The sequence below is a fragment of the Rhamphochromis longiceps genome, linkage group LG8 (assembly GCF_057381845.1).
Source record: "Rhamphochromis longiceps isolate RC_006_pf linkage group LG8, R_longiceps_female_GT1.1, whole genome shotgun sequence".
NCBI lineage: Eukaryota > Metazoa > Chordata > Actinopteri > Cichliformes > Cichlidae > Rhamphochromis > Rhamphochromis longiceps.
Window position 1 is genome coordinate 19649804 of NC_140564.1, and position 70070 is coordinate 19719873.

The 70070-nt window shown below is 40.9% G+C and overlaps 7 protein-coding genes across 8 annotated transcripts in view; 4 read left to right on the forward strand and 3 right to left on the reverse strand.

Moving 5' to 3' along the window:
* The first annotated feature begins 1867 nt into the window (after positions 1-1867).
* On the forward strand, positions 1868-7542 carry pgap3 (post-GPI attachment to proteins phospholipase 3). Its single transcript, XM_085416371.1, has 8 exons — positions 1868-2299; positions 3438-3535; positions 3661-3813; positions 4591-4653; positions 5098-5159; positions 5358-5494; positions 5637-5841; positions 5974-7542. Exons 1-8 carry the CDS (start codon positions 2008-2010, stop codon positions 6035-6037), a joined length of 1074 nt encoding a protein of 357 aa, XP_085272497.1. The 5' UTR covers positions 1868-2007; the 3' UTR covers positions 6038-7542.
* A 6386-nt stretch (positions 7543-13928) lies between these two features.
* erbb2 (erb-b2 receptor tyrosine kinase 2) lies at positions 13929-41675 on the forward strand. 2 transcript variants are annotated; one of them, XM_085416372.1, is made up of 27 exons: positions 13929-14180; positions 24545-24696; positions 24800-24980; positions 25180-25320; positions 27444-27509; positions 27664-27779; positions 27878-28019; positions 28142-28270; positions 29174-29318; positions 30016-30089; positions 30214-30304; positions 32097-32299; positions 32428-32557; positions 33770-33860; positions 34363-34517; positions 34609-34656; positions 34765-34903; positions 34987-35109; positions 35203-35301; positions 35393-35578; positions 35787-35942; positions 36035-36110; positions 38523-38669; positions 38867-38964; positions 39258-39434; positions 40440-40824; positions 40907-41675. In XM_085416372.1, the coding sequence occupies exons 1-27, from the start codon at positions 14045-14047 to the stop codon at positions 41254-41256; spliced, it is 3936 nt and encodes a 1311-aa protein (XP_085272498.1). In that variant the 5' UTR covers positions 13929-14044; the 3' UTR covers positions 41257-41675. The 2 variants fall into 2 exon arrangements, with proteins under 2 accessions (XP_085272498.1, XP_085272499.1); XM_085416373.1 differs by having other exon boundaries at positions 13930-14180; positions 40443-40824.
* A 5266-nt stretch (positions 41676-46941) lies between these two features.
* Positions 46942-47793, forward strand: LOC146663556 (P2Y purinoceptor 3-like). Its single transcript, XM_085417378.1, has one exon. It carries the CDS (start codon positions 46942-46944, stop codon positions 47791-47793), a length of 852 nt encoding a protein of 283 aa, XP_085273504.1.
* A 2295-nt stretch (positions 47794-50088) lies between these two features.
* On the reverse strand, positions 50089-50976 carry LOC146663557 (P2Y purinoceptor 1-like). Its single transcript, XM_085417379.1, has one exon. The coding sequence runs from the start codon at positions 50974-50976 to the stop codon at positions 50089-50091; it is 888 nt and encodes a 295-aa protein (XP_085273505.1).
* Positions 50977-54305: 3329 nt separating this feature from the next.
* LOC146663558 (proteinase-activated receptor 3-like) lies at positions 54306-55533 on the reverse strand. The gene has a single exon (XM_085417380.1). It carries the CDS (start codon positions 55206-55208, stop codon positions 54306-54308), a length of 903 nt encoding a protein of 300 aa, XP_085273506.1. The 5' UTR covers positions 55209-55533.
* A 3223-nt stretch (positions 55534-58756) lies between these two features.
* LOC146663559 (DDB1- and CUL4-associated factor 7-like) lies at positions 58757-60052 on the forward strand. Its single transcript, XM_085416378.1, has 3 exons — positions 58757-59388; positions 59495-59704; positions 59855-60052. Exons 1-3 carry the CDS (start codon positions 59242-59244, stop codon positions 59984-59986), a joined length of 489 nt encoding a protein of 162 aa, XP_085272504.1. The 5' UTR covers positions 58757-59241; the 3' UTR covers positions 59987-60052.
* Positions 60053-60230: 178 nt separating this feature from the next.
* kcnh6b (potassium voltage-gated channel, subfamily H (eag-related), member 6b) overlaps positions 60231-70070 on the reverse strand; it is a 12357-nt gene continuing 2517 nt past the window's right edge. Inside the window, exons 1-11 of the mRNA XM_085416374.1 lie at positions 69491-70070; positions 67973-68398; positions 67417-67810; positions 67090-67289; positions 66752-67004; positions 66469-66662; positions 66256-66364; positions 65687-65950; positions 65371-65551; positions 63435-63639; positions 60231-63307 (exon numbers count right to left, since the gene is read on the reverse strand). The exon at positions 69491-70070 is cut by the window's right edge and continues 2517 nt beyond it. Coding sequence (XP_085272500.1) covers positions 63011-63307; positions 63435-63639; positions 65371-65551; positions 65687-65950; positions 66256-66364; positions 66469-66662; positions 66752-67004; positions 67090-67289; positions 67417-67810; positions 67973-68398; positions 69491-69634 — 2667 coding nt within the window. The 5' untranslated portion in view covers positions 69635-70070 and the 3' untranslated portion in view covers positions 60231-63010. The remainder of the gene's footprint in view (positions 63308-63434; positions 63640-65370; positions 65552-65686; positions 65951-66255; positions 66365-66468; positions 66663-66751; positions 67005-67089; positions 67290-67416; positions 67811-67972; positions 68399-69490) is intronic.

Consider the following 70070-nt stretch of genomic DNA (forward strand, 5'->3'; position numbering starts at 1 on the left):
GATGGTGATATTCACCGCTTTTGAGGTGGCCACTATGAACCTGTGAAAATCAGTACAACAAAGTGTAAGACATGACATTTCCTGTTCCCACTAGGTGGCGCTCTTCATATTCCTGACAATGGGCACATCAATCTGTTCAGGGCGGGTGTGACATCATGCCTGTAAAGTCTGGTACTAATCAGACTGGATTTCATGGAGTTATACTAATTTGTTTCTTCATGGCGAGATATCAAAGTTCGCCATGCTGCTGAGGTCACACCCTTTCGTGAAAAGCCACAGTTTTCACTGTACCCCAAGACCAACTCCTTAAGGCTTTCCTGGAGAAATTTGAGGCTGCAGATGTCACCCATCACTATACTGTACCCCAAAGTGTAAAACATGACATTTCCTGTTCCCACTAGGTGGCGCTGTCCTTGATGTCAAATATGGCAGTTGAAATATGTTCAGGGGTGGAGCCTTATCATATGTGTTCACTTTGGTCAAGGTCAGAAAATGTATGACAAAATGAGAGGCAATAAGATTTTCATGGCGAGTCATCGAAATTCGCCGTGGCGCCACGGCCTCATGGTATTGTGAAAACTCAAAAGCTCCGCAATTTAACATGGCACAAGGGTGTAGTTGGCACTGACCAAATATGAAGGTTATGAAATCAAACCCCAAGGAGGAGTTCGTTAAAGTTCGAGGCATGGAAACGGTAAAATCAGAGCCAAAATGTCACCTTCAATCCAAAATGGCGGACTTCCTGTTGGGTTTAGGACATTGCCATAATAGACTTTTTTGTTCGACTCTGAACGTTATATAGGTGTGCCGACTTTCAAACATGTAGGTCATACCCATATCGGGGGCTCGCGTTTTTCATTTTTCTAGGTGGCGCTACTGAGCTAATTTTCCCTGGCCATGTCTGGGAACATTAAAATACGTAAATTTTCACCAGACCTGACGCGTGTGCAAAATTTCATGAGTTTTCGAGCATGTTTAGGCCCTCAAACGGCCAATTCATTTGCCGAAATAATAATAATAATAATAATAATAAACAGAGCAATTACAATAGGGCCTTCGCACTGTCAGTGCTCGGGCCCTAATAATAATAATAATAAACAGAGCAATTACAATAGGGCCTTCGCACTGTCAGTGCTCGGGCCCTAATAATAATAATAAACAGAGCAATTACAATAGGGCCTTCGCACTGTCAGTGCTCGGGCCCTAATAAACAGAGCAATTACAATAGGGCCTTCGCACTGTCAGTGCTCGGGCCCTAATAATAATAATAAACAGAGCAATTACAATAGGGCCTTCGCACTGTCAGTGCTCGGGCCCTAATAATAATAATAATAATAATAAACTATTATACATAAACGTTATTTAATCCATCATTGGAGAAATTCATTTGTTACAGCAGCAGTACAAAGGACAGGAAGAAAAAATGAATTAGAGAAATTATAAAACTAAAAATTGAAAAACAAATGGTAACAAATGGTTAGTATTATATGCAATAAAATAAATTTTATTGAGGCATTGCATATTATTATTATCATAACAATTTTATATATTATACTTTACATTATTATTATATTACATTAATATTATTATTTAAAAATCAAAAGATCAATGGGTCACGTGACCTGGTGACGTTGCGGACTGAATCAGGATGTAAAGGTTTTTGCGACAAAACTTACCTCCTTCAAAATAAAAGCAACCAATCTTAAGATAGTAGCCAGAATTTATCAAATAAGCCGTATTACGACGTAGAAATTATGTTTATGAGAAGAATTTTGGTAAGTTATACTAGCTGAGACCTGTATGATATAGGCTACTACAACTTGAGTAAATACGCTTCCGGGAAAGTTGTTTTAATTTTGAAATGTCGACAGGAAACGCTGTTCGAGTTTGAAACTTGGCTGAGCTCAGGGGAGCAGAGGAAGAGTGGGCATTTCCCGGTCCATCAGCGGTACTGTAACACATTTCAGGCCTGGTTTGTCCGCACAAACTGGGGATGGCCCCGTGGTGATGCGCGCTGTAGGCTTCACGCCGCTGTCGTCCGGTCGTGCCTTCGTGAATCCTGACGGGCCCAGAAGAACCGCCATGGCCTCTGTGGTTTCACTCCGCGGCACATCTGTCACACTCCCCGCTGTGGTCACCGTCCTCTTGCTCCTGATGTCGGTGACCACTGTGCAATCCTCTCAAGGCGACAAGGAGCCGGTTTACCGAGACTGTGTGAAGCAGTGTATCCGCGCAAACTGCACCGGAGCTCGGCTAAACGGCTTCCTGTCTGCCCAGCCGCAGTACATGGCGCTGACAGGTGAGTTGCTCTTGTCGGCAGGTAAGTTAAGCTAACTTACCTTGCTAGCAATAGATTTTTCCATCAGTGCTTATCAATATTGTGGCAACTTGTACATGCATATATCTGTATAGCAACATTTGCTAACTGACCCCCATTAATTTGCTGTTTACATTCATTATATTCACTCGTGCATGCAGGTGCTTTGTACTGATGCCTACATGTGTGACTTTTAGTCTTCACATGCCTTTAAAAAGAAAACTGTGACCTTGTTTCATGGCCTTCAACACTAAAAACCAGATTTTCAGGCTGGTCAAGCTCTCCCAACAGCTCTATTGTCACCCCACCCTTCTGCCATTATTATCTTTTCTGTGCTGTGTCTACACAACTAGTTAGCCAAAAGGCAACCCCTTTAAATATTTAATTAATTGTTTTCTTTTACCTCTATGCTTAAAGTTGTATAAAATATCCAGGGAATGCCTTTTGTAGTTGCTTGTGTATTTAAGTTTATTCACTGCTATACAAGAATTGAAACCGCTTCCATGCTTATTTTATTGACAAAATACACCTCAAGTATGGGCTATAAATAAACCAAACAAAAAACGTGTGAATCTTGTTGTGTTGTCTGGCACGTCTATTTGACTTGTAGCCTATAGCACATTTAAACAACAGACTCTGACCTGTGCTGTAGAGACAGGCACATTTGCATTCCAGGTTTCCAAAACACCTGGTTTCAAATTACATGAAAATCTGAAAGATGTCTTTTGTTGTGTCTGCTGGAGGTTTCTTCCTGTTAAAAGGGAGTTTTTCCTTCCCAATGTCACCAAAGTGCTCATAAGGTTGATTGTTGGGGTTTTCTCTGTATTATTGTAGGGCGTTTACCTTGCAATATAAAGCACCTTAATTCAACTGTTGTCGTGACTGGGTGCTACAAGTAAAGTTGAGTTTATTTGAATTGTGTTAACTAATTTTTGTAGAAATTTAAAAAAAAATTACAGCGATTTAATGGTCATTAAACTATGTTCAGAGTTTGCAAATTAATAATGATTCAGATATCGTTATTGGTGTCAACAATGCTGGCCCTGTATTTAGTTGTATCCGATCAATACCAAAATTTGCAGCTCTGACGTGCTTGCACTCTGCTCCTCTCTTTGTTCAGGTTGGACATGCCGTGATGACTGCCGCTATCAGTGCATGTGGACCACAGTCGGCCTTTACCAGGCTGAGGGGTACAGGGTCCCACAGTTCCACGGCAAGGTTTGTTACTACCTACCCAAGGTTGATCAATAAAGGATATGCTGTCCACTTTTATGTATTCTGTGAGATTTCATTGATTTCAGTCAAATCTGAAATTATGGACGAATTATTTTTTTCCCCTACAGTGGCCGTTTGCACGCTTCTTGTGTTTTGAGGAGCCGGCATCCGCGTTGGCCTCTCTGCTGAATGGCCTGGCTTGCCTTCTCATGCTACTGCGCTATCGGAGCACGGTGCCACGACAGAGCCCCATGTACCACACCATCAACGCCTTCTCCCTGGTGAGTTGATTTCTGTATCCGGATGTGATGGAGAACATTAAAAAAGTGTGTGTTTGTGTTTATTGTACTTCAAAAGGGCAAAAAGTCAGTTATCTTTGTTATGCTTGATCACCTAAAGGACAAAGTTGTCTATATGCTGGCTGTGTCTGTACACTGATTGGATAGACTGATTTTATTTTGTGGCTGGAATCCCTGATCTGAGTCTCCCATCACAGTACATCACAAAGGTGCTCTACTGGATTGAAATGTAGTAACTGTGAAGGCCATTTGAGAGGATTTGAACTTTGAGATATGTTGCACTATCTTGCTGGAAGCAGCTATGAGATGATGGTACACTGTAGCCATAAAGGGATGGACATGGACATGTTTATGCCAAATTGTGACCCTACCATCTGAATGTTGAAGCAGAAGTGGAGACTCATCAGAAAGGACAAAAGTTTTCAATCTTATATTAAATCTTCTTCTATAAATCGTAGCCTCAGTTTCCTGTTTTCAGCTGACAGGAGTGGCAGCCGGTGTGGTCTTGTGCTACTGTAGCCCATCTGCTTGACCCGTTATTTATTAACTGCCCAGCGTTATACCTCAAGAAATAGTTACTAACTTAATAGAAAGCGCTTCTAGATTACCTGGCCAATAGGTTGCGTTTAATAGGCTGTGTTTTTTAAAATGATAAACAAAAAATGCATTCTATCAAAAACTTCTATGTCTGATGCAGAAATTATCCAAACAATGAGTTATTCAGACTTTAATATTTAAATCTTTGTGGGGTGTTTTCAGGTATCTCTCAATGCCTGGTTCTGGTCCACAGTGTTTCACACGCGGGACACCTATCTCACTGAGGTAAGGGCTTTTAAACCTCTAGTAACTTATTACCTTAAAAAGAAAAGAAAAAAGAGTTGATTTGTGTGTGTCCTACTGGGGATCTCCCACCTTTGAATCTCGTTTTGTTCCATTTACTTGTGTTCCGTCAGCTTGTTTTCTGCCAGAAACACTGTTTAAACAGTGTTTTACAGTTTTACATGCAGTCACATGATCGAGTTTTAATAATAATAAATAAAAGCTTTACTTTAATGTACACCGAGAGAGGAAAACTGCTAATGTACATTTCCACTTGCCAGACCACCTGTTGAGATGAGCATTCTGCTCTTTGATTGGTTAATGAGCTTAGCAAATGAGCAACATCCTAATGCCATTACTGATCAACCTTCGAGCTGTGCGCGGTGTAGTTTCTGTAAACAAGCACTGGTTGATCTTAAGTTAAGATTTTGTATGTTTTTCTTATAGAAAATGGACTATTTCTGCGCAACAGCAGTCATTCTTTACTCAATCTACCTGTGCTGCGTCAGGTAAGCAAACCTTCCACACCCAACTAGCATCCGAAACCACATTCTAGATGGTAATCATTAATCCTGGTTCAAATATCTTCTAGGATAAAGTTGGATTAAAAACGAGAGAGAATATTTGTCAAGTGTGGTCGTTATAACTCTTTGTCTTACTTCTCTGAATATGCTCACGTTACTTGCCTTCCTTCCTCTCTTTGCCAGAACGTTGGGCCTAAAGCGACCCGGTGTGTCCAGCATGGTTGGAGTCCTGCTCATTTTGGTCTTTACCTCACACGTGTCCTACTTGACCTTTGTCAGTTTTGACTACGGCTACAACATGGCTGCAAACGCCACAATCGGTAGAGTCCATTTCCACAAGTAACCTATAAGCCTGTATATGGTTGATATGTGAGGAATTCATTCCTTGCTGTCCTTCAGGCATCAGCTCTTTCAGATATCTGTGATTTAATGCTCTCTGCTCATCTTTTTTGGGCTTTAAAGGCATGGTAAACCTCTTGTGGTGGCTCTGTTGGTGCTGGCAGAACCGGCGGACCCTGCCGTACTGGTGGAAGTGTGGCCTGGTGGTGGTGCTGCTCCACGGTCTGGCCCTGCTGGAGCTTCTGGACTTTCCCCCACTGCTTTGGGTCTTAGACGCCCACGCTGTTTGGCACCTCAGCACCATCCCAGTGCATTTCCTTTTCTACAGGTTTGTAAAAAATATGCGAGAGATGGAATTACAGAGAAAATAAGTGTTTTGGCACTAATACTGAGAGAAATGTTAGGGGACTGAGATGCAACTACCTTATGGTGAATAATCGATACTTTGTTCTTCCTCCAGTTTCCTCATAGACGACAGCCTCTACTTACTAAACACAGAGAAGTTGGGTGTAAAAGTCGAGTAGGAGGAGCTCTTCGCCTCTTCACCTTGCCTACACCTTCGCACCTTTCCAGTCAGGGCAGCGGGACACCCGAACACTGAAGTAGCTCAGCCTCCCAGATGACATGCATGATATCTCCACAACGTTCATCAACGCAGACTTTGTTTACATTTTTTTATTTTCTTGTATTTATTTGGGGTAAATTCTCATTTAAAAAAAACAAAACAAAAAAAACCAACCACACAATGTGACGCTCACTCCACTTTGCCTTGTAATGATGATGCGTGCTACCTTTCTTTCACCGTCATTCGTAAGCGCACGACAGGATGAAGGAAAAAAGTATTTATTTCGACCCAGAGCAGACCCAACTCTTCACTCAAAACGCTCCTCGGGTTTTTGCGTAGTTGTGCGAGTTCCCAATCCCATAATTTTGACACTCACCAGCGTCTTTGGACATCCAAACAGCAGTTCGATGCGCTGACAATAGATGGCACCCTATCATTGGTCGGGCCTCTCGGCGTGGCGGAGCAACATGTGTTGGGTTCCGTGTGTGCCAAAAGTGGACTGGCAGACACAAGCGAGGTGCCCCCCCGGTGAAGGGGGGCCGGCAGCTGATTGTTCCAGAGTGAGAGAAGCGGGGGAGGGGGGGGGGATGTTGGAGGCCATTCTAGCTGACTGTGTCTTTCTCCCTCCCCCCTCACACCTTTATTTTTGTGCCTCTCTTGTTTCCACTGTGCTTTTGTTTGTTGCCGTGTCCTTCATTGTCACTCAGACTTTTATTTTTGTTTTAATCACCTGCCTTTACGTCTTTTTTAAAAATTCTGATGTTGACCAATTTGTGCTTCAGTTTATTGGCAGTTTTGCTCACTTTGGTTGCTTGATTTTTCTTTTTTTCTTTTACATTTTGGTGATTTTTTTTTTTTTTTTTTTTTTTTAAGTATCGTAAGTGTTTTTAGTTTTATTCACCTGGATTGCCTTTTAGTGTGAGGAATGATTGAGTTAGGAAAAATGAGCAATGCAACAGGAAGCTGTATGTTTTTGCTTTTTCTGTTTTTTGTTCTCATTTTTTCCAGCATAAAGTGTCTTATTCAGGGCTTAGTTAATGTGCGAGTGTGTGTGAGTGAATGAGTTGTTGTACACCCATTAATTTTGACTTGGTTGCATTTCTTTCTGCAGTATTTTAAACCTCCTCCATCCACAAATCGGCCTTACACACTGCGTTATAACTTGGGTATCACTGAGCATGTTAAGCTTCGAATTCATTCCATGTACATCTTCGTCCTTCAGAGCGTCCCTTCCATGCGTGCACTTTACACGGGGGTGTGCGTGCACTTACTGTGCTTGTGTGTGAAACTGCGCCCATGCCTTTGTACTGCTGTGTGAGAATGTGAACAATGACCAGTATGTGTGTACATGTTGCCTTGACAGGACATTGTATTGTGGTTTTTTTTGTTATTGTTGTTGTCGTTTTTTAGCATCATAAACTGGATCACAGAGTGTGAGCGAGCTAGATCACGCTGATGTGTGAGCGCATATATGTTGAAGGATTGCTGCATGAATGCGTGTGAGAAGACGGGTATATTTAGCTTCGCTGACAGCCTGCGATGGGGGTGGGGGAAGACGAGAGGACAAAATGCACAGAGAGGTTTGGGTGGGAAAAAGATTCCTGAAATCACGACAGAGACACTGAACAGTTATGAATAGAACAATCTATATATAATGCATAGTGTTTATCATTGCAGCAAAATGGTTTATATTCTCAGTAATGCAAGATCTGTCAGCCCCTTGAGCACTTTTAACACAAAATCTTTGCTTTTCTACCAAAGTCCCTTTGTCCACAGATGAGAAAATTGTGTTTTCACTGGAATTAAAATCTGTTTGAATAGCTTAAATATTTCCTGAAGAACTGGTAGAAAACACTCCAGTTTTTCTGTGATTTCATTCCATTGTTCTGTTTCTTTCTTGCCAGTAACCGCATCCCTTCTCTCATTCGTCTGCTGCCCCCTGCCTGCTGCCCTGTGCACGGTCACCTCTCTAACCAAGTGTACTTTCCTCCACCTCACATCTGTTTGACCAAAAAAAATTAAAAAAATCTTCAGTAATGGAATAAATAAAATTGTTCTTTGTTGAGAAGAAATTAAGCAGGGGTTGTTTTTTATCTGCACCTAGGATTTATCCTGTCTTTATATTGCACAAATTCAACTTTACCCCATGTCAATTAAATATGAAAAAAAGAATAGTATTCAAAATGCTAACAAACAGAGTATGTGGTATGTGTGCATCGAGGAATGCAGTAAAATATGCCAATGGTATTTGCTCTCTAGCGTCTCGCTGCTCTGCGATGTGGCAAACGCCATTCAGCAGCTGTTGTCCAAGAGCTGCCGCTTCATAGCTGTCTTACAGAAACCATCTCTCCATCTGTAGACTGAAAACGTTTCAGCGGCAGAGGATTGTAAAGACACCATTTTTGGGATTTCTCTGCGTTGTGCTGGTGTAAATGTTTCTAAAGTGGATGCATGAATGGTAAAAATGCACAAGCAGAAAACATTCAAAGTACTACAAGTGCTATCAGGTAAACGCACTCTGGTGGATCACGTTACAAGCTTTGTCCTTAGTGAATACAGCTGAATGTTGCAAATGTTTATGTCCATGAAGGTAGGAAAAATAACTGAGAACTACTGTAAATGTTAATTACATAATATAGTATTTGATTCTTTGCTGAGCCCAAAGTCTCGTTGGTTAAAATCATGAAGTGTTATGATAGTGTTTGGACTTTTAGTGGATGTGTTCCTGTGAACTGTGGTGTGGTTTAGCTAGCACGGGCCCACAACCTGACCTAAGTCTTTGCCCGATAAATAACCTCTGCTCTGCACTCGCCTTCAGGGTTTTTTTTTTAAATGTTGAACAGAGCAGTGTTTCAGTGACTGTGAAGTGCAGGGACAGAGGGGACATTACAACAAATCTGATATCCTTTTATAGTTCAGAAAAGATGTGATGTAAAGTCTCTGGAAAGCATATGATGTTATATTTTACAGTAAAAATATGTTTAAGGGAACTCGAAAGTAAGTAGCAGTTTTAATGGCAAACAGTTGCTGCAGATTTGCCACATCAGTGATGAGCATCTCACATTCATCCACATCCAAAAAGTCTATTGGATTGGAATCTGGTGATTGTAGAGGCCATTTGAGAACAGTGAACTCATTGTGATGTTCCAGAGACCAGTTTGAGATGACTGAACTTTGACACCTTAGGCATGTTGTCCTGCTGAAAGCAGCCACCAGACGATCACACACTGTGGTCATAAAGGGATGGGTATGGGTGGAAACAACAAGGAGGTAAGCTGAATTAGTAAGGAGGAGCCCAAATATATCTCTTAACACCACCAGCAACCTGAACTGTTGATACAACACATGGTGAAATCATGGTTTCATGTTGTTTGCACCACATTCTGACCCTACCATCTGATTGTCAAAATAGAAATTTAGACTCATCAGACCCAGCAGCTCTTTTTATGCCTCTGTTGTTCAGTTTTGGTTTGCTTGCCTTCAGTTTCCTGTCCTGGTCTTCTGCTGCTGTAGACAATGTGCTTCCAGAGATCCTGTAACTAGAGATTATTTTAGTTACTGTTGCCTAGTTGTAATCTAGTTGTTCTCCTCTGACCTCTGACACGAGCTGTCTACATGCCTAAATGCACTGAGCTGTTTATCCACTTCACAGGCCTGTGAGTGTCTCTTACAAAGCACTGATGTATTTCCATTTCCTCCCACGTATACTTATAAAAGTTTAAGTAATCCTTATTTTTTTCTTGTATTTAGGTGGAGGTTTTGAAGGAGTGAAATGTTACGCTAAACCTGTGTTAAAATACATGAAATGTTCACAGCTAGAGGTATCAACAGAGCAGGAAAAGTGAGCAGAGAAGTGACATGTATAGTCTGTGGTTCGTCCCTCCCCTATTACACTGCAGTCTAAAGGGCTTGCTGACCTTGTACTATTTGTGCCAGTGATATATGCACAGATACCTTCATTGTGTCTCTGATATAATCAAGACAGATTCCTTTAGACTTGTATTTGGATTTATGAGCAGCAGTGGGAAACAATATGGTTTTCTTGTCCTTGAAGAGTCCCACACTGTATTTCTTATTTCTTCTCTCATGCCAAATCTAAATACCTGGCCGGTCAGGGGAACTGAACTATGAGTGAATTTATGATGTTCTTTGGTAATGACTTCTTTTCTGTATATTTTCCCTGGGTTTTACTGCAGTTGTCCTTGGACTCTCTCACTTGAACACATTATCTCTCACCCACTTCCTGGCCTCCTCACCTTTTAACCCGTGCAGACCTCTTTTTTTAACGCATGTTTTATGTGTCCCTTAGAATTACAGCCATGTTTTCTGAAGGGATTTCCACCATCGAGTGCGATGAAAATTGCTGACCACTGCATCAGGTTTTATTGTAGCACAGCTTGCTTTCAAATGCAGCTAAAACGAGGAGTCGCATACAGAGCCAACAAACACTTAAAGTTTAAGACTTAAAGTTCACTGCTGGGAAAATCTTCCAACCAGAATACTGAACTGACTTTTTTTTTCTGTGGGAACTAAATATTTCAGCCTCACTAGCAACACTCAGCTTCGCGAACGGACCGCAACTTGTGGTCTGTGTGTCTCAGTGTGTAGCTTATTGTTGTTTTCTGATAGCTCTGTGCAGGAGGCTGGACTCTGACCCGGGCTTCTGTGGGTGGGGAGAGACGATAGATTGGGATGAATAGAGTTTATTCTTCCTCCTTCAACTCCTGATTTGTGACCGTGAATGAAGAGCATGAGAAAAGCAGAAGAAATATGAAGACACTCCAAGCTTGTATCACGCAAAGAATTCACCTTTTTTTTCCCTGATCTAAAATGTTGATTTGATTCATTCCTTAAATATTAATAAAGTTTTAATAGTCAAACATATTGATATACAAAGCAAGACTTAAATCTAAAAATTTGCCAGTTTGCAAAAATAAACACATTGATATCAGTCAGTGTGATTTATAATGAAATAATGCAGCTAAGAGTGTAATCGTTGCCTTTTCACATTTAATAAATCAGACAGGGAGTTTTTCAACATCTACAAAACTCAGTGAAATTCAAATTAAATTTGTTTGAATTTGGCAATTATGTGTTTTGACACAGTTATTGTAAAATGTGTTGTTCTTTTAAACAGGCATTTAATACTACATGTTGATTTGGTGAAATATCGTGTTAGTGGGATAATTGTTAGGTAATGTTTCTAAATAAACTCTTGATGTGGGTCTATCCATATATGGTAATGCACATTTTATGTAATTCTTTTTTTTTTTTTAAGGCAATTTAACTTTAACATTTTTCAAATATCCGGATGTCCCCTTTTAATCTGAAATGTATCACATTGTAGGGTTTCATGGATGTTTGGGGATCAGTATTACATCATAGATGTGGTGTAACAAAAGTGACTTTATTTAAGTGCTCATCATAGAAAAACAGAAAAATGGGATGTACAACAGAAAAGACTAAAATACATTTTTAAAAAGTAAGTGTCAGAACAACCAATAAGAAGACACAATAAGACACAAAAACCACATGCGTCTAAGACTCCATGACAACTGTATAATGCCCAGCATTGGAAGAGAGCATGGACCTGTAGGAATCTATACAGTACAATGTAGCATTTTAAAACGAGTTACATTACATCCACTGAATTTTACCGTTTACATTACAGAAAATTACCAGGACATTGTCTGCTTTTTAATGTTTTTTTTTTTAAACTGTGTAACTTAGTACTTTACTCAGATAAAGTTCTAATGCACTTATATGTAAATGTTAAATATTATAATATCTACACCATACCATTCATTTTAAACCTTAAGTTACTTACTTTTTTTTTTTTTTTTAGATAAATTGCATTATTATAGATCTGCCATGGTCCTGGGTTTTGGACCCAGTATTTTAAGTTGTCAGTTTATGTTTTCAGTTCAGGAGTTTCTTTATTTTCTTGTAATTATAGTATAATCTGGAGTTAGTCACTGTTTCTTTGAGATCTAGTTTCTTTTATTAATTTATTTTTTTATATCTCATTCCTTGTGCCTTAGTTTATTTTCTCCGGTGTTCATTTATGTTAATTTGCTGTGTAAATGTGTGTCTAGTCTGTAATTGCTATTTTCTTAGTTTCATAGATTCTGTTTACTTGTTCCTAGATTTCTTCCAGTAGTGTTCACTTCCCTTGATTAGCACTCAGTGTGTGAGTATTTATAGTCCTGTATTTCCTTTGTTCATTGTTAAATTGTCTGTTTGTTATCCCCTTGTGTTTCCAGCCTGTTTCCAGTCGGATTTAGTTTCTCCTGTTATTCCTCTGTTATTTATGTTCTCCTCGTGGACTTCTGGAATGTGTTTTGGACTTTTCTTTACCTTTAATAAAGGTAATTTTCTGTTTTAAATCTGCCTGCCTCAGAGTCCTGCCTCCATCCACAACCTGCTTATCATAACAAGCTTCCCAGAAATATATCCGTAATTAAAATCATCCTGAGGTGCAACAGTGATATTTACATCAATTAGTAAATAATTATGATCTAATTTTTAATTTTATAATGTGTATGAATCTGAAAATGCATTCTACATAATCTGCATGTTTACTGGAGGCGCTTTAAATGTATGATGGTTACACAGCCGTTGCATTACTAAGTTACTTAACAATTATTACTACGTTTACATAATCAAATTAATGTTTTTAACTTTCCAAAATAATCGACCAACAGAAAATTATGTTTAAACTCTTGTAAAGCACCACTTTTCACGTTATACAGTCGTAATAGGGTTCAGGGACTGAAAATCACAGCCAGACTTTTCAAAGTCAATGCTCTATTCAAAAAAGATTTACCCCCAAAATGCTAACTTTGAGTAATTTGATTACATGTAAATGTACAATGTAAAACATTTAATGCAATCTGGTGAATGAAACTTATTTGATTGGTATGTGGTCAGCTTATACCAAGCATACTTTCCTTAATGGTTAATTATTTGAATAAATAAACCTTTGAGTTTACATATTTCAAGTGCATTTTATTCAAAATTAACGCTTCATATTTGAGGGTCAAGAATACTTTTTGAGAGCCCAGATTTTGCTTCTCATAAACATAGGGTGCATCTAAAGAAATCATCCGATTCCAAAAGGCTAGGTATTTTTTTAAGCAATGGACACAGATGTTTGTGGTATTTTTTTTTTAAATACATTACTGAAAATAAAGTTTAACATAACAAAACTTACAATGTTCACAAGTGTTTAATGCGTCCTCTTCTGGATGCACGGCACATGTTCATACGAAAGTCAAACTCGTCCCATACTTTTGCGGGCATGTCTGGAGTCACTTCTGTTGTTTTGCTACCCACCGACAACCGTGCAAAACTCACAAATCCGCTTCTTCTAACAGTACAGGTTTCGACTGTTTCCAGTGAAGGACTGTGGAATTAAAACACTTTGAAATCAGAAGATTTTTTTTTTGTTATTCTTTTTTGGATACACCCTATATGCGGACCCCCACCCCTCTGTGGCACCCTACTGTAAAAAATCCCGGAAACGCCCCTGCATATAACCAATTTGACTTTCCCCTTTACTTGCAAGCGATAGTAAGGGATACTGACATTTTAAAAAAAAGGTGGTAGCATATTCACAGATTATGCATGAGCGGGGTAAATGGTTAAATTGCTTTAATTGTTCCTCCATATTTTACAGTTTGATCCACTTGAGCCCTCTGGGGAGAAATAAGCGCAATTAAAGTTTGAAGGTCATTTTTAGGCATAATTAGAATGAAACGTGTTATAGGTTAAATAAGTCAGACCGGAGTGAGGGCGGGTTGACTGAACCTGCCACTCCCCGTTCAGGCCTTTACGCCACGGGAGCGCGCCTGCGCTCCTGTTACGCGCTTACTACCAACAGGCAGGGAATTCATGGGAGGAAGTAACTGAGATTCGGACACGAACAACAACTCCACACGGTGCCAGAAACGACAGTTAGCTCTAAATGAGATGCAAAAACTTAATCTCTGTTTCCCCCAGATGGACTAGAAGCGCCGGGTCTGCGCAGATGGAGGCGGCGAGAAGTTTGCTGTTTGTCGGGGCCGTACTGCTCGGAGTGACGGGCGCTTCAGGCAGAGAAGGTGGGTAACTTTCAGCGCTTTCCCCCTGTCAATAATGCCTCCGCCGTCGGCAAAATAGACCCACGGAGCTTCGGGGAGATGGCACTGGAGTGTGCTGGCTGTAATTTTAGGAAATGCTGGAGGTTTTTTTCTGGTCCGGAGGACTACATTCCTCCGTGACTCCTCAGCCGGGTCCTCTCTGCTCCCCTGGGATTTATGAAGGGCTGCTTATGAGGAAAAATCACACCTGTCACAAAACAGCCTCGCTTTAGATTTACAGTTTGGACCAAAATAATAATAATTTAAAAAAAGATTCAAAAACTAAATAAACAAATATCTCCAATCTTGTAACACGTTGACTTGCTCAAATAAACACAGAGCAGAGACTCAGGTAAGAAATATGAGAACCTGCTTTACAGCTTTGCGACACAACTGACTTGTGCACTGCAGGCGGACGGTTCGTGGCTTTGCTGTAAACACAAACAAAAACAAGACACTAAACAGGCAGTGCATTGTGGGCCAAGGATCATGACGATGTCAATTATTCACTCCTGGCTCTAAAAGGGAGACATTGTGCGATAGAGGGGCCACTTGTCACACTTGGAGCTTGAGTACATGCCAGTAAAACAAGAGCTAACTGGAAGGTGCAAACGAGCTGCAAATCATATTTTTGCTTGTTTTTCATTTTATTATAGGTTTTGGGGGGATAATAATAATTTATAATATTAAATAATATATATATTTAATGCTTGATCTGATGGTCAGTCTGTACTTGGGCTATTTAGTTTGTTAACTGAGAAAATGATTGATAGTGCAGATTAATGGGTGCATATGACCCTTTATAGATCGATTTTAGGTGTATTTGGGGAGATCAATAACCCCCAGCCAGCTGCTTTTAAAAGCAGTTTTATTGGCACATGCTAATGGCAAAAATGAATCTGAACTCAATAACAATTTATTCTGCAGTGCTCACTTTATTGACATGCAGCTGTTGGCTTTCATTGATGTGCACAAAATAAAGAAAGAGCCCCCTTTGGGGTTTTTCATTCATGTCAGCCTCAGAACAAAAATGACTAATGTAAGTACAAACAACTGTCTGTTTTATTAGCTGCTCTCTCTCTCTCTCTCACACACACACACACACACACACACACACACACACACACACACACACACACACACACACAAACAAAGCCTTTAGTCACAGGTGAAGTGATTTTCATCTATGACTGCATTGTTGGTGGGAACTGGTTGGTGCACTTTACTCAATCTGTGAAGCATCAGTTCAGGGCGAGCGCTCCGACTGGCTCCAGAGTGAATCTCAGCTGTCTTACTTTCAGTTATGAAGTATTGTAAAAGTGTTATATCACGCACACACTCTTTCACCTCCCCGTCCCCGTGCCTGTGTGTGTGTCTGTGTTCAGTGGCCTTTCTATCCATAGAGTTCGTGCCCTTGTCACACTCCAGTGAAGCTCACTGTGTGGCGATTAAGTCTTACTGAACTGGCCTCAGTGATCAGCTAACTCAGCCTGCTGTGACTCACCAGTCTAGACCGCGTGTTAGTGATCTAACTCACCCGGAGAGGAGAGTGGGACCACCGGAGAGCCATTGTTGCCGTCCTCCGGGGAGACTTTCAGCCTCTTCTTCTGTTTATCTTCTCTTCACCCGGCTTTTAGTGGGAAAAACCTCTGAGGAAATAAAGTGTTAGATCTGTGAATCTGCACATCTTACATCAGTGTGACACTCAGAAATACTGCTGACATCTTCTAAACTCTCAGTATTTAAACGATTGCCTCAGCTACCTTGTTTGTGTTAGCAGAATGAAATCATGGGGAAATAATTAAAAAACAAACGTGTTATTTTCACTATTTATTAACTTCCCTGTAATTCATAAGAGGTCTGTAATAGTGATACTCAACTTGCGGCTCACAGGCCAAATCAGGCTTGGCATAGGGTGCTGGCCAGCTCTCTATAAAACTAAAGAGGTTGCAGTTATTTTTAATGTAGTGTAAACTTTCAAAGCATCCATAACTAAAATGCAGTGGCATCTCGCGAGCGCGGTGAAATAATTATGCATCACAAGGGCCAAAAAGCCCTTCCAACAAGGCCATTCATTTGAAAATAACTGATTTAAAAGAAAGGAGTTTGCTCTTTTTACTGCCCATTCATTCAATCTGATAAATATTATAAATATTAAAAAAATTCTGCCTATTAAACGACCTTTAGTTTGATGTGTTGTTTGTAAAAGTGCCCTCTAGGTAAAGCATGTAACGTATCCCATGTCTGCAGGACGTTGGAATTAAGGAGGTATGGGTAAAAATGCCCGATTCAAACCCTCGATTCCAAACTTAGAAACAAAGAACCGTCTTGTATTTTCAGTACAATATAAACAAAAACCATAACATGTTTTTCAGGGTAATTTCTGAGCATCATAAAATAAGGAGTTGATGAGAGAGATCATTCAAATGAAAACTAGCACAAAATTGCTAACTGTGAAGCTAGCACATTCATCCTTAATGGAGAAGTAATTATATTTTGGAGTGGTGTGTGCAGGTGGGCGACAGATCAAAGGCAAAACCCGAATGTGCATTGGGAGGAAAGACTAATTCAAATGCTGCCACAGAGGTGCACCGCATGCTTACTATTGACCATTTGCAGCACGCGCGTGCTTTAAATGTCACTTCCACACGAGCCTCTCGGGACCAGCTGAATGTTTTTGTGAAGCAACTTTAGGATGATTAATGAACCTATGCACAATGTTATCTTCAAGCTATGAAACCCGAGTTACAAGCCCTTGAAGTACATAGGGATGGGTTGAAGTTTGCCTGCATTTTCAAGCCCTCATGACTTCAGCAAGTAGACACATTCATTTAAGCTCTGCAGCCTAGTTCATTTTAGAGTGCGTCCATCTAGAGACAAATTGCATTTCTTGGTGATGGGTGGCCGGTCAAAACGAATTAAAGTACCTAAATTTTGATATTGGGTTCATCCTCTGGCTGTGAAATCATTCTGGTTCGAAATAATTTGCGATTAATTTTTTTTCTAAGTGTTTATTTGCAAATCTTTCAAATTCTCCTCTAAGGGAGTGACGTGGGAACGTGATCTAGACACTTCTGAATATCTAAATGTTTTGAAAGTAATTTAAGTATTTTTTTTTAAAATGCTGGATTTTACGGGGTTCCACTGGTGGCTCTATAGTGATGTGATTTACCTGACTAATGAACAAAATATCCCAGTTTGATCCCGGGAGGGGACACTGATCCCTTTGGGGATATGTCAGGAAGGACATTGGGCATTTAAAAAAAAAGTCAGATCCGGCATGTAGAGCTACCATCTGTGGTGACTGCTTGTAAATAAAGGAGCAGCTGAAAGCAGCTCAAGCTGGATTTTGTTACACTTGAACCTGTAGAAGATTTAGGACAGACGTGTTGGACCAACATCAGGAATAATGATGCTTGAACGCTCCAGCAGATTTCCAGAGACCTGGGAGAAACTGTCAGTGACTTTTCCTTTAATTTGTCATAAAACCCTTCTGGAATTCTAACAAAGAGTAACTGATTTGTACACAGCACTGTGTACACTATGTTAATAATGAAATGTATCCCATTCAATTTATCGATCAGTTATCCTTCTGTGGAACTCCTTCATTAACAGCACTTATCTTTTAGCCTTTTATTTGAAAATAATAGCAGAAATCGACTTCTTGATATTTATTTAGGCCAGTTTTGAATGGAAGATGTCCTAATTTTCCCTCCTCCTTATTCCAGCGCTCTAATCCAGACTCCTTCCTTTATGTGGTTAATGTGTAGAAAGAGGTCGGGACACTCTGAGATGTGGCGGTGCGTTCGTGTTTTGGTGGTTTTAGTCTGTGGCGGCGTGAGTGTACGAGGAGTTCGTGGCTCCAGCGCAGCACAGAGCCTGTTCTGCTTGTCTGTTGAGCAATACCTGTTTTTTTTCTTTCTCGACCGCAGAGTGAAGCGGTAGAAAGAATGCGCTGTGGGGAGGCTGGGAGAAATGTGGAGTTTATGCAAGACGCGTTGCTAAGGATTAGGGCTGCGGTGCAATCAGGGCTGCCGTGTGAAAAATCTGAGCGAAAGTCCCGCTGGATCAGATCGCTCTGTTTGCGGAACTTTGGAGGATCTAATCCATTAGACGAGAGCACGAGGAGCAGGCTTTTCCGCTGTGATTCAGCCCTGTTCCTGCAACAGCGGCGGCAGCATCGCGTTCCTGTTGCTACACACACACACGCACACACACTGGTAAACACACACGCACCTCCACACACTCCCTGTGCTAACTGGCATGCAGCCACACACAGGTGTGGCTTCAAGCTGGCTTTCAGTTTTCAGTCTCAAGCAGCCCGTTTGTACAAACACACACCGCAGCCTCTCAGGAAGCCTGATTCAGATCAAATCAGGAGTGATTTCTTACACACCGGCAGTACTTCGTGTTCTCTCACTTTCCTTAGAGCTGAAACAACAAGTGCTGACATTTTAAATATCTTGCACTTCAAGTTATAAAACCTCCTCTGACTATATAAAAAGTGTTTGGATTGCTTGGCCACATGCACTTAAAAGTCCTGCAGTACTAACTGCATTCACAGGAATGCCACAGTACGTGGCATTCCTGTGAATGCGTGTGTTGTTACAGGGACTGGACGATCAACTTTCTGTTCAATCAATCTTCACCAGCTGATTCACCAGCTCAGCAGTGTTATCTTTTTATGTGCTAACGACAGCCTTGGCCGGGGTTCGCTGTGTTTTCTAACTGCCCATCCGTACGCACGTCACTCTCCGGCATTCCCAAGAAGCCGATAACCGTTTGAGGAAGTTTCTATAAACTGGGCGCAAAGTTCACTTGGACTCAAGGATGCACTGATTAGAATATGGCAGTCAAAGGTCACTGTGATCCAACAAAACATCTTTTTTTCTTTCTTTTGTTTTGGTTGTAACTCCAAAACTACTGTGCACAGTGACATCATACTGTCCAGACTTGCCCATCTGCTGGCTTCCTTCCTTTCATCACTACATTTGTGTTAAGTCTCGATGGAGGTGGACTTAACTAATGTTTGGCATACCACAGAGCTCAAGGTGGTAATACTAGTTTTCTAAAGTCAGAACTGGTAAACAAGCTGCTGTGCTGAAACTGCTAGTGGCGGTTAACCATGAAGTAAACAACGTGTAAAAGACAAAGTTGTTATTTCCACCACGTTTCACATGTTAACCTGACAGCAACTCTATCTTTAACAGGTTGTCCCCTAAGTGCGAGGCTTGTTTGACATATACAGACACCTTAAGCATGCTTTGAGATTAATCTGCTATGCTAAACTGCTGTTACACAAATTAGGACATGTTAACAAACCTAAAAGTAGTTGGATGGATTTAAACAAGCAAAGGTAGAGTCACTGGCATGTAGAGCGTTGTTTTCCATTTTCCTGTCAGTATTCATGTTTACCTGTGCGCAATTTCAGTCCGATCATGTTGTGTATTTACATGCATCGACGGTTTGAACAGAGGAAGTCATCAGTTTCTCTCCTGTCTCGTGTGTTTGCCTTTTGCGTCATTTATCTTTTTCAAATGGACCCACGCTGTGTTGTCGTTGTGTTGACATATAGCAGGCATTCGCAGTAAGGATAAGGTACCTGTCCATACACACTGATTCGATTGAGGTCGGTATAACCCACCTGTGTCAATTGAAAGGAAATTTTGGTCCAAAGGAGCGTTATCAGGTCATTGTGTTCACATGAAGCATTTTTATATCATTCAGACTTTTATTCCAGTTATTAGTGTCCTTGTAATCATGGCTAATGACTGAGCTGTGAGCAGATATGGAGCTAATGTGATTTATCTTACCCTTTTGAGAATAGTTGCTGAGCTCCTCTCCTATTATAAATGTATAAACACTGGACACTTCATTACATCTTGCTATTACCAGCTGGACTTCCTTTTGCTTTCAGCACTGCTGTAATTCTTTGTGGCATAGATTCAACAAGGTGCCGGAAATGTTCCTCAGAGATTTTGTTCCATATCGACATGATAGCATCACGCAGCTGCTGTAGATATTTTGGCTACACGGCTATCTAATGATGTGAACCTTTTTCACCACCATGTCCTGAATGTTTTGGGATCTAGTGGCTCTGGAGGCCATTTAAGTACAGCGATCTAATTGGTCATGGTCAAGAAACCAGTTTGAGATGATTTGAGCTTTGTGACATGGTGTTTTATCCTGCTGCAAGCAGCCGTCAGAAGATGTGGTCATAAAGGGATGGCAACAATACTCAGACAGGCTATGGAGTGTAAGCGATGCTCACATGGTGACCCAAAGAAAATGTCCCCTAGAGCAGGGCGACATGACCAAAAATATTTATCACAATATACATTTGAAAATTTGCGATAACGATATAACTGACGATATAATTGACACGAGACAAAATACTTTACAACTCCTCAACTGTCAAAAAAAAACCCCCGTCAATGTATTTTCACTTACACAAGCAGCTTTTTTAAGTGCATTAAAGTTATATAAAAAATTTGCAGTGCAAATGCAAATTCCTTGCTGACAGTTTAACCAAAAGGCATTTCCAGTGGAAACTGGCCGACATATCCTCAGCATAACCATGTATAATATCCACAAAACTTAAAAAGAGGTTACACACACACAATACTGTAATATTATGTTGAAGCACAGTACATATCACTCCGTGAGGCTCCTGACTACGATGGCTGTAATGCTCTGACAATCCATCAAGCGGTGCGGGTCCGTAGCTTAGCAAAGTCGTACTGAAACATTTGACAGATTTGCGAGCGCCGTGTACATAAAACTGTTTCGAGGTCAGTAAACACAACCAGAGTTCATACATAAGGCACACGGGATTATAAGGGGCACTGTCGATTTTCAGAAAAATCAAAGGATTTATTTTCCAAAAAACACTGTAATAACGACGGCCCGCTAGCATGCTCTACCAAAAATAGTGCTTTGTTGTGTATCTGACGGACGAAAGCTAAACCAGTCCCACACCACTGAAGTTGCAGCATTTTTACAAACCAATTCTGGTTCATCCGTTTCATTCAACGATCCACTTTCGCTCTTCTCATTCTGCGTCGCTGCCATGTGCGTATGTAAACAAAGGCACTGCGCGTGTGCTTTTTACCCATATTCCATCGCGATATTTCATTTTCTTATCGTTGCCCAACATACACCGGTATTACCGTGAACGGTATGATATGGCCCAGCCCTAATATCCCCACACCGCCTGAACTGGTGGTACAAGCCTGTCTCCACTCTTGTCAAGTTCTGGTGTGGCTGTGAGAGCTGTAGCCTCAGTTGCCAGTTCTTAGCTGACAAAAAGGGCACGCAGTGCGGTCTTCTGCTTCAGGTTGGATGTTTTATGCATTCAGAGACGCTCTTCTGCGTACCTTGGTTGTAACGAGTGGTTATTTCAGTTACTGTTGCTTTCCTATAAAAAAAACAAAACAGTTTGACTTCTGGCTCTGATAAAACACTTCCTCCACTAGATATAGTCTCGATTTTGAACCACTCTGTGTAAATCCTACTGATAGTAGATCAGCAGTTTCTGAAGTACTCAAACCAACAACCAGGCTCATTTAAATCATCTTTCTTTCCCATTGTGATGCTCAGTTTGAACTACATGCCTAAATGCATTGAATTGCTCCTGCTGTGTATGTGTATATATCTGTGTATCCATGCTGATTGTAACTTTGAGGGGTGGCATTATTCAGGTGAATGTATTGAAGATTATAACATAATAGCACAGTTGAATCTATGGTTTCCATCATGCTTACGTAACAGGGTGTAGTTCAGACAAACTGGGTTTCAAATAAATCTGTGTGCACAGATTTGACTTAAATGTTACAGAGGGATATGTCAGTTACACTGTGTACTTATCCAGATATAGCACTGCTGAGGTTTCCATGGCTTCAACTGTAGTGCAGCTGCAGCTGTTTTAACAACAGAACTAATTAGAAATATCCGGCGGGTAATTACATCGCAGGGCTTCATTTAAATGATGTCCAAAATGCATCAACAGCTGTCTGCAGCGCTTCACTACTGAGTGAGCGCGTGAACAAGTGGGCAGTGGGAGAACAGGCATGGTCTCAGATAATCGGGATCCTTTTAGCCTCTGTAATTTGTGACCGTAATTAATTTAGACTGGAGAGAGCGTGAGTAGGGTCAGAACTCAGAGAAACAGACGGGAATGTAGGAAAAATACCTCCCTCGCTGTTGTTGCTCTCTAGCAAAACACCTGAGCAGTGGAAGTTTCCAGTGGCAAATTGGCATTACATGCTGTGCAGCAGGCAGCATTAATGCGTGTACACGTGACACGGCGCGCAATCACCTTGTGAACTGGAAGGTCACAGGTCACCGATGTAGCTTTGATCAAAACTCGGTGCCAGTCACCACAACATCCCCCTTTTACTGGGAAAATCCAAAACTGTGTGTGTCATCTTCTAGCTATGCAACCACACACCTTTCTATTAAATTGCACTTCCCCAGAGGATGATTGCAGTTGAGCAACAGCTCAGACTCTGAGAGAATTTAAAAGACACGAGTGATCAGAGAGGATGTGAGGACAATTTCTTTGATAACTGCTTAGATAAACCTTTGAAGAGGCAGGAAGTGAACTTCGAATGGGGAAAGTAAAGTTAGCGTCTTGACCGCGGGCAGGCTGAGTAACGTGAGCGATAAAAGGGAAAGTATTTTAGGCCGGGAGCTCCTCACAAGTCCACGCACACACAGGCGTTGCTGAGAGACTTTTGGAGAGCAAACAATGAGGGAATAAAGGGAGAGGAAACTGAGGACGGGCTTTACGCACACTTTTCAGAAACGGATAATGTGCTCTGTTGAGCTCTCTGTTACAGCACATTTCCCTAATCCCCAAAGCCGGAGACATCCAGCTTTTTGTTTTTTTGTCACACTCTGGGAAAGCTGTTTGTGTTTTAGAAGTTCTGTCTTATTGAAAATGATTAAAATGCCAGAGGATGAGAGTACATCTCCACTCTTGGCTTGACTTCCAAAACTATTTTCCATGATGACATAATTGAAGGAGTCGGCGATTAGTCATTTGATTTGTTATTTGACACAAGTGGCAGAGGCTGGGTGTGTATTTTTGGCAGCCGCACGGTTAATCATAGACACATTTACTGCAGTAGCTCGCTGTCTTTATTAATGCTTCAGTACTTCTTTAGCTGAGTTGCAGGAGGGGTAATATGGGTCTGTGCGCTCCGCCATCTCCAGGAAACTTTACACGTGGCAGACGCACACACATGATAAGACGTATCTCCCGAAGTCTGCTGGTAACCTCACTGTGTCATGAAAATCGGCCTTGTCCCGGCTGCCAGGACTTCCCGTTCTTCCTGTGGTGTGCCTGCTTCTGTGCTTTCCAAAATGGCAGGGAGAGAGATGGCTCAGTAGTGAGGTTGGGGGGCTTCAATGAAGAAAAGTGGGTTGACTGTTGAGGGGCTGCTGGAAAGGAGCCAAGGGAAGTCATTTATAACTTCGAGAGAGGAGGGACTGTTCACCGTGTGACTGCTTGTTAAGGCACGAGAGCTATGTGTCTGCAAATGCCCCTGTGAATTATAATGCTGTATGACCCCCGAATTCAATTCTGTGTGTGACCCACTGAAGGGAATCTGCTGCCAGGGGAAAATATATCATATATGTATACTAAGACGCAGACGGAGGCTGTGCGTGCGGCTCGTATTTCTATTTAGGCTGCTTGTGAATAGATGGAGTCAAGTTATGTGGAGTCCAAGCCTTACATTCATTACCACGTAGGTGTCTGTACACATGAAAAAAGGAACCAAAAGAGAAAGGACTGTTGTAAACGTTTACATTGAGATGTCCAAAAAAACCTCAACATTATTAAAGCAGTGTGTGATCGTCTTGAGAGAGAACAGAACAAAAGAAGCCAACATCCATAAAAGAGCTTTGCATGTCCCTCAAGAAGCCAGGAGAACTATTCCTGTAGACTACTTAAAGAAATGACAAGAAAGCTTGACCTAGAGAGTTCAGGCTGTATTGACTTGCATTGACTTTCGAGCTTGTTAGAATTGTACAACCTCTGTTTTTCCTTATTATACTGCACTGCATGTGTTTGCCCATCTTCCAATTTTCCAAGTGAAATAAAAATAAATGAAGGTTGGCTCACAGCTTTTGCAGACTACTGTATGTCATTTAGTTTTTTGTAGGGATGATATTTTAACCCATAAAATGCAAGAATTCTGCCGAATGAAAAGTTGAATGGCTTCATTCATTAAAGAAACTAAATGTTGCATTGAAGAAAAGTGGTTTTTTGTTTCTATATACTGTAGGTTGTAGTTCTTGACAGGTCATATAAATTGCCACTTTGTTTCTTTGCCTTGCAGTCTGTCGGGGTACAGACATGAAGCTGGCCCTGCCCTCCAGCCTGGAAAACCACTATGAGACTCTGAGGCTGCTTTACACTGGTTGCCAGGTTGTTCATGGAAACTTGGAGATTACACACCTCCATGGAAACCCTGACCTCTCCTTCCTGCAGGTATAGTTTGAATGGAAACGCAAAGAAAATGTTAATACAGTTAATAAGCTTGGTTAGCTCCAGTGTTCCTCACCTTTGTCTCTCTTCATCTCTTCTTCACCAGGGGATTGTGGAGGTACAGGGTTATGTACTTGTTGCTCATGTTTCTGTGAGCCTGTTGCCCTTAGACAGCCTTCGGATCATAAGAGGCAGCCAGTTGTACAACTCCAGCTACGCGCTGGCTGTGCTGGATAACACTCACGCCGGTCAGGGGCTGAGGACGCTCCGGCTACGTAGCCTCACAGGTCAGACATTTTCCTCAAATCCGGTGTAATTTGATGTGACAAGTTTGGAGCTCAGACTCATTTTCTTATCCTCAGCCGCCAGCTTTAAAACACTGAAGTGTTTCACTGGAAGATTGGTCAGAACAGAGGCCCGTTTCTCTCAGCATCTGTTGTCTTCTATAAGTTGTGGAGTCACTTTTATGTATTATCTGTCCTGCAGAGATCCTGCTGGGTGCAGTGTATATTTGGGGGAACCCCCAGCTGTGCTTCCCAGACCCCCAGAACATCAATTTGACGGACATCTTGGATGAGCAGAATGGCCGTGCCAAGGAACACCGACTGCAGCCTCGGCCTCCTAACTGTGAGCAGCTGACTGACTCTAATAGTGAACAAAGAGAAACATCATGCAGCGATTTGTCGATGTCATAAAGTCATTTTACATGTCAGATGTTTCCTGGTTGGGAGCATATGTTGATCTAAAACCCGTGTATAGCTTTCAGCACTGATGGTTAGGGCTGCTCAATTAATCGAATTTTAATCACGATTACGATCTGGGCTTTCAACGATCATTAAAAATGACTGAGCCGATTATTAGCCCCTCCCTCATTTATCCACGACACCTTAAAGGCCGGTCCGTGAAAATATTGTCGGGCGCAAAAAAGGTTGGAGACCGCTGATTAAGAGGACCCGAGGGAAGCCCGGAAAGCTAAACAGAAGTTATTTGGAGAGGAGAGTGACTGCCGCTGGTTGAAAAGAGAGGTAAAAAAAACTTCAGTGGTGTTGCACACTATTTTATATTATTTTTTAAAGTCATTGTTAACCCTTTAAAGCCGGTCAGAGCAGCACGCTCCGTGTTGTGTAACTATTTTTAAATCCCTGTAGAACCGGAACTGTGTAAGCTAGCGCAATAATTTGTTTTGCATATGAAACCGGAGGAGTTGTACTTACATCTGATGCCATCAGCTTGTCCTCGGTCACAGTTTCCTTCCACATAAAGCTTTGCAAAAACTGCATAAAAAGCTCTTGCAGGAACAAAAACACAATATTCCAGAAACACGCTTTGCCGTTCCTATCAGCTGTTCGTAACACTTCCCACAGTGAAACAGACGTCAGCGGGAACTGTCGCATGTCCGCAATTTCCCGGCCGAAACCGGAAGTGACGTCATTTTCGCGGAAATTGTAGTTTTTTACTTGTAGGCCTTAAAAGCCTATACTGGTCATGTTTGACCTTTCTGAATAGTTGCTGGGATGCTTAGAACTCAAATTGCACTGCTGGAAATAGTTTATTTTGATGCACATGCTGTTTTCTTTGCAAATTTGCATCATAGGATTGTTTTTTCGTTTTTCCTGCAGTATATAAAAATTGGTGTATCTCCAAAATAAAACTATGAAGACACTCAAAATAAATTTCCTGTTGTTGTAAACTTTTTTTTGCAACTTTTTTGTATTTAAAGTTTTGAGGGATAAACCTCTTAAATTTCTCCAAGTAGAAATACATGTAAAAAACAAAAACGATTTTCAATTTTTTTGTAGTTTATTGCACTTTTTTGCAATTAATGTAGTTACTATGGACTTAATGCATACATATTATTAAAATATGGGCTATAACAGTTGCATAGCAAATTGAAATGCTCCCACAAACGGCACTACAACATGTAAAAAAAATAATATAAGCTCTGGCGGACTTGGTTCTATAGTAGGTCTTAAAGGGTTAAATAAATATCGTCAAATAATCGCGATCTCAATTTCAGTGAAAATAATCGTGATTATCATTTTTGCCATAATCGAGCAGCCCTACTGATGGTGCCTTTCCAGATGTGTAAAGGCGCCATCATTACGTTGAGGAGCATTATTCCAAAATCTTTCCACATTTTGAAGACACAGTTTTTTGCAGATTAGTGAACCTCGGCCGGTCTTTATTCCTGAGAAACTCCTCTCCTCTCTTTTTATACCCAGTCATGTTAGTGATCTGTTGCCAGTTAACCTCATTAGTTGCAAAATGTTCCTCCAGCTGTTTTTTTTTTTTTTTTTTTTTGCTTGCTTTTCCAGCTTTTTGTTGCTCTGTCCCAATTTTTCGAGACATGTTGTTGCCACCAGCTTCAAAATATTTTTTCATCAAATAGTAAAATGCCTCAGTTTAAACATTTGATGTGTTTTCTTTGTCCCACTGGGGATAAAATGTGGGTTTGTGAGATCATTGCATTCTGATTTTATTTTACATTCTAGCGCTGTGTCCCAGCAATTTTGGAAGTGGGTTTATAAATCCTAATGTGGGCAAAAATCGTTTATGTTGGTTTTGGATACTTTACATAGATTTCTTTTATAGAGTTTGACCTTCCAGCAAACGGCTCTCATGAACCGTACTGGTGCCTTACATAACCACGGATCAGCCAGCATGTCTGCATGCTCTTGAATCTTTGTCTTTCTTGTAAAATTGTGGCTCAGCTTTCCCTGGTTTTTATTCCTGGCTTTCTTCTGGTGCAGGTCCAAGTTGTTCGCCTGCATGTGGGAAAAGATGCTGGGGAGAGACTCCTCAGGATTGCCAAACTCGTGAGTTAAAATCACACACACAGTCATGTTATGTAGTTTTATGTAGACAAAAGCAGAACAGATGAAGTTTTGCTGAAAGGGGGTGTGTGTGTGTGTGTGTGTGTGTGTGTGTGTGTGTGTGTGTGTGTGTGTGTGTGTGTGTGTGTGTTTAAAGTGACCCGAGCTAAATGTGCGTCTGGCTGCCAGCGGTGTAAAGGTCCTCTACCCAACGACTGCTGTCACCTGCAGTGTGCAGCTGGATGCACTGGACCCAAAGACTCAGACTGTCTGGTAAACAGTCCTGTTGTTTTTGTTTTCTTATCTACAGTGTAATCTCCTTTTTTCCTTTTCCTTACTGGAGAAACATGTTTCCTCCTTCCTCTCTGCAGGCTTGTCGTCACTTCAACGACAGCGGTGTATGTAAAGAGAACTGTCCACTGCCCACCACCTATGACCCCGTCACGTTTCAGTCCCAATCCAACCCACATGGGAAGTTTAACTTTGGAGCGACCTGTGTCAAGACGTGTCCTTGTAAGAGTTTGCCTTAAAAAAAAAAATCTGCTTAACCAAGAAAGCTGTCACACGCTCGCTGATTTATTTATTTTTTTAAATCCCTGCCTCCCATCTTGGACACTTTGTCTCCTGCCCTGTAGATAACTATCTGGCGTTGGAAGTGGCCTGTACTTTATCTTGCCCCCCAAACAACCAGGAAGTTGTCGTCACCCAACCTGACGGGACGGAGACGCAGAAATGTGATAAGTGTGAAGGAGACTGTCCCAAAGGTGAGGTAGTCATTCTGTTTTCTCCTGGGAAATATCATTCTGTTTACAAACACACGCACACAGTGGCAGCTTTATTAGATTTACCTGCTAATTAGTGTGAATAAAAACATCCACTTGGAAGCGGAAGATGGTTCTAGATTTGAGTTAACTCGACAAATCGGAATGAGGTTCAGTAATCTGGTCCGCCTGTCTGTTCATGTCGTTAGTTTAGCTTGTTAGTTTCTCTGTCACCTTTATAACCTTGCTAGCATAATTCTGCTGTCTCTGCTTCCTCATACCAAGCCTCCAGGATCTATGGTGCTCATTTTCATCTTCATATTTTTATTCTTGGATTCTCCTGGAGCAGCTTTGCATGATTCAATGCTCGCAATAATTTTTAGTTATTTTATAATGGACCTTGGTGCAACCGTTCAGCTCACCCACTGTCTGAAAACAAGTTGTTATGGCTCCTGTTTTTCTGATTCACTGCCCATCGTAAACAGATTTAAAGATTTGAACAGCAGGTCGGTCTGGTCTGTGTGCAGGTGACGACAGTATCCACTCTCACTGACATCATACCAAGCCAAGAGCAGAAAAACTAAGTGTTCAGAGCTGGTTGAATGTTATTGTATACAGTACTGCTCAAAAAACTTCACATTGTCAATAAATCACCGCTGCTATTTCCAGTTTTCATAGCAAAACATAAGTAAATGAGGGGTGGCTTAAGGCTTTGTTCCTTTAATGCAGTGCAAATCTGTTTCATTCAGCAATGATCACGTCCTAGTTCATGTTGCTGGGTGATTATTAGTCATTGTTGTTGTTAAACTTTAGTCTAATTAGAAATACTGCTTCCAGAAAAGCTCTGGTTTGGTTTAACGTCTGTTGTTGTTTTGTTTTTTTTCCCCTTCCTGGTTGGTATCATAGTGTGTTTCGGCCCGAGTACAGACAACAATGGTGTCACCGACAGCAGCAGCAGCATCGCCGTAGTAACGCCTTCCAATGTGGAGGAGTTCAACAAGTGCACGAAGATTTTCGGTAGCCTGGCCTTCCGCTCTGAGAGCTTCTCATGGTGAGAGACTTTTACATTTTTAGAAACGTGTAAAATTCAGTAAAGACAACAAGCAGCTTGACACCAGAGACTTTATTCCGCCACAGCGCCACATCCCTCCCATTCAGCACTTCAAATATTTAATTTTGCAGCAACAACTTGTACACAATCCTTTTGCCGCCCGAGCCTATCCCTGCACAGGGAACCAGACCGGCTTTAAACTCAAGTGTTTTTGACGTTGTGTCAACAGAGGACAAAACTGCTCCAATTTCAAAAGAGCATTTCAAATAATGTAGCGAAATACCAACAGTTAATACAAAGCTTGTAGGTTTGCTTACATGACTTGTAACTTGCTGAGGTTGAGATACTACATGTTGATAAAATTCCCCGACAGCTGATTTAAGTGAACGCGTGTGTGGTTTCTGATGTATTGTTGAGGGTTGTCAATAATGGGTTAGTGTGATCTGAACCTGCACAAACAGGCTCGCATTCAGCATATTCCTCCTATTTCCTCCTGTGGATTGAATCTGTATCTCTGACTCAAGATCACCCAGACACATCGTCTCCATGACTTGTGTGGACTGGCGAAGGCATTTCTCACAAAATCCAAGCTTAACCTGGAGGAGATATTAATATTGAGGACAAGCCAAGAGAAAATGAAATTGTTCCCAATAATCAAAGTGGCTTTTAAGTCTTACTTAAATCTTACGCTGTCCAGGGATCCTGCGAAGAACACCTCAGGCCTGACTTTGGAGCAGCTGAGTGCCTTCAGGACTCTGGAGGAGATCACAGGTACCACAGTGTTTGTTAAACCCTATGTGAGCTTTTTATTAAGTAACATTTTATCTGTTTCTCACACCGAAGTCTCCTCAGTTGGAATGTTTTCATCACCTCTGTGTGATCTTTAAACTTGCAGGTTATCTCTACATTGATGCCTGGCCAGAACAGTGGACCAACCTCAGTGTGTTTGAGAACCTGAAGGTGATCAGAGGCACGATGCTCTACAAGTAAGACTTCTTAAAACTGCTTGTCTGTTGCTCTGCATGCTCTCCACTATTTCCCTTGTCATCCTGTTTGCACAATATGCCTGTTGTGTAACCATACTCAATCCACTTTACTGCAGTGTTTTGTTTTGTTTTCCCTTCTGTGGTGATTTTATTATCAGCTTTATTATCAATAAACTTACCAACGAGCTGGAAACAAACATTAGGTGTGCCTGCTAAGCGTATTTTTCTTCTCATGCAAGTGAGCACGATGGAAACGTGGATAAAAAAGTCAACTAAATGAAGAATAATAGTAAGTTTAAGTAATTTAAAGAATCAATAAACTCCACTTCACCATCCGGATCGTCTATATGTGCCTTGAACAGCTCTCCTGTAGTATTAAGATCGTTATATAGATGCAGCACGTTTAATTTTCTTTCCATGCGGTGCGTCACTACATGCCAATGTGTCCACCCAACACTGTGTCTTTGTTTGTGTTCAGTTTTTTTCGACTGTTTCTGCTTCAGTTGAGGCAGTCTGTTCATTTTCAGGGTAATAAATGCTAATTATTAGCTAGCACTGCTGCCCTGCTGGCCAGTGTCTTAAACTAGGTCACAGTTAGCACCATCTGATCACCGTGCTGGTGACGTGTACAACGTTACGATCAATGTTCTCCAGGTGGAAGCGACCAATCACATTTTTGTGGAGGGAGTATGAGCAAGACAGGCTGTATAACACATGGTTGATGCTGAGAAAGAGTCTGTTTTAATGCAGCTTTTAGCTAAAGCTAAAAAAATTCCAACCGACAACTGTTTTATTATTTTCGATTGAAACGAATGTCTGAAAATGTTAGCTCCGCATTCACTTTTGGTTTCACACTGACCTCGGTCTCCATGGCCTCCGTTTGATCCCTTCATCCACGACAAGTGCGACTTCATGTGGACTTTGTCACTCAGCAGTTTGGCGACAGGACAGGACAAGTCATGCTTGAGTACTTTTTTTCCTCCCACTTGGAAGTCTTTTTTTTCCATTTTACACAGTTTTACAAACATGGAACATGATGTCAGGGACTTAAACAGATTAATAACATCATCCAAAGCCATCGAATACACTGCAGGAAAATATTTCTATCAGAGCTTTTACACTTGGATTATAAGCTGTTCTGAATCTTGTTATAACAAACCCATTTCCCCCCCACTGTTAATCTCCTTGACTCTTAGTTTGAAGAGTCAAAGCCATCTTATCCATTGATTGTTCTAGGAAAAGGTCGATGTTTGGTGGTGTCTTCTGAAGCCAGCATTTTTTTTCCCTTTTTTACCAGCAGTCTAGAAGTCTACAGATGTTTTAAGGAATGTTTTGTGGATCCCGGGACAGAAATGTAGCATCCACTTTTATATCCAAAACCTCTGAATGGAAGGGCAGGATCAGAATATGTGGGCACGGTGTGGCATCATAAATTTCTCAATAAACTTTGTATTTTTTCCAGACTTGTACTCATCAGTGAACAACTGAATAATTCCTTATACATTCTCCATGTGGGAGAATTTTGCACTTGGATTTCTCAGGTTTTACACTGTAGGGCAGTTGTAGTGACAGTGCTGGAGCCACATTGATATGATGCTCTGCTTTGAGTCCCTCCAAAATGACCAAGATCCTTACTCTGCTCCGAAGAGCCCAAACGCTATTTGTACGAAGCTTGTTTTCACAGAAAGATACCGGGTTACAGCTGTGTCTCTTTTGCTGTTTGCTTCTTACACTCTTCTTTATTTAAAGCTTTGTTTACCACTCTTCATCTTCTCCCTCTCCATCCATTCAGGGGTGTGTTTTCACTGGCCATCCAGAATCTGCAAATCGAGTCTCTCGGGTTGCGGTCGCTGCGCAGCGTCAGTGGAGGTTTGGTCTTGATTTACAACAACACACAGCTGTGCTACACCAACTCACTGCCATGGCAGAATCTCCTCCATCCCACCCAGGGTCCGCACCGCATCGTCAGCCACAACCAGGACCCTGCAGTCTGTGGTAAGTAAAGCCACAGACCTTTTAGTCGTGCAGCTGTCTTAAGCTTTTTTTTTTTTTTTTTTTTTTGTGGTCTAATGCAGTAAAAAAACTACAGGGTGAATCATGCTGCATTGTCTCTATGTTTTCAGAGAAAGAGGGGAATGTTTGTCACCCCCTTTGTAAGGCGGGCTGTTGGGGTCCGGGGCCCAGCCAGTGCGTGTCCTGCCAAACTTTCCAACGTGGCACCGAGTGTGTAGAGCAGTGTGATCTCTATCAGGGGTAAGAAGGTTTGCGTGCGTTTGTAGAGGTGTGGCAAAACTAAATCAATGCGAAAACAACTGATAATGTTCTGTAATTGTTCAGTGTACTATTTGTTTTATTTGTAATAATTCCCAGAACTAGTTCCCCAGTAAATATATCAGAAAAACTAATGATGTTTAGTTTTCAGATTAAAAACGTTTAATTTAACGTGTGCCTTGAAGCAATTTAGGATCTATTATCTGCGATAACGGTGTGTTTGAGTTTGATATGACGTGCATACATGCACATACAAAAGCAAATGCAAGATGGCAGAGCAAATGAGAAAACACACTGGGCTGTATACATGCGCACAAAATGAACCCAGTACAACCATTAGATGGTACATTTGCTTAGTTAGGAATTTACATCTGCTAAGTGCCTGGAAAAAGCAGGCTTAAAGTAAAATGCTCAAACATCTAATTACAGTCTCTTTTAGTAAGACTCAAACAACAGAGGTTATTATTATTATTATTATACACTCCAAATTAAGCTAGTGATTTTGTTATTTACAACGCAACCAAATGCAAAATCATACCCTGCTCTCTTGCCTATTTTGCCTTGAATTGGATCGGATTTAAAAAGTTATCACCACACTATGGCTTTAGTCATCGCGACCATAACCTAACAAGGAAAGTAGAAATGTTATGTGTTTAGTTTCATAGAGTTTCTAAATAAAAAGATTAACAAATCTAACTGATTAAAGACATCATAGCCGTAAATACCTCTGAGGTCACCGTAGTATGGAGTGAGTGGCGTGCCCTATATATTGCTCTATAACATATAAATGCTTTTATAAAATAAAAGCAGTAATACATGGAATATTCGGGAATTCATACATACAATTTCTATCTAGGTGTTAAATTAACATGTTTAATGTTGTTTCTTCAATGTAAAGCAGAACAAAAGTGTAAAAATTTAATTATTTTGAATCTGTGATGGAAATTGTATCCTGGACTGGAAATTTACAGTCCAGCATGATGTGATGTTTGCAGAAAGTTGGCAAAAATTCATACGATACTTCACGATTGTCTATAGAAGAAGAAGAAATGTCGTTGAGCTCATCGGGTTACTTGCAGCTGGCGTCTGTTTCTGAAGTTGTGTCTTCTCAGGATGGTGTCAGATGCTTCAGATAAATGCATTTAATTTAATCCTGGGATGTTACCTTACGTGCATCTTGTGCTTGCTTTGCAGGCCCGTACGTGAATACATAGATGGATCTAAGTGTGTTGCCTGTGATCCACAGTGTCGACCCCTCAATGGCTCAGAGTCCTGCCACGGGCCGGTAAGAAACATAGACCAAAGTGTAATACGGCTAGATAGGATTTCTAACTCCTTAAACCTCCATTTGGAGCTCAAAAGTACTTGTATATGACAGTTTATTTAACCTGGAGATGTATCGTTTGTATGAATAAATACAAGTTTATGAGGTTCTGTTTTCCTTTTTCACTTTTCTCAAGATGCATGTGGCATCACTGCAGGATGCATATTCTCATTGCATAGCTTGTTTTTGATGGTGCATTGTAGAGCTGAGATTACTGAAGCCTTTTTACACAGGGATAATGTTGCTTGCACCTTGCTTGCTTTAAAATAAATTATACTTTAAGCTATTTCTAATTACAAAAGTTCTTAAAGTGGTCTAATTTTAGCTTAAATTGAATCCTTTTAGCTGCTGTGGTGCTGTAAGTAGGATGTCGACATCACACTGGGCTGTAGAAACTCTGTTATTTTTTTATGCTAAATAAAAAAAATAAACATTGTTAAATATCGCTCTGTTTGCGTCTCAGGGTGCTCAACATTGCACGGAGTGTCGGAATTTCCAGGACGGCGAGTATTGCGTGGATCGGTGTCCCAGTGGCGTCAAGGGCGATCTGCATACTGTGTGGAAATACAGCAATGCCACGGGACACTGTCTGCCATGCAAGACCAACTGCACGCCACCGTGAGTGACGCCACATTTAAGCCCCAACTCACACACACATACACAAGCACGCAGTGAGACTGACTTCACAGACGGTGCTTTTCTCTTCCAGCTGCACTGTGAAGGATGAACGAGGCTGCCCCATTGATACCAGGACAGGGTGAGCGCACTAAACAACTTATTTCCGTTAGCTTTTCTGGGAGCTGTTACAAATTGAACTTCGATTTTTATGGATGGGCGCAGCGTTAAACTTTCTGTGTCTGTGTAGACCTGGCACGTCCATCGCGGCTGCAGTAGGTGGGGTGGTGCTCTTCATTATCCTGCTGGCTCTGCTGGTCTTTTACTTGAGGAGACAGAAGAAGCTAAAGAGGAAGGAGACAATGAGGAGGATCCTGCAGGAGCACGAGGTGAGGGACGACGTGCCAAATTAAAATGTGTGTTTTGCTCTAGCGTGGAGTCTTTATCTGCTATTTTCCTCCTTCACATGCAGCTGGTGGAGCCTTTGACGCCGAGTGGTGCTTCACCCAATCAAGCTCAGATGCGTATATTGAAAGAGACCGAGCTGAAAAAACTCAGGGTGCTGGGTTCGGGGGCCTTTGGCACTGTTTACAAGGTATGGTCATCATGCACATCCATAACCACGTTATGTGCTGTTTGTTCAGAGGGTGGTGAGCTTTGTTCGAGATGATTTTGATTACTGTTTCAGGGAATTTGGGCTCCTGATGGGGAAAATGTGAAAATCCCAGTGGCGATTAAGGTTTTGCGTGAGAACACCTCACCAAAAGCCAACAAAGAAATCCTCGATGTGAGTATAAGCCAGGCAGAAAACCTTGAGGAGTTACAGTGGACGGAAATGAAGTTCACACGCTCATTACATCTGCTCTCTCTGCTTCCAGGAGGCATATGTGATGGCGGGCGTTGCCAGCCCGTACGTGTGTCGTCTCCTGGGGATTTGTCTCACCTCTACTGTGCAGCTGGTCACTCAGCTGATGCCGTACGGCTGCCTCCTCGACTACGTCAGAGAGAACAAGGACCGCATTGGTTCGCAGTTCCTACTCAACTGGTGTGTCCAGATTGCCAAGGTACAAAAACAGGAAACAAGGTGTTGCATTTCTGTTTTCATGCTTGTACTTGTGTGACCGCTTGCAGTGATATAAGCGGAAGTATATTTTGTTCATTTCTCTCTTATCTTACTTGTCTTTTCATATTTGATGTGGTTCCAGTTTGTTTATTTGTGGACACATGTAGGGTGATGGATCTGTGTGTTGGTGTATGTGTGTGTTGGTGTAGGGGATGAGTTACCTGGAGGAGGTTCGTTTGGTCCACAGAGATTTGGCAGCCCGCAATGTCCTGGTGAAGAACCCGAATCACGTGAAGATCACCGACTTTGGTCTGGCCCGTCTGCTCGATATAGACGAGACGGAGTATCACGCCGATGGAGGGAAGGTGAGATGGAAGCTGTGACTTGCAGAGCATGTTCTCTGCGGGCGTTAAGGATTTTGTTTGTTTAAAAATGCTCTGGAAATCTGTGTTTCCAGGTGCCAATCAAATGGATGGCCTTGGAGTCTATCCTGCACAGGAAGTTTACTCACCAGAGTGATGTATGGAGCTACGGTAGGCATCAACCAGGGCTAGGAATTTTAAATTGATCCTTTTCTTATGAATAAATCATCAGAAAAATCTTATCAAATACATTGAAGTTTAAATGTGAACCAAAATAGATTTGCAAGCAAGTAAAGTAGGATTTTGATTAAAATGTGAATCCAGAAATGATGTTTGCTGTTTGAGCTGAATCATATGGGTGGGACTTGCGTATGCTGAGAGTTGTAAGAAGCATCTCCATTGGCCAGTCTTAGCACTGGTTCATGTAGATGGCTTTTGTTTAACAATCTGTGGTTTTGTAATGGCTTAAAAGGATCCAAATTAGCTGATAGAGGGACATAAAAAAATGCAATTGGCATGAATGCCTGTTCAGACATAAAGTTTTTGCCGTTACTAAGCTAGGTCTTCTCCAAAGATTCTATTCCTTGTTGGCCAGCTAAGGATTTTGCCCACAGACAGTATAAAGCGAAAAAGGCTAGACAATTAATTTTGTCAAGGGGCCACGTGGGTCTGTTGTGTAGCACCCAGTTGGCCCGGCCCTCCACAACAGTACTATTTCTCATGGACCCAGATTCTGGGTTGGAAAAATTAATCCAGTGCAAAGTCCCTTAAACCTGCAGTCTGTCTGAAGGCTATCAGATGGCAATAGCTGGTCACAAAAAGACTTCTGGTCCTGTAGAAGTCTATAGGAAAATGTAAACAGTTTCCTTCTGTTTTATGTTCTTTGTTACCCATTTCAGGTTGCATTCGATAGTCTAGGCTGTGCTAACAAGTTAGTGCTAACTAGTTGGATCAAAGATGAAATGTTTCTCCCACAGAATCAACTTTTTGGGATAGCCTAACTATTGTTTTACATCAAGCTAGTCATCTTAGCATAAGTGTGTAAAGTAGCATCTCTGCCATAAAATCTTCCGCCATGATCAGTGTTGCCAACTTAGCGACTTTGTCGCTATATTTAGCGACAAAGTCGCTAAAAAAAGACGTGAAAGCGCGTATCGCTTTTACTCTCAACAAGCAGCGGGTGCTGTAACGCAGTCAGTTCTTTTACTCTTTTACTCTTATGCTGTTTTGTGGATCACAAGGTTTAAAACTACTTATAAACACACACACAAAGTAACTCCACCAGAGTGCCTATTTCGGGTCACTTTTGCCAGTCCAAGCCCGGGTAAAGGAGCAGGGTTGGAATTGTGACATAAAAAAAAAACAATAATTGCTAAAAGAAATGTAATTTGTAGTTCTAAATAAACTCTAAATGCATTTAGGACGTTTTTTACTCACTTTATGTCTCTTCCACGATGTTATTTCTCTCTCCAACAACATAGGTTACAATTAGATTAGCATGACCAATTATGCAAATTAGGCGATGACGTCATTTAGCGACTTCTAGCGACTTTTAGGACAGCCAATAGCGATTTTCCTTACTGAGGAGTTGGCAACACTGGCCATGATCCAGATACCTCAGTACTCGAATGCAGGAACTTTGAGAATGACATCACTCTTGAGTTGGCGCATTCCAGGAAAAGAGAGGAAAAACAGGACTTTTTTGGTTCTTAGCAAAGATAGAGCTGTTCAGGTATCACTAGCAATACAACATAATGCTGTTTTCTTGTAAATAAAAAATCTTACTGTCTTCAAAGTTTTTAAACAGCTAGTTAGCACAGCCTAGAGTTATCCGTCCTAATTTCTGTTTTGTATCAAACTAGTTAGCTTAGCCATGTGTGTTGTAAGGTAGCATTTTTTCCCTATATGAAACACGAAAAAAAAGAATCTAATAACACTAGCATTAACAATAAACTCGTCTCACATTTACATACAGGTAGTTATTACAGTCTAATGCTAAGTAGCGCTAAATAGCTTAACTTCCATTTTAAATTGAGCTAAATACATTAGCATAAAGGAGTGGGAAATTTGTAGAGTAGCATTTTGCTACATGCTACATTAAATAAAAATAAAAACACGCCTTGACATAACTGCTGTTATGATTTGGCTCTATATAAATAAAACTGAATTGATCTTCGTCGTGCTTTATTGTGGCTTGTCGGTGGTGTGAAAAGTACACTCACTGGCTAACAAGGTGTCAATCACAACAGTTAGATCTACCCTGAAATTCTCATCAAAGGGTATGATGCATGATGCCACAGTATCTTATTTGCATAAATCCAGTTGAGACTGGCCAAGAGAGGTTCTTGTATGATTGAGTGTTGGTCTCACCCATAGACTAAGCTTAACAGCAATCCAAAGTGTTTAACTTAAATTTTAACCATAAATATATTTCTTAAAACATTTAGAGTTCAGTGTTTCCATAGTTTTTCTTGAATGCATAATGGTTTTAAAACTAACTTCATTCACAGATAACTTGGTTTAAATCCTTATAGGTGATTTGTATTTTAGAGTAAATGTTGCGTTGTTGTTATTTAATTGCAGGGGTAACTGTCTGGGAGCTGATGACGTTTGGCTCTAAGCCCTACGACACGATTCCAGCAAGAGATATCCCAGAGGTTTTAGAGGGGGGCGAGCGGCTTCCCCAACCCCTTATCTGCACCATTGATGTCTACATGATCATGGTCAAATGTCAGTACCTCTCACTGCAGCAGTGATTTTTGCATTTTGTCTATGTTGTGATGTTGCCAAGATTTAAGCATTTAATGTATTTCCTGGTTAAAAACTGCAAATGAATCTGACTTTTATACACGTTGTAGTTTATTTCCCCGTCTGTCAAAGGATTTAATGTTGTTGAAGTGTTCAGTTAACCATTGTTTGGTTGGCAGGTTGGATGATTGATCCTGAGAGCAGGCCGAGATTCAAAGGCCTGGTCAATGATTTTAGTGCCATGGCTAGAGATCCTACTCGCTATGTAGTTATTCAGGTATGTAAATGTTTTACTCATGCTGTTAATGTTTTACTGTGTGTGTGTGTGTGTGTGTGTGTGTGTGTGTGTGTGTGTGTGTGTGTGTGTGTGTGTGTGTGCGTGTGTGAGAGAGAGCGGGACTGATAGTTATTGTGTCCATACTATAAAATTATTTATCTAAAACTGCTACTTTTTAGATGTGGTTACCTTTTAAAGAGTGACACTTTTAATTCCATCCAAATAAATAAAGATGTACATTCCTAGAATGTTTTGGGTTTTTTATCCTATGTTGTTCTTTCATCGTCTTTCAGAATGATGAAGAGATGAGCAAGTGCAGCCCAGTGGACAGTGAGTTTTACAGGATGCTTCTGAGGGAAGATGAAAATATTGGGGAAATGATCCTGGATCCTGAGGAGTACCTGGTGCCAAATACAAGGAAAGGGGACGAGCCCCAGGCCAATGGACTATCCAGACACCAGTCATACAGGGTCAGTGGGGTGGGAGGGGGGTGGGTAATTTTGTCTTTGTCTATTTTATATAACTATATGTATCTATATCTATCATACATAGATAGATATATGTTCTTTTTGATTGGTCCATTTGCTGGCTTTAATCACAGACAGACAGAATTTACCTGTTATGTGATGACAGTTGTACATGTTGGCCCTTACATCTCAAGTTTTACTTGATAGATCCCCTTCCACTGAGCACTATTTGGCAAGCTGTGGCATTAAATTTCCGTATTTCTATTAAATCTCAAATTTCACCAGCGCTATAACGTGTTACAGTAAATTTTCTGCATGTCAGAATGAGAAAACTATGCACGTTGATGACTTTTTCTGCTTTCTGGCAAAGCTCCATCTGCAGTGTGTCAGTTGCAGACTTTCGAGTTAATCGAGTTAATAAATATCTGAAATTGACTCTGCTCGATTATGTGCTCTGCAGCAACGTGTACCGCAGGTTCCAAATTGTGATTAATGTAGCGAACGACTTTAAGGGTAGGTGTCCTATATTCATGCAGCATTGTGGCTGCTTCTCTGTTGCTTGTAACATTATACAAAGACGCCCTTTATAGCTACGGTTTCTAGCTATTAAAATTAGAAACTGTAACTCGCTATTAAAAATAATTTAGCAGAGGCAGGGACACACAGATCAGAGGGTGGGGAATCCCCACCCCCAGATCAGATCAGTCTAAGATAATTTTCCTAATTTATTCTGGAGTGACAGATGAGAAGTTTTTAAGAGAGTGTCCATCATTCAGCATGTGTGACATAAGAATTAAGAGTCCTGCTTTAATGTCTGTGTGTTTGAAATAACTCATGAATTGTCTGTTTAATAAATGATGAAACCGATATGAACATATATTTGAAGATTTATATATATTATATGAGCAGTAAGTACCTGATACTGTGTGAGAGTGCGACTTTTTCTGTTAACATGCTGTCATGTCGTACATTCCCAATATCTTAAAGGGTGGTTGTTTTTCTTTCCAGCAGAGCAGAGATCATAGCTTAGATATGGACCCTTCCAACACTGCTGGGCCTCGGAACCTTCACTCCTCCCTGACTGGAATCAGCCACGCCCAGTACCCAACCTTAACAATGGGAGCGAGCGCCTCTAACAGTGTGTGGCCTCAGTATCCAATGCTGGCTCGCAGCACCTCAGCTGGAGGTCAGTCTGACTCTGTCTTCCTGGATGCACCTACAGACAGCCACTCCTTGGCACCAGCCAGCCCCGGACGCTACAGCAAAGACCCCACTTTCCCCAACGGGAGCAAGGATGACCTAGAAACTGATGGGTGGAATGGTTTTCCCCATCCTTATCTTCACCACTCACTACCCCGGCGGAGTCACGCCATTCAAAATCATCCCCTGCCAGGTGAGTCGTGGTCTTCATAAAGAAGGAAATGTCCGTAACTCTGATTATGTTCTGACTTTTCTTCTTCTATTCACCTTCTCAGAGTACGTCAACCAAGAAATTCAGGATCTCAGGCCAGGGTTCCCTGAGCGGCCCAGCACACTGCCTCGAAAATCCAGAATAGACCGCCGGCTTCCTAACGGCTTAAGTTCAGGTCACAGTGTGGAAAACCCAGGGTATTTGATCCCAGTGAACTCCACCTCTCCGGCCTTTGACAACCCATACTATCTGGACCTCGGGCCCAAGGTGATTCCCGGGGCTGTGGCGGGGGACGGCCCAGCAGGACTGGAAAGCAACGGAGGAGTAACCAGACATATGAACGGTTTTGTGACACCGACTGCAGAAAATCCAGAATACTTAGGATTAGCAGACACTTGGAGTGGGCATACTTGAGGATAGGGATGGTGAGACTATAAAGGAGACACAGACGGAGTCTCACTGAGGGAAACTGGAGAGTGGGAAGATGAACATTTACATAGCAAAAATAAGGGGAGCTGCGAACGTGCAACTGGAATCTTCTCACTCTGTCTGGAGAAGCAGCGGCATCCGAACTGATCGAGGTTGTCCCTAAATGCCACGTTATTAGTACCCAGTTGTAACACGCATGGACTCAACACAGTGTAGCATTCAAGTGGTGCCTGTGGCACCATTTGTATTCATGTCTTCCTCTAAACAATCTGTGACTGTTAACTGCCAAAAAGAAGTTTTTTCTTCTTTTGTAAATAACACCATAAACAAAAGAGTTCAAGAAGGTTATCATGATTGTTTTTATGGTCATCTTCTTTTAAGTTGTTTAATATCTGTAGATTTTCCACTATATGTGAAGCTTTTTAATTTTTGTGCATTTCCTTCAGTTCCCTGTGGATATGCTACTGAGTGCAGCTGAACAGTGAAGAAAGATGTATAACACTTTTGACAAAGTGAGCCGTGATGTGCGTTGAAGATGATGCTTAGTATTCTGGTCAGTTTCTCGCAGACCTGACGGGGGTCTCCAGCACTCTCAAAGCCATTTTGTTTTGGACAGAGAAGGCCCTGCAGCCCATCTGGCCTCTAGACATGCTCCCTGAAAGAAAGGCATCCTGTATGGAGAAGACAGAGGCATTGTGCCGCACTGATGTATGTGGTTGTTGGTGACCGTGGCTGTAGCTACTTTGTGGTACGAGTCATCAGCTATTGAGGTACGAGGAGACATTTTTAAGCTGCAGAAATGTCTAAAAAAATGGGAATAAGTGGTTAACTGTTCAGGGATTTTAGTTTTTCCGAGAAATATGGAGAACTACTGACTTTGAAGTCATAAAAAGAACACACTGTGTACATGTCAGACAACTCTGTGTGCACCTGCCAAGCGCAGTAAGCTTTAGAGATTTTAGTGGCTTTTCACTGTGCAAGAAAGCTATCAGTAAATATCCCACAAGAAGTGAAGAATCTGCATAACATATAGACATAGCCTGTATGTGTGTGTGTGTGTGTGCGTGCGTGCGTACAAGCAATCCACTAGACCCTGGAGTGGATTCTGTGGAGGCGTTGCTTTTGAATAATCAATGCATGGCTCAAATTCCACTCACTGAGAGCTCACTGACATCCCAGTTAATAATAAGCAAGATTTTTTTTTTTCTTCATGTTAACTGGTGTTGGGTTGAGGAGGCGGGGGTGGGGTGTCAAACTGAGTCAATGGAGTCATTGTCTGACCCTCGTGTCTTCGTCCGAAAGTCATCGCTCTCCGAACTCAGAGCGGCGACGTTTGAAAGGAAAGGAGTTGTTGTGGTTCACTGAGGCTTGTAATCCTGGAGCGGTCTTGAAACAAGCAGGCGAGGTCTCTCTCTCTTTTTTTTTTTTTCCTTCCTTCTCTGCCTAGCATACTAAACCAAACCGCATCCACCTTACAACTACTACTGAGTTTGAGTCTCTTTTCACGTGTATAAACTGTCCACATAATGGCTGGAGCAGGACATCAGTGAGACTTTGTTCTGAAATGAGCACTGCCCCCTCATTCATGTCAGTTTTACTCTGAAAGTCTTTGCGGTTCTTGTTTTTTGTCTTTTATTTTGACGTTCTCATACGGGTTGTGAAGAGTTTTGTTCCAGAATAAGATCTCTATTAAATATTACGCCTGATTTTTAAACTACAGTTTCTTACACACACAAAAATGTATATACTGGATTTGTTTTAAACCCCTTAGCTATCATATTACACTAACCTGATTTAGAATTAAAGTTTTGAGTGAGGTTTTTTATTTTTTTGTGGATATACAGTGTGGTGTTTTGGAATGAAAACCTTCATAGGTGTCATTGCGGTCATGTGGAAACCTCATATCTCCACTGAAAGATCTGATTAAGGTTTATTAGGAGCGTTGGTCCTGTTGTATTTTTGTTAACCTAAACACTGATGTATACATTTGTATACAGTTCAGATTTTTAAGGAGGGCTGGAGTCTACCCCAGCTGCTGTGGAGATGGGATTGTAACCCGTGGATTGAACTCGTTCAGATCCACTGCCTGTGATAAGACTGGTGACAGGTCCAGGGTGTACCCCGCTACAACAGTCAGGATAGGCTGCAGGCCCGACCACTACCAGAATTCCATAACCAGAAGAAAATTAATGGACTTTCAGGAAGATTTGGAAAGAGTTTGTGTTTATTTTAGATATTAAAACAAAAATCCTATAAAATCAGGAGAATATGTTTTTGTTTGTTTGTTTTTTACCAAGCCGTAAGATGTGATAGCACCGCTCACAGATGTTCCTTCCTTGTTTATGAATGTATTATTTATCTGGTTGCCGTTAAACCACAATGATGGCACTCATAAATAATGAACTGTATCTGGATGACTCCGACTGCAGAATCTCTCAGATGACGAGGTGAATGTCGAAACACAAAGCTTTTAGTCATAGTTGCTTTTCTGATTGGAAAAAGCTAAACCTACAGCACCAAATGGCAACAGCAGTTGCCTCAAACTTTGGTAAAGACTCAACAACAATACAGAGAAAACCCTAAAAATCAGACAAACCCCTATGAGCAAGTATTTGGTGACAGTGGGGAGGAAAAACTCCCTTTTAACAGGAAGAAAAGGCACAAAAGAAAATTTAGGCCTCTGCCTGTTTTTTATAGTTGTGTTAAACATCAACTCAAAGCCTGTTGATAAGTGTCCAGTGCAGCTGAAGCAAGAACCTGCACGTTTCATTGACAGGTTAACCAGAAAGGAAGGAACAGCTAACTAACCAGAGTGTGCTGAAGGTTTTGTAAAATTAAATATCTGTATCAATATACATTTGGAGAGAAATATATCTTTTGTATTTGCATTTAAGCAGATTTATCTTTCTGTTGGTCAGTAAATCAGTGGTAGCTAATTTGAATACATTGATGCTCTGCTGTGGGCAAGGAGCAGAGCAAAGTTATTTCAAGAAGAAATGGTCATTTTTTTATATGTAAATGTTTGCGTAAGGCGAAACAATAAAACATTTAGAGTGAAAAACGAGTCTCCTCCGTATCCAGTTTATTTATGGACCCACATTGAGCTGTGCAATCTGAACCAACATGTCAGGGGATCGAGAGTTAATAAGGGTGAAAAATGTCATTCAAACCCTTTTGTTGAAACATTGAATGCATTAAATTTGTCTATCAGATCTAGAAATACTGAATGTTATTCACACGAGCTGTTCCTGCCACCTGGTGGTGGGGAGTGGAGCTGCTTTTGAGTCCCACGGGGACAGGGTTTAATTTTGACAAATCAGAGCATTAAAAACTGAATAATTAATGTAAATTTGAGCTGTCTAAAGCAAACGTGGCATACTGGACCTGAGGTCTGCATTTTGGACTTTTACTGGTGAGCTTACGACCAAAACTAAAACAGGATGGTAAGTTAAGATGTTTATGCATGAGATATAGTGCAGTTACTTATGAGCTAATGACCATCACCTGGCAAAATGCAAAAACATTTATATTAAATGTTTCTTTAGTGACTTTCCTTTTTCCTGGTTATGTTGAGGAAATGGAAGCATTTTGTTCACACTTTATGGCCTTCAGGAAACTTTGCATATGTTGTGGCAAAGAAAAAACAAGGCTGTTACACACTAAAGTCTACCCTGACTGTCTGGTCTATACATATGTAATTCTTCCATTTTTATTTGATTTATTTAAAAGTTTCTTGATACTAACTTTTCCTAGATTCTTAGAGCAATCTCGGAAATTGGTGAAAGCTCATTTGGCACACTGGTGATACTGACTGTAAGCTAGTTTTTGGTTCTCGTGCATCACAGTGTGCTAAGTAGGGTTTGACCTTTGACCTGGAGAGGGATCGATTCTTTGTTGGAGCTGAAGCTTACAGCCCTCTTAACCTTGCTGCACCACGGGGGACTATCATCCATCAGATGTTATCGGTGGTATGTCAGAAGGTACCTCACTGCTCTTTTCTTTTGTGAAAAGGCAAACCCGAGTGGGCACTGTAGATGGAGCTTCTTGCCTTCTCCTTCCTCTTGCATTATGTTCTGAGGGTTCCCTAGTCGCAAGTCCTCTGACTCTGACTAGGGAACCCTTAAGATCTGCATAGAGGAGGACAATGGCTGCGCTCTTCTCCACTTAAGATTTCTTCCATTGTTTTCTCAGCTACCATCTTTTCTTCATAGTATGTTCAATTTCTCGTGTCTTCTGGACTCGAGTAGCATCAGTGTTTCCTTATCCTAACCCTAACCTTCCTTCTCAGCTGTTTTGTTCCCAATCTTTCTGCTCCATAGTAATAGATCGGATCACCCGTTTTCTCTAGTTTATTCTCCAGCTCCTATTTTGGATTCAGGAGACAGACACCCTCTCTACTTTTAAGATTAGGCTTAAAATTTTCCTTTTTTCACACACCGAGAGTTTGGATCAGGTGTGTCCTAATCCCAGATCTTACTATATTTTTTTGGACTTGACATTCATAGTTTTGTTTGCTCAAGAAGTTTGAAGATCAACAACCTTTAGTTGTTGTTATAATTCAGTCTATAATTTACCCTCTTGTAACTTTGCTTCTACTCTGTAGTGTTATATTAATACAGTACTATATTACCTGTGAACATAATCCAAGAAGTTAATCATTTCTCAGCACAAAGAAACTGGGAAGACGGTCAAGTAATATATAAACCCTAGAAGCATTGTTTTGGCTCAAAGGTAAAAGGGTTTAATGGCAGTAGTTTTATTCTCGTTGTTAAATACATAAAAATAATTTAACCTTATAAGTATAATCAGGAAGCTCTACCTAAAATGTATCATTGAGGTAGAAAGTTAAACAGCTTCATGGTCCAACCACTTTCTGCAGGTCTTCTACCAACAGGAATCATTAAACATGGAGAAAGTACAGTCTTTTAAAGAGAGATGTAAACATATAAAAACCTCACTGCTTTTTAAAAATAATATATTATTTCTTGTTAGATTGCCTGCTTATGTTGTACATTTGTTCTTTGTGAAAATGCTTTTAATGCTTTTATTGTGCATCAGCTTTGACTCGTTCACAGAATTATGTTTTAATCTGCTACATCTTTTCTAACTTTGATCACTCGAGAAAAGTTGATTAAGTTTGACCGACATGAGCTGTGACACTGGCACACAACGGCAAAAGTCACTGTATCCATGGACGAATAATGAAGAATAGTTATTTAAAGTAGTCTCCTAGGTAGGTCACACCCCTGACTTCTGACCTTTAACTATACCATGTGAAAGAAAGCTTTTTTTTTTTTTAAAGGTAACCAGAGCATTTACTCTTGTTGCTGGTTAATAAATAGAAAACTCGTTCCTCTAATAACTGTTAAATCTGCAGGATCTAAGATCAGATGATTAGTCACTTAAAAAAATAATAAATCAGTCCATGCCAAGCTTGAAAAATGATCCTCGCTGTCACTTGCATATTCAAATAAGCATTTTCATAGGAGAAACAAATTATGTGCATCTACACAAAATCATTCCCAATAATAAGAACGCATCGTGAAGGTAAGATGACTTTGAAACTGGAAAAGCAAGCGTCTTCAGATTTTTGTTTCCTCGGGAGAATCTCATTCATTTCTGTTTCATTTCAGGCGCAGACGATCAGTGAGAACCTCTTACTGCTTCAAAATGCTCTCTCAGAATCTAACCTTCAACTCCAGCGAGCCTTTGGAGAGCAAGTGGGGACACTGTGTAGACGTAACACCAGGTATTATAGTCTGGGTGTTTTTCAGCGCTCTCTTCTCTCTGGTTGGATTTCCTGCATGTGCTGCTGTTCTCTGGGAGCTGTTTCAGAGACACAGAGCTGGAACCTCGATCACCCCTAATGATGTTTTCATGATCAACCTCACAGTCATGGACCTGGTCTTCCTATTTTTTGTCCCACTTGGCCTGACTAACTTCCTCCTCTGGCACATCATGTCTTTCCAGAGCTTCATCAGTTTTCTCTATGCTCTAAACCTGGCTGGACGACCTCTTCTAACAGCATGCATCTGTCTGGACTGCTACATGGCTGTGTTCCATCCCATCGCCTACAGCACAAAGAAGAGTCTGACTCCCCGGGTCCTTATGGCTGCTGCTGCGTGGACTGCTACGATGGTTCAAGGGTCCATGTCCATAGTTGATCAAGAGCTAAACCACAGTGCATGGGCCACGTTTGTGTACCTCATTGCGCTCCCCATAATTGTAATCTGTGATGCTTCCATCCTCTGGACCCTGAAGAAGTCCTATCGCAGCGGGGGACACCTCCACCCCAGGAAGAAGAAGGCTCTCCAGATCATCACCAACAGCATGGTCATGACCATCACCTCATATTTCCCCCCAGTGCTGCTGTACGTCTTTGGGCATCTCATTGTCAGAGATGACAACGAATACGAGTGCGTCTTAACAATACCTGTCTTGATCATCCCGACAGCAGGAAGTGCAATCATGCCTTTGCTGTATTTGGGCAATCTGGGGAGGTTGAATAATATTTGCTGCTAGGAAGGATTTGCATATATAAAGGTGTAGTACAGGTCTGGCACGATAAAAGCAGAACAGATTTTATTTTTAATCATTTTAAAATTATTAAAGCAGAAAATAATGGATTAAAAATAGAAGTTGCTGCAAAAATGGCAGAAGAATGAAGCAGAATAGTAATTCAGCAGATAATATATAATATGAAATATAATTTTATGCATTTGCAGTTGATTGCACAGACATTAAAAATAACTTGAGTTGTTCCATCTTAGTGCACTCAATGCATGTATCATCCAGACTGTTTCAAAGAACGAGAAAAGTTACTCCTCTCCACTGCTCACAGATGTAAAACACATATATCACATATAGCTTTTGATGCCTCTTGTTAATTTTAAATTATTACTTTTCACATTGTTACAACTATATTCCATTTTTTAAAATAAATATCTATGTATGATTATATATAAACATATGGATGTACTTTGTTGTGAACTGGAGAAATGCACCTTTGGTTTCGCTCGTATATTTGAATAATGCAAATATATACAATTTTCACATTACTTAACATGTTATTGTTTCCTACGACTTCTGCACTGAGTTATGAAAACGATGTTTGCTTATACCTGCACGCCTGTGTGAAGATGAGTGTCATGAAAGATGACCTGCCTGCCTTCAACATTTACATTTGTAACGTGATCATTCACCCGATGAAGCCCATGGAAATCAATCATGGAAAATAAGTTCTTGATTTCCCAAAGTTTTCCAGTCTATGGGCTTGTAAATGGGAGCAGGACCTTTTTTCATACCTCTTTATTGGACTTTTTCATTCAATTTATCAGATTAAAATCTCAGTCTGAGATTCTAGAGTTTGTTTTTCTCTGATAGTATCTGTATCTAAAAGCTAATAAAGGTTTTATGTCACCAGATTCTCTGCCGTTTTACCACCTACGACTTTGTTCTAAAGTCTTGGGTTATTATTATTATTATTATTATTATTCTAATTAACAATGAATAGAGTATATGTGCCGTGTATTAATGGAAACAACATTCAATTAAAAGTTCAGGTTCCCAAAATGTCACTATGTAAAATGTTGTTTAAGATCAGAATGCGATCATTTACAAATCTCATTAAACTCAATTGTATCCACAATGGAACATATGAAACATTTCAGATCTTTAACTGAGAAAATACATTGTTAGAATATCTTTTTAAAAAAGCTGGAGAAACATTTTTGAAATTATTTGGTTAACTGGTAACAGGTTGGTAACATGACTGGGTTTAAAAAAGAGCATCTCAGCGAGGCAGAGCTTCTTAAAGCAAAGATGAGTAGTGGTTTGCTAGTCTACTTAAAACTATCTCTACACATTGTGGAACAAATTTGGAATAATGTTACTGGATGTAAAAGTGTGAAACTTTAATTTCTTATTAGTCACATGAGGTAATATCATCAAAAGAATCTGAGAATCTGGAGAAATCTCTGTGCGCAAAGGACAAAGCCAAAACTCTATATTAGATCTTTGACCCTGGCAGCTGCATTAAAAACAGGCTTGATTCTGTCATTGAAATCACAGCATGGGCTCAGCAACACTTCCAGAAATCACTGGCTGTGAATACGGTTCACTGTGTTATCAGCAAGTGGAGGTTAAAGCTCTGTCATGCAAAGCAAAAGCCACATGTGAACACGATCCAGAAACCCAGCTGTCGTCTCTGAGACAAAGCTCGTTTAAAATGGATTGACACAAAGTGGAAAACTCTTCTGTGCTCACACGAAGAGTGTCTGTCTTGCTTTTAGTGCTTTCAATTAATCAAAAGGTTTAAAAGCAAATCTTTCATGTGCCCTGTGTTACATGAGTTGATGCTAAAAATGGCCTCCTGTCCTAAAAATACTTCATTTTCTCAGTTTAAACAGTTGATCTGGTTTCTGTGTTCTAATGTGAATTAAGTGTGGCTTCATAAGATTTGCAAATCGTTCTTATTTACATTTTACACAGTACATCAACTTTTCCAAAAATGGGTTGTATAAGAAGATGAAAGCTTTCTTCATTTGGTTTCCATTGTTGTTTTATTTCATTTTTTAACCACATAGAAGAGAAAAAAGTACATATAGACTCACAGAATAACAGAAACCCACCCAATAGAGGTGGCTTGGGCACTTTCTATGATCTAAATGTGCACATGACAAAAAAAAAAACAGTCTGAATAGGGCTTATCTGTAAACTGAGCTGTTTTTAGTTTTGACTGTTTGAAAAATTTTTGTTTTCTTCTACAGGACTGATTTGACAAGAGAAATGTGCAAAAACGATTAAAAGTGGCTTCAATTAGAACTTGCACCGTCCAAGCCTTAAAAAATCGAATTTCCCAATATTATACAGGTAAAGCAGAGGCATGACAGCAGATCCCCAAGAGGATGAAAGGGTAACTAGATAGTCTAAGATACATTGACGAATCGACAGCTTGGTGATCAGGTACCCCTCAACTGAAATAAGAACTACTGGAGGGAGGTAAGAGATGATGACCATGGTCAGGCTGAAGATGATAGTTTGAATGGCCCTTTTTTTCTGGGGATTGATGCTGTTTCTGCCAAAGTCAGACTTTATTAATGTATAGAAAATAAAACCATCACAGATAACAATTATGATAACAGCAATTAGATATGTCACAACAGGAAGCATGCTGTTAAATAAATTTGAAGAAAGCGAGTATGCAATCCCAGAGGCGAGTGTGAGAGTCCAAACAATGCCAGCCATCACAACCCTGGGAGCCAGACCTTTCCTCTTGTGATAAGCAACTGGATGAACCACAGCCAGGTAACAGTCGAGACAGGTACAAGCCATCAGGAGCGGTCTCCCACACATATTCAAGGCATAAACACCGCACCAAACTGACATGAAGTCCCACCCCAGCCAAATGAAGTTATTTAGTATTCCAGGTGGAAGGAAGACAAAGAAGATAACATCCATGATCGAGAGGTTAAGTATGAACAACTCATTTGGTGAGAATGGATTTTTTCTCCTGTGTATTTTAAACATCTCCCAGAGGATGGCAACAGTGGAAGGAAAACCAAAAACAAAGCACAGTGCTGAGACAACATCCCAAGCATAAAAGGCCGGTTCAGTGCCATCACAGGATAAGTTAGACCTTTCAACTCCAGCCAGGGCAGAGCTGTTGGAGGGAGGCTTGTATCGAAGATGAAGTCCAAGCAGCATTATTGAACAGTGGCTAAAAGACCTGAAATATACAGTACAACAATTATTTACTATAGTTCAAATAAATAAATACAATAAAGGAAAACTTTTAAATCAGAGTATAAGCTTAAAGTTAAACTTCTCGTTCTATTGACTTCAGATAACTAGCTGAGTGTTAGTGTCGGTGTCACTACTGGTAGTGTGAGGAGATACATGGACCCTACAGAGGTTGCTCAGGTAGTCCAACCCCTCCCTGCAGAAGGTTTGCTGTGTCTCCCAGCATAGTCTCAAGAGCATAAAAAGGCTGTAAGCAAGCAACTTGGATTATAAAAAACAAAAATGTGATGTGAAGTCTTTATATAATCAAACAAATGTGCAAAAGATGCTGAGACTCGGCATCTTTGGTCGGCAAACAACGGAAAATGTACATAAAAATAATCATTATTAAACAAAAACGCAAACAAATGAGAACTGTACCTTGTTTTGAGGTTTTATGAAGGTGTTTGTGCTGAGGTCTTACTGTAATGGGCTGCCTGGACGTTTCAAACTCATCTTTAAACTGCTGTCTAAACATGTGTCCTGATTTCCTGACAGTGGAAATTTTGCAAATCATATTAAAAAAAAGTGTGACAACTGAGGTCATGAGCTTTAAAGACCACAGAGAGAGACACAATGTGCCCAGCGGATCAGTGCTGGAGCAAGAGCTGAGATGTTTTTCCTGTAGGTAATATATTAAGAAGTGAGCCGAAATTCACACTTCATATGTGGATAGATTATTATTATATTATTATATAACATATAACATATATATACATATAATATAACATCAATGGGCTTACTGAGTGTATCACAGACTACATAACTTTCTGCACCGACTCCATTGTTCCAGCTCAGACTGTTCATTGTTACCCAAATAACAAGCCGTGCATGACTAAGGACATCAAAGCCCTCCTCAATGACAAGAAGAGGGCTTTCAGAGAGGGCAATAAAGAGGAGGTGAGGAAGATCCAGGTGTTACTAAAGGACAAGATCAGAGAGGCTAAGGACAATTACAGGAGGAAGCTGGAGTGGAAACTCCAGCAGAACAGCATGAGAGAGGTGTGGAGGGGCATGAAGACCATCACTGGATTCAGGCCAACCAACGGCAGGGGAGCAGAGGGAGGTGAGAATAGAGCCAACGAGTTGAATCTGTTTTTCAATAGATTCGACACCACAGTGTCTGCTCACACCCCCACAACCTCACCTGTAGTCAGCCTGGAATCCAGAGCCACACCACTGTGCCAGCCTCTCTCTTCACATGGCCCTGTTGCCTCCTGTGAGATTCCTGACACCCCTCCCCCACCCATCACCTTCACTCAATGCCAGGTTGAGATGCAAATGAGGAGACTTCACTCAGGCAAGTCTGCTGGACCAGACGGAGTGAGTCCCCTTGTCCTCAAGACCTGTGAGGAGTCTTTCATAAACTGTTTATGCTGAGTCTGAGTCTGCAGAGGGTACCAGTGATGTGGAAGACATCATGCCTCGTCCCTGTACCAAAGACGCCACGTCCCAGTGGCCCCCAGGATTACAGGCCCGTGGCACTCACCTCCCACATCATGAAGACCCTAGAAAGGCTCATCCTGGACCAGCTGCGACCCATAGTAAGACCACATCTGGATCCCCTTCAATTTGCTTATCAGCCTCGTCTCGGAGGATGCCATCATCTACCTGCTCAATCGTGTCTACACCCATCTGGACCAGCCGGCGAGCACTGTGAGGGTCATGTTTTTTGACTTTTCCAGTGCTTTCAACACCATCAGGCCGACCCTCCTGGGTGATAAGTTAGCAGCGATGCAGGTGGATGCTTCTCTGGTGTCCTGGATTGTTGATTACCTGACAGGAAGACCACAATATGTACATCTCCCACAGTGTGTGTCTGACAAGGTGATTAGCAACACAGGGGCACCACAGGGGACTGTCCTCTCCCCCTTCCTCTTCACCCTCTACACCACAGACTTCAGCCACTGCACAGAGACCTGCCATCTTCAGATGTTTTCTGATGACTCTGTGGTGGTTGGATGCATCAGCAGGGATGATGAGACAGAGTACCGGGCTGTGGTCGACTCCTTTGTCACGTGGTGTGAGCAGAATCATCTGCAGCTCAACGTGGCAAAGACCAAGGCACTGATCGTAGACTTCAGGAAGACCAGGAAACACTTGACCCCTGTTTCAATCCAGGGGGTCAGTGTTGACATTGTGGAGGACTATAAATACCTTGGAGTACACATTGACAATAAACTGGACTGGGCTAAAAACACCACAGCACTTTACAGGAAGGGCCAGAGTCGTCTCTATTTTTTGAGGCGACTGAGATCTTTCAACATCTGCCAGAAAGTGCTCGGGATTTTCTATGAGTCTGTTGTGGCCAGTGCGATCCTCTATGCTGTTGCATGCTGGGGGAGCAGGCTGAGGGTCGCAGATGCCAACAGACTTAATAAACTGATCCGTAAGGCCAGCAATGTTGTGGGGATGGAGCTGGACTCCCTCAAGGTGGTGTCGGAGAGGCGGATGTTGTCCAAAATAAAGACAATGTTGGATAACACCTCCCACCCACTCCATGACATGTTGGTCAGTCACAGGAGCACGTTCAGTGAGAGACTGAGAGTACCGAAAAGCACCACTGAACGACACAGGAAATCATTCCTGCCTTAACACACTGTTTACTGCAACAGCTACACCCTTCTTGCACATGTTCTTACTTTTTCAGCTATTTAATAATAAGTGACTTTAAAACTATTAAGTTTTTAATAGTCTTAAAGTTATTAAACTTTAAGACTATTAAAACACAGCAGCATAGACAGACACACTTGATTTAAAAACTGCTGTTTGCAAATAAAAAATCAGCAAAATTTAATTTCAAAACACCTTCCCTCTGCATAATAACAGAAGAACATGCCTTGTTATTCTATCTTGTTGGTCTAATGGGAGAAAAACCTCCTGAATTGCTTAATTAGAGTCATTATTGCCCACCTATTCTCTACTGTGGAGGAACACAGCTTAAATACATAATACAGCCATTCTCATTTTATTATTAACATCTGATAAAGCACACAGGTCCCAAACACAAGTCTTAACTGTACATTATTAAATGTATAGGTTTGTTTTCCCATGGTTTTGTTATTCCAACTTTTTTTCCTATTGGCCCAAATAAAATATTAGATCCAACGTGTAACACACATACAGAATTATATAAAAGGGAAGACCTGTAAATATGAAGTTAGAGAATCTTATAAACATTCGACAACAGGCGACAGATACACAGAAATACAGCTAGTAGTTTTGACTGTTTGGGTGGAAATAAATACTGATGCTTAAATTACAACTTGCAGCATCCAACCTTTAAAAAAATCCAATTTTCCAGCATTATAAAGGTAGAGTAGGGGCATAACAACAGATCCCAAAGTGGAGGTAACTGTAATAGGAATACCAATAGTACATATGAACATCTTGTCACTGGGCATCAGAGGTCCACCGATTAAAAAGAGAAGTATTGGAGGAAGGTAAGAGATGACTACCATGACTAGGCTGAAGATGACAGTTTGAATGGCTCTTTGCTTCTGGGGGTGGATGTTGTTTCTGCCAGGGCCAGACTTTTTCAGTGTATGGATGATGAAACTATCACAGATAACAATTATTACAAAGGCAATTAAAAATACCACAACTGGAAACATGCTGTAGTACAACTTGTAGACAAGAAAGTATGCAATCCCAGATGCGATCGTGAGAGTCCAAACAATGCCAGCCATCACAACCCTGGGAGCCAGACCTTTCCTCTTATGGTAAACGACTGGATGAACCACAGCCAGGTAACAGTCGAGACAGGTACAAGCCATCAGGAGCGGTCTTCCAGATGAATTTAAGGCATAAACACTGTTCCAAACTGCTTCAAAGTCCCAATACATCCAAATAAAATGATTCATTATTCCAGGTGGAATGAAAACCAAGAAGATAGCATCCATGGTGGAGAGGTTAAGTACGAAAAAGTCATTAGGTGATAACGATGTACTTCTCCTGCATATTTTAAACACCTCCCAGAGGACTGCAACAGTGGCAGGAAAACCAAAAACAAAGCACAGCACTGAACAAAAAGCCCAAGCATACACGTTAGATTTAACACCATCACACCAGGAAAAGTCAAACTTTTCCCACACAAATTCAGATGCAGCTGAGCTGTTGGACACACGCTTGTATTGAGGATATATATCTAGCAACATTGCTGAGCCGAGCAGTTGAGAGAAAAGATGAAAGATCAGCGAGATAGAGGTCAGAGAAGTATTTGCAGTGACGTTCTAGTGCTATGTGCTGCCTGGACAAATGCATCAAATGTTTTGGAACTGCTGCATATAAATGCGGCCAAGCATCCATCAAATTAATGATGTGGCGTTAGTGGAGGTTTTGCAAATCATCTTGGAAAAAAAGCAAAGGTACATCACCCAGGAGATATAGACAGAAAGACAAAAGACATAGTTGGGCTGGCATAATGATTCAACAACAATACCAACAATAGAGTGAAGAATTGCTTGCGGTTTTGTGAATTTGTTGGCCTCTTTGGCACCAAAGTTCACCATGTTCGTTTAGTATAGCATGCTAACATATTACACCTTCCTGGTAGCAATTCATGATACAGTGATTTATGGTGTTTTTTGTTTATTTCATATATATTCACCACGTCGTTCTTTTGATTCAAAAACAGATTTTCAGGATCTTTGAATACATACCAGAACAGCTGAGCAATGCCATAACTGGTTGTCTTAAAGGATATGAAAAACAATATACAATTAAGTGTTTTTAACTAGTGAGTACATTTAGACTGTGAGTGACTGGTGACCTATCAAGAGCATACCCCACTTTTCACCCTCTGACAGCCAGTGACTCCAACACAACCTTTACCCTGATAAGATAAGATAAGATAACCTTTATTAGTCCCACCCGTGGGAAATTAATTTTGTTACAACAGAAAGTTGACCGTGCAAAGTTACAGTAGCAAAAATTAAGAAACAATCACTGGAATAGGATAGGATAATAAGAATAAGATCATGTACACAATACAACAGAATAAAATACAATGTTGTCAGAAAAAGGGAATCGGACTTAGTGTTATTGCTATTGCACATGTGTGGATGTGTGTGTTTGGTCAGCTGAGAAGTCCTTGTTGTGGAGTCTGACAGCAGTAGGAAGGAAAGACCTCCGTCCCACATCGTGGGTGCCGCAGCCTGCCACTGAAGGAGCTGCTCAGTGCTGTCAGAGTCTCCTGGATGGGGTGGGAGATGTTAAATTGTAAGAATACCTTTTTTCTCACAGCTCCCTTGTCCAAATCACACTGAGTTTTTCTAGTAGTACGAATGTGTATTTAATATACTACTTTATGTTGTGTAGTGAAAGGTCGGAGAACTGTATGTTCTCTTTCATTGCAACTAATCTAATGACATGGCTAATAACAATTTTTTAAAAAGCCATATTCTATAACAGATGCCGACCAAAGGTTTTAATCAAAACTATAGGTCTACCACAGATCTATGATAAATTCCAGCCAGGAGCTGAGTAAATACTGAATGTCAAATGTATTTGGAAGTGATGCAAATATAATCCGAATTTGCACACATTGTTTTGTAAACTCTCACAGAAGCATGCATGAGGACTGGGCAAACAAATGTTTCGGGTGTTAGCTGGAAAAAATAGCAATGCTGTCAGTGCTGACAAATAATCCTACGCATACTGTTAAGGGTCCTCCAAGTTCACTTTCAAATGATAAAATAAATTGTTGTGTTCTGGTGAAAATTACTAATGTGTTCGTGGAGGCGTAGAAACATCTGGATCTTTTAGTAGAGTAGGTATCACAACAACAAATGGGAGATAGCTCCCTCAGGTTCATTCAAGGAACTGCTGTGTTAAGGAATTTCTTTTATTTGGATTTTATTTGCAGCTGCTCAGGTCTGCAGTGCTACCTTCCATTGCCTCTCGTAAACTTACCACTCTAACGTCAAATAAATATTATAAAACACAAAGTAAGTTAAGAATAAAAATTTTTTTAAGATGAACAAAAGTGGCACTTAAACACCGTAAAAAACCAAAGCAAAGACGCTCATCATTATACTATTTTTGTCCTCCGGTTGCCGCCATTGCTGCCGTATTATGAACTAGTGATGGGATTTCCAGCTCTTTTTAGAGAACCGGCTCTTTCGGCTCCAAACCGGCTCTTCGGGTTGTTTTGTTTAATTAATTTATTATTAACAATAATATAAAATATAAAATTATGCACAAAAGGAATTACTAATGTAAAAAAAAAAGTGGTTTTATTTATATATGTTTATATATAAATATATGCGGTGGCTCCGAGAGACAAAGCCTACGGTTGCCCCTAGAGACAAAGCACGTACAAATTCCAAAACACATTTCTAGCGTTAACTTAACTTCCAAAACAGAGCTCCTTAGATCACTTAAATTACACAATTGAAAGCATATGTGTATTGTTTTTGTATTTATACACAAGCACTCATATATATTCAAATGATTTAAAAAAAATGTTCATTTACCTGTTACTACCACACATCAAATACGGTCGTTGGTACTTCCTGGCTTGTGTAGCCACAAGATAACAAAGGCTCAACACTGCGCCCAGCATCCTGGAGCACTTCTGTTGTGTTTTGTACGTGTTTTGGAGTTTTTACGTGTTTTGGAGTTTTTATGTGTTTTGAAGTTTGTACATGCTTTGTCTCTAGGGGCCACAGTAAATATACTTTTATTTATTCACTCCACATAAAATGTAATAAATAAATCATATAATACAAAAACCAATTATTCACATTTCAATATTTAAATTTTCAGCTTTTTCCTTTTAAACAAATTTAAAGTGAAACAACACAAAACACTGCAAACCACAACACAATTAAATATAAATTATAATATGAAAACAAAAAGAACATGCATATTCTCTGTCATATGGACCTGCATGAATAAACTTTCTGAATCCTTTATCATCTGCAACTGAAAATAGTTGTGGATGATTACTATACCTTTCTAATGTGACGTTGTTGTCCCGGCTCTCTTTCTCTGTCTCTCTCTCCTGCTCTGTTCCTGTGCTACTGAGTGTAACTACCGCCCCTCCCCCCCTTTGCCCAGCGCAAAGCACAAGGCTGCATGCGGAGTGAAGCGGAAAAAAAGTGCGAGAGAGAGGGTGAGAGAAAGAAAAAAAAACAACCCACGGCTCGCGATAAGGAGTCGGTTCGCGTCATTCACGTCAAAGATCCGGCTCTAAGAGCCATTTCGTTCGCGACCGACACATCACTACTACAGAGGCATTATGTTTCTTATAATCTATTCAGTAATCATTACTAAGAAATTCCAGCATGACCTGAAATGAGTGTTTGAGACCATAAACTCATGGGCTGCTGCGGCCAACGTGGTTCAAAAGGCATAGTTGTTACTTTGTAGGTTTCTGATTTGGGTCGCACTTTCCACTACAGCTGGGAGAGTGTGTAGGTTTTCAGTCATCCAGGTTATAGGATGACTTGAGAACCTACACCTAGTCTTAAGTGCTTAAGAAGAAGTCCAGTTGTTATTTTATCAAGCTCTTGAGACTACTGGGAGTTCGCAGAGAAGTCAGCATCTTACATGCAAATTACCATGGCAGTCTGCTGTGACAAAAGCAACTGCAAGGAGGTTTTTATCAACCAGTTGGGAAATACACATTTTTCCTAGGGATTGATTTTCCATTGACTGCCAACAACCACTTGCCAACTGGTTGGGAAATAGATATTTTTACTCACAACCAGTGGTTGCAAGTTAGTTCTAGACCAGTCTCTAGAGATGTGTGACTTGTTGTGACCCTTATTCACTTGACCATACATTGTCACACATCCAAAATGACAGATCTGAATACAACCAGAAGTTTGTTTGCACACCCACAGGTATCGCCCCCTGCTGGCCATAAAAAAGCAATGCAAGTTTAAGCCCTTTCGCTTTGGCTAGACTTTCAGACCTGGAAGCTAAGTTCATCTTTTATACTGTCTATGGTATTAGAACATGAAGTTAAATTTAGACAATGATGTTTTGTCGATTGGCAGGTGAGTGATAGAGAGACCCGTCTGGAGTGTCTGCTCAACAACAACAAGAATTCAGATTTCTGTGCACAGCTCACATCCTTTGACTGGAACGAGGTGGACCCAAACTTGTTAGGTAAAAACCTCAGGGCATTTAATCGATAAACCCAAATTACAATGTTTGAAACTGAAAATAAAAATGTTGTGAATGTATGTTGTTGTTTTTTTCTGTGCAGGTACTTCCAGTATAGACACCACCTGTACAATCTGGGGGCTGGAGACTGGGCAGGTGCTGGGGAGGGTCAACTTGGTGACAGGTCACGTCAAGACACAGCTCATAGCTCATGACAAGGAGGTAAAAGTTGTTAGATGATCCATCAAACTTTATTGAAGCGCTGTCCTTTAAAACAAACATGTTGGAGTGACAGACTCATGTGGGCCACTGTCTGCTTGTATCGCAGGTGTATGACATCTCGTTTAGCCGAGCAGGCGGGGGCAGGGATACGTTTGCCTCTGTGGGTGCGAATGGCTCGGTCCGCATGTTTGACCTCCGACACCTCAAACACAGCACAATCATCTACGACGACCCACAGCATCACCCATTGCTCCGACTCTGCTGGAACAAGCAAGATCCCAACTACTTAGCTACCATGGCGATGGACAGCTTGGAGGTTAGTGCTGCTCCATTTAAAGGGCTCCTGCTCAGATCATGAAACTGCACAGTGGAAATGTCAATCTAACCATTTTTTCCTTTTATTTTGTATTGAAAAGTCAATTTAAGAGAAGCTCTAAAAATGTAAAGCGTCGCTGTGTATCCTCAGGTGGTGATTTTAGACGTGCGTGTACCCTGTACTCCGGTAGCCAGACTCAACAACCACAGGGCCTGTGTGAACGGAATCGCCTGGGCGCCACATTCCTCCTGTCACATCTGTACTGCAGGTAGGCAGCTGTAGCAAAACACTTGATTGTAGTTTTTAGAGCACTGCATAATATCGTTATTTAAAGGAAACCTAGGCCTCTGGTACATTTGATTGGCCCTCCTAAGGTCAATGGGAAATTAAGATTTAGATGTAAATAATTATAAAACATGCAGTCTGTCCTACTTTAGCCACCAAACGCTCTTTGATAAACTCCCCATCAGATAATGCTTTACAGTTTTTTGCAATTTTTTTGTGGAAAATCACAATACAACTGTGTTGCTTTTTATTTTGAAGGGGGTTCTTCTTTTATAAAAATTTAATTGTTAAACTTGTGTTATTTATTATGCAGCTTCACTGTAAATGCATTTTTTTATATCAGCAACACAGCCCAGTTACTCACCTTTGTAGGGGTCTAACACAAGAGTTCGAGATTACAGAGGAGCTGGCAACAATGCACTCAGTGAAAGGGACTAGAGTTACTGCACTGTTCAGATCTGACGGGAAATTGTCTGACTTTTGAAATGAAAGCAAGATAAAGTGACTAAAATGAATTCTGAAATTGGTACTTTTGCATTGTATTACAACTCAGGTGTTGTGTGAGTGCTAAAAATTAACAATGTTGCTAAAATAGTTAACTTCATCAGGGCAAGAGCACTGAATCAGAGTTTGTTGGACTTTGACTTGCAGAGCACTTCAGTCAGTATCACTGCTGGATTTTCTTTTCTTCTTTCAAACAGTCCACTATCCTTTGTCTTCAGAAAACTTAAAGATATCCAGTTGTGTTCTTTTCAAGCTTTTCATGACCCAGATGGGTGAGAACCTACACAGACATATTGATTAAATAGTGATACTGTGTTGGCCCATTTCACATTTTCATTTACTTTGACCAGTAGTTCAGAGGCGCGCCCCTCCACAATGGCCCTAGTTTCCCCTTGGCCCCTTGAAAAAATTAATTGCCCGCCCCTGATCTGAAATGTGAATGTCACTGCAGTAACTGAGATTCAACACAAGACGGAGCCCTTTAAGAACGAGCTGAGCAGCAAAAGTCTCAGATTTTGTATTTTATGCGAAAACATCTTCTGAATCAGAGGTTGGATTTGAGATAATGACTTTGCAGAGTGTGTGATACTTTGGGAAGAAGAAAAAGATTAGTGAAGGTTTCCACCTCATTGACTAATTTCTTGTTGGAAAGAATCAAGTAAAGCCATACTGTTATCTGGGGCAGATTTTTTTTTCCATCTTTCCTCCTGCCAAAAAAGGAAAGCCTGGTTGCAGATATTACCAGACTCAGAACAGGAATATGTTGTGTCTACTCACATTATTTTCTCCCAGACTAAATAAGATAAATTGATTGAAATCTCATCTCCTCGTCCTCTGTGTAGCGGATGACCCCATACTGGCCTACACAGCCGAGGGACAGATCAATAATGTCCAGTGGGCTTCCACCCAGCCTGACTGGATCGCTATCTGCTACAACAAATTTTACTAGTTAGTGAAAAATATTAGTTAATTTTCAATTAAGTGCTAGCAACACATCTGGAAACAGCTGGGACAAGGCCATGTTTACTACTGTGTGTCATCCTGTTTGCTTTCGGCAACAGGTAACAAGAGGAAAATGGAGAGGCAGAGTTTCAGTAATCTGCAAAAATGGTATACATTTCGGAACAGTGTCCTCTATGTAAAATTCCCACTTTCAAATCACATCATCTACAGTACAATATATCTCTAAAAGACACTGCATTAAAAACAGGTAAAAACAGGGCTCAGGAACACTTCCAGTAATCACCGCTGGTGCCATCCAAGACCCTACAATAATACCAAGAAAATCAACACCTAGTCTTTCTTACAGGGAAGTTACTGGTACAAGATCAAAGATGCTAGCTATGTCAGTAACTGCTGTTTAATTCAGCTTATCTCTATTCCCTCTTCATTATTTTCTATTGTTGCTGACATAAAATTAAAATTACTTAACACAACTTTGCGGATTTATGCAATGCAGTGCATTATATTAAAGATACTTTATGTGAACTAAATTATCAGCCACACCTCTTAATCTTTGAATTTGGATATTTTTTCAGTCTGATTGCTACAGGTGTATAAAACCAAGCCTAACCTGATTAATCTTGGCCAACATAATTCTCTAAATATTTACACTAAACATAGTGGACTCAAAGTGTCAGTATTGGGTCAGGCTAGAGTAAATGGGTCTGCAGGGAAATTCTTTAGAATTTAAAAAGATCATTATCCATACATGAACAGGGACGCCACTCACTAAGGTTGCTGAGGTGACATTTCTGGATTAGCAGTTATCTATATAAAATATAACAACCTTTCTGTTAGTTGTTCATTCAAAAGTATTAAGTGTTTTCAAGTTTATTTCTTTAGGCAAGTGTGAAGGAAGTACACCGCCCAGCCAAAGAACAAGTCACATGCTAATATTTCATTGGGCTGGCTTTAGCTTTGATGATGGCACACTTTCCCCATGGTTTTAAGAAGTGATAATTATTATTCATTTCCATCCAGAATTGCATTAATCTTTCACCAAAAAATTGTATTGATGATGGGTGATGGGGGAGTCAGACTGCTAAAGTCTTCTCCAGCACACACAAAGATTCCCACTGGGGTTAAGGTCTTGCCTCTGTGGTAGCCAATCTATCCTCCATGTTCCCTGAACCGCTCATTTTAAACCTGGTGAATCCTGGCATTGTCAGATTGGTATATTCCCGTGCCATCATCAGAGAAAAAAAATCATTCTGTATATTCAGGTAGTCAGCTGACCTCGTTTTTTGGGCACATAACATTGGTGAACCTAGACCCCGAATCCAGTGGGGGGGTCTTTCGTATTTGGTTAGGTAAATCCACATGGTGACTGCTGTTTTTTGGCTGGGCAGTGTGTAAAATCCTTGTTTGCAAGCACTGTCTGTGTTCAACACTGTCCAATGTCCAAAGTAATAGTAAAGTAAAAAGTGTAATTATAAATAATTCTTCAATGACAAACGGATGGACTGGTCACAGAGCTCCTTCTAAATGTCTTTAAGAAGTAGGTGACACTGACTGTCAGACGATGGGGAGGACAGGATCCGAGAGGTGTTTCTGGATCTCTGCCAATCGTGATTGTATGTCCAGGCTCTCTGGTAGTGAGGGGTAGCGGAGGTTACCACACAGCCTGGAACTGTCCATGAGGGAGGATTTGACTGATGGCTGGGGTAGCTGAGGAGTTAGCCCAGTATGTGTGTCAGTTTCAGGGGTGATAGCCATGAACATGGTGTCATCAGATGCCGCAGTCACGTGGATCCCACTGGACAGTGAGTCCTGGGATTTGCTGGTCTGCTTAAGGTCTGTCTCAGCCGAGGTCTTAGTAAATAAGCACAAAATGTTGAGATGAAAGAAGATGAAATGCGTTTCAGATATATAACAGTGTTTTTCAGATATTTGGCCTAACTGATGAATTGTCGTGGTTTTTTTTGGTTTGATACCATACCTGTGTCGGTGCCAAGCTGTCCATTTGTATGGGGGAAATGGGATACATGTTGTGCAGCACTGGAGTTCCAGCCCCATACAGGCCAGGGGAATCAGCGTGGAGAGTACTAGATGATACAGTGCTGTAAGCTGGAGGTACAGGGGCCATCTGTCTCTGGAGAAGCTGCAGAATAACACTGATGTCAGTTGTCATGCGAGTCTCCAGTCTGAGGAAATAAGAGGTACTAATTAAAAGATGGTGGAAGTATGAGAAGAATGAAGCAAAGTGATAATAAATTGCATGTCCAGACCCAAATATTACATGCTTAAATTTACACCAGAAATAATGTCATGTTTACGTCCTGCTGATTTTGCTTGTTGACGTGTTGGTTTTAAACTTTATTCCAAATGAAAGTTTGCATAATTAGAGGCATGCCATAGACTGACAGGTGGTTGCCAATGCAGGCTGCAATAGCCTACTGGATATTCTTAAAATATGAATATACCAAAGTTACAATCCGCCCCCGTTGAATGTGTTTGTAGTGCTGATGCCTTTTAGAACATGTAATATGGCTAGCTGTGTAGATAGTTAATGTAATTAATAACTTAACAGATCCATGCTGTCTGATTCTTGTTTTGGTGAGTTCAATTTGATTATTTTCTCTATATTTTACTTAGCATTAATTTAACATATAGTCTCAAAACTGCAATTTACTAGAGCTTGCTAGCATAAACTGATAACTTAGGGCTCAAAATGTTTGTGCAAATATGATAAATTTTGACTCCAACGTAATGTAATGTAACTTATCGTACTATGAAAACTACCCTCACTGCAGGGAAAAATTATTGCCTGTGCAATATGTAACAGAAAAACTAACAAAATGATGTTATCTGTCCAAAATGCTATGTTGCTATGCTATGCTGGCTATGTTTCAGGAAGATTTTAGCACCTTATTTTCAGTTAGCTGTAGAAAAGTTAACTACATATAGCAAGCTAGTACTGAGGCTTTGGAAACATGTAACCACTAAACATGTGACATTAACTTTTCACCATTTTGCACATGCAGTGATCAATACAGTAGAATCAAGTGATTAAGATTTCAATGACACCTAGGACTAGAAACTGGTCTGCAACCATTTAGTAACCACCAGTTGTGAGAGAAAATATGTAATCCTCCACTGGTTGGCAATTGGTTGCTGGAGGCTGGTAGCAGTTGCTGGGAAATCGATTGCTAATGGCCTAGTCATATGGGCTTACAGACGAGTCCACAACCATCTGGTAACCACCTGTCACAAGGGGAAAATGTATACTCATTAACCAGTTGTTTGATTTTTGGGGGTAACAAACAAAGAGTAAGGAGGGACTTCTACATAATACAAAGTCGTTGGAGAGCCATGAATATTTTCCTCTCTGCTGTTGATTTCAATTGAGTTCTGTGCTGAACACAAGACATGAAAACTGGAATTTAATTTAACTTTTTGCATAAAGTCAGATTTCAACAAAGAAAAATTCAAAAAGTGCTCAAAGTCTTAGATGGAACTAAAAAAAAGTATGGCTTGGAGTGATGCTCATATGGAAATGAATATAGTATAGATAGTTTTTGAATTTTTTGCTTGTTAAAGAAACTCTCTACAGATATGTTAATTGTTCAGGTGTAGAAATGTAATGCTCAGGGTTACGTCAGGATTCCTTCGCTAAGCCATTGGTTCTATTACTTACAGCAAGGCTCGTCACATTGCTGATGTATACATGCAAAATGAATTTGTGCAAATTTTCAAGATTCTTGGGTGATGTAAATGTTAACTCATCACCCATTTTAAGATAAGACAGAAAATTCATTGACTGAGGGAATTTAGGCAATGCAACATTTGAGGAGTGACATTTTGAGCCAAAGTCACTCCTCGTATCTTTTTCTCAGAAGTAACAAAGATCAAAAGGTGAACGGTAGCAAATGCACCTGTTGAGCTGTGAATGCAAAATTTCAAGGCGTGTCTCAAGTTCACTGGGCCTTTCTTCTGTGAATGGTGGTGGGTGGCATGAGTTGCGGACAGAAGGTGATCGCCAGGCTTGACTGGAAAACTGCTGTGATTGTCTGTCTGACCAGTATTGATACATCCCTGGCACATTCAGAGATGAGGCTGAGGAAAATATCAAGACAGTGCTTCAAAGTGACACGTTTAAAAGAACCAAAACCTTTCAAACAGGGTAACAATCAAGACTGCAGTTAAATTTATATCTTGCAATTGCATGACAAAATCAAGACTGCCATCTACCTTGAGGACCCCGGTCAAACACTGCATCCTTCCCCACTGAGGTGCCACTTTGGGGGTGCAGTTGTAGTGCAGATGAAGAGTAATCCTGCCTGTCAGCTTCTGCAGAGTAATGCTCTGTTTTGGCACCATGGGCAAGAGGTTTTTCAAAGTCCTCACTTGCCTGCGAACATGACGATCCACAGCTACAACTGTCCTCCCAGCAGGCATGAGAAAATGACTGATGGCAGGCCTGAAGGGGATACGAGTCTTCGTGATCAATTCCATCTGTTCAAAGAAAAGCATTTCTGTCCTTCAGTTACAGTTTTCCCACGCATGACACCCACAGTTTGGGGTGTCAGGCAGCCAGAGTTGGCTCAATTACAAGTCAAGTTGAAACACAGGTGGTGGTGGTGGTGGTGTAAAACTTTTCAAATCTGTAAGGCCTGTTTTACAGGCATGTCTAAAGCATCTTTGGATTCCATGGATAATCTCAGTATGATTCAATGTCCATCCATTTAAGTCAGGATTTGAAATGGCTTTTCACATTGTTTGCTTTGTTTGCACGACTTTCTATGCATTTCATATCTCACCTGGCCTATTTCTGCAGTCCAGTGAGTGTATTTTGCATCTTGGTTTGTGGTGGTATTCACAGTCATCACCAGAATCATCATCTATTATTACTGGTGGCTCTTGATCAGCCTAAAGACGACAGAAAAAAATATTTATTATCTCACCAAAGTGACAGTATAAAATATCTGTTTTTAGCATTAGGTGAAGTGTGTTACAATAAACTGTCAATGTACATCTCTCAGGTCAAAGGTTATCTCCAGGTTCCTCCAGAAGTTGTCTGCAAAGCTTGGGTACATATCCAGGACCTCAAGAAGGTCATCCCTAAGGATGCGGTGCAGTTCACAGTAGGTGATGGTGTGTAGGTCTGAACTTGATTTCCCTGGCTCATCATAAAGGTGGATATGCTCACCAAAGATGTCATTCTTCTCTGTAAGAGGACAAAGATTTATTTGATTTGAGAAGGTCATTTTTGAGAGGACTTAAGGAGTAAAATAATGTATGGTTATATAGCTTTACCTAATATGGCCACCACTACATCCTCTCTGGTGACCTGGATGGAACCATGTGAGATGAAAAAGAGAGAGTCGAGGATGTCTCCATAGTGAATCAGAGTATCTCCAGGAGGTGCATGGACTGTCTTGAATCTCACAGATAAGACACGGAGACATGCTTGGCTGCCTCCTTGGAAAGCCTTGCAGTTCTGTAGCAGAGAGCGGTGCAAGTGCAAACAGATGTCTGCCTGCAGAGACTCTGGAAATCCCTTTAACACCTGAACAAAGAAATACGGTCAGAAGATACGTAACAATAAGAGAGATAAAGAACATCAAAGGAGCATTACCATTTTGTTTACTTACAGCATTCATGTCTATTCCGTTTGTGTATGTCCATGCATGCTGGAAATACTCCTCTAGTCGTTGGCGCAGACTACCTGGAATCTGATGGAAGCGGATAAACTCTTTGACTCTCAGCATCTGGGTGTGGTACCGGGTTGTACCAGTGTACAGCCGCTGGATTATGGCAGATACATTGCCAAATATGCTGGCGTACATGAGAGCTGATACAGAAGAGAAAGAGGACAAGAAGACAAACAGGATTGGGTCATTTCAGATGTAATAATGATAAAGTTGTACCAGTACCCAACTAAAGACTTAAATACAATGACCATTGGTTATTCAACTTACATCCAATGACCATGACACAGATGGAGAACATCTTCTCTGAGTTCGTGTTTGGAGACACATTACCGAACCCCACACTCGTCAAACTGCTCAGGGTGAAGTACAGAGCTGTGACGTACTTGTCTTTGACTGAAGGACCAGAGCTGGAGTCTGTTTCATTGTACGCCTTTCCAAGTTGCTCAGCCAGGTTGTCCAGCCAACCAGTCTCAGTGTACGGCCTCTCCACAAAGCCAATGGCATACCACATGCACGCTAGCCAGTGGGCGATGAGTACAAAGGTGCACATGAGCAAGAAGAGGACAGCAGCACCATATTCAGAATATCGGTCAAGCTTTCTTGCCACACGGACCAATCGCAATAGCCGAGCTGTTTTCAGGAGGCTTGTTAAGGTTGCCATCTTTGGTATCCATGAACAAGAGGGAACATGTAAGACAGGGATGGGCAGATAAAAGGTCAAACAGCTTCAATAACTTTTGAAACTCAATAGGGAACAACTTTTAAAGTTTAGACACTTAAGGATAAAAACCTTTGAAGCTTTACAAAGAATCAGAATTCTTACCTCGTCCGAGCTTGATCTGAAAATGAGAAGGTCAAACGGGATTGCTGCAAACAAATCAATAGGGAACCAGCCTTTGATGTAATGCTTTGCTATCTGGCTCGGCTGCGTGACTACCTCGTCATTTTGGTCCACATAGGTCGTCCGAAGGTTGATGATTATATCCACAATAAACAGCACGTCCACCGTAAGATCTGCCACATTTAGAGGGTTACATGTGTAGCCACAACTCCTTTGGCGTAAATCCCCATTTTCAGCCAACAGGAAGGCAGCTGAGTAAGGAGTAATAACAGCTGTGTAGAGGACCAGAAGGAGAATAATCCAGTCCCAAAATGCCTTAAAGGGGCTGTAGTGAAGCAAGATCCACCATGTCGTTTCTGGTACCTGGAGTTTGTATTCAGGCAGCACATCAGACTCCAAAGAGAGAACCTAAGCATATAAAGAATTCATCAGTATGCTCTTTACCTATTTCACAGGGAAATCAAAATATTTAACGAGTGCTGTTTTAATTGATTTTGAGGAATATACTTCTTCTCCCAGAAGGTGAATAAATATCCATCATGTACCCAAATCCCTTCTTTCTTTGATGAAAAGAACACCTAATCTTTTGCATGCAAAGGAAAACAGTAAACCTAGATTTCTACAAAACAAATATTAGTGTTTCTATTAAATCTCTCTCATAAACTAACCAATAGACCTTGTTAGAGCACGTACTGTTTTGACCAGGTTCTCGTTGGAGGCTGCGTGCTTTAGTTTTGCAACCTTGTAGGTCCAACAAATCCTTGACCATCCTGTCATTAGTGTCTTTCAGCAGACACAAGACTTGCAGAAAAGTTAGATCCAGATAAGGGAACCATATCCAAAATTTCACAAAACCTTAAAGATAGATAAAATAACAACATCCTGTTATCAACAGTCTAAGAACTGACTGAACGCAGGATGTTGGTTTGCTGGAAGCCAATAATGATGAGTTGGTCATGTGCTTTCACTGTCATTGAGTTCTGCCTATACCCTCAATATCGTATTATTTAATCTCACCAACTTTGCAAATAACTCTATGAAAAAGACAGATAAATTAGATTATTGACAGTCAGAGAGACAGGGATTACCAGGTACCCCCATGGAAGTTCACATGCCCCTTCCATTTGTTTTGAATCCATCTCACATGATCCCACAGAGCAGTGATGCAGGTCACTGAGCTTTAGGGGTCCAGCAGTGTTAACAGTAGGTGTTAATTTAACTGTGGCTCAGTTTTAGGTTCTACTTCACACCCAATGATGAATACAACCAGTCACCTGATCACCAACTGATTTTAAAAGGTTAATTAACAGAAGTCTTCCAGCGTGGAAACTTTCTAGAGCCCATCTTGTTCTCAGTATTTAAAAACATGATTACTTTCACATCCAGTGATGGACTGAACAGGTCAGCAGTGAATGTGATCATTAATGGCAATACATTTCAGTCATTTGGATCTCATAAATGGGACCTGCAGAGCCCATGTGAGGTTCTCAGCTGCCATACCTGTGTGACCTTCTCTGTGACATTGGGCGAGCGCTCCCCCACTTTGAAGGAGCCGTGGAACTCCATTCGAGGAGTCGGAGATGAACGGCATTCGGGGCTCCTGATGGCCGGTCCCCCACCCTTCATGAGGTCTGAGTCAGACATTGAGCTTTGCTGTCCTGTGTATGATTAGAGAAACACTCCTTTATATTTAGACTAAAGAGATCACATCCAAGCTGGTTTCAAAAAAAAAAATTTTGATCATTTTCTATAAAGAATTTTGACTTTTTCATAATATTACAATAGTTAGTGTATTAAGTTTACCATTATTGTAAGCCTGATGTAATTTACTTTATTATGCTTTTGTTTATATAAAGACACTTATTGAAAACTTCTTGATACAGCTCTGTTTCCTAATACAAACTCCTCTGTACTCTAAATTTCCCAGAATGCAAGTCTAGCTGTGCCCCTCCCAAAATACTATGCCCTCACATAGTGCAAGGAATCAATACTTTAATCCCTGCATGGCAAAGGCAGGATTTACATAGCTGAACAATCTTTCAATAGTCAATCAAATCTTCAGTCAAACATCACTAAAAGT

What these genes read in the sequence shown, in the direction of transcription:
- pgap3 (XM_085416371.1), top strand. Translation starts at nt 2,008, where the DNA reads ATGCGCGCTGTAGGCTTCACGCCGCTGTCGTCCGGTCGTGCCTTCGTG. An exon ending in GGGACACCTATCTCACTGAG is followed by an intron (nt 4,654 to 5,097) that starts GTAAGGGCTTTT and finishes TTTTTCTTATAG; the next exon opens with AAAATGGACTATTTCTGCGC. An exon ending in GTGCATTTCCTTTTCTACAG is followed by an intron (nt 5,842 to 5,973) that starts GTTTGTAAAAAA and finishes TTCTTCCTCCAG; the next exon opens with TTTCCTCATAGACGACAGCC.
- erbb2 (XM_085416372.1), top strand. Translation starts at nt 14,045, where the DNA reads ATGAGATGCAAAAACTTAATCTCTGTTTCCCCCAGATGGACTAGAAGC. An exon ending in ATCACGCCGATGGAGGGAAG is followed by an intron (nt 35,943 to 36,034) that starts GTGAGATGGAAG and finishes CTGTGTTTCCAG; the next exon opens with GTGCCAATCAAATGGATGGC. An exon ending in CTCGCTATGTAGTTATTCAG is followed by an intron (nt 38,965 to 39,257) that starts GTATGTAAATGT and finishes ATCGTCTTTCAG; the next exon opens with AATGATGAAGAGATGAGCAA.
- LOC146663556 (XM_085417378.1), top strand. Translation starts at nt 46,942, where the DNA reads ATGCTCTCTCAGAATCTAACCTTCAACTCCAGCGAGCCTTTGGAGAGC.
- LOC146663557 (XM_085417379.1), bottom strand. Translation starts at nt 50,976, where the DNA reads ATGCTGCTTGGACTTCATCTTCGATACAAGCCTCCCTCCAACAGCTCT.
- LOC146663558 (XM_085417380.1), bottom strand. Translation starts at nt 55,208, where the DNA reads ATGTTGCTAGATATATATCCTCAATACAAGCGTGTGTCCAACAGCTCA.
- LOC146663559 (XM_085416378.1), top strand. Translation starts at nt 59,242, where the DNA reads ATGTATGTTGTTGTTTTTTTCTGTGCAGGTACTTCCAGTATAGACACC. An exon ending in TCATAGCTCATGACAAGGAG is followed by an intron (nt 59,389 to 59,494) that starts GTAAAAGTTGTT and finishes CTTGTATCGCAG; the next exon opens with GTGTATGACATCTCGTTTAG. An exon ending in TGGCGATGGACAGCTTGGAG is followed by an intron (nt 59,705 to 59,854) that starts GTTAGTGCTGCT and finishes GTGTATCCTCAG; the next exon opens with GTGGTGATTTTAGACGTGCG.